The sequence below is a fragment of the Alosa alosa genome, chromosome 11, assembly GCF_017589495.1.
Source record: "Alosa alosa isolate M-15738 ecotype Scorff River chromosome 11, AALO_Geno_1.1, whole genome shotgun sequence".
NCBI lineage: Eukaryota > Metazoa > Chordata > Actinopteri > Clupeiformes > Clupeidae > Alosa > Alosa alosa.
Genome location: NC_063199.1, coordinates 14,435,156 through 14,507,244, shown reverse-complemented (window position 1 = coordinate 14,507,244; position 72,089 = coordinate 14,435,156). Strand labels below are relative to the sequence as shown.

Here is a 72,089-nt window from a genome sequence, read left to right as displayed (position 1 = left end):
ACTGGGGTATATGATGTCACTTCACAAAGGTTACTATTGGATGGAGGGAGGGGGAGAGAGGGAAAAAAGAGAGGGGGAGGCAGAGAGAGAGAAGAGAGGGAGGGAGGTGGAGAGAGCGATAAAGAAAGAGAGAGGAAGTTTGTGTGTGTGTGTGTGTGTGTGTGTGTGTTTGTTTGTTTTTGTTGTGTGTGTTTGTGAGTGTGTATGAGTGTGAGCTGTGTAAATGATGATGCTCTTCCATCTTGTGGGTACCATGAAACTCTTCTGAAAGAGGAAGTCGGAATCGCCGTGGCAACTCGTAATCTCAGTGACGGCTCAAAGCATGGAAAGTTGTGGTCAGGACATGTGTGCAGCACATGTCCACAGACAACCTGTGGCTGGTTGGTGGAGGGAAGTGAGCGACTAACTGAGGTTGGGGTTGGACCACAGCTTTCCAAATGAAATAAAACTCAACTTCAGCTACACAGAGGGAACGAGAGTGCTGTGTTCGCTTCCCAAACGCTCCAATCAGAGACCAGAGAAGAGTCTGTCAGCACAGGCCTGAATCAAAGTGGTCGTTGGCGTGATAATTCTCTTCTTTAGAGAAAAATGTATGTGCATGTGTGTGTGTGGGTGGGGGGTGGGAGTGGGGTGTGTAAGCCCTGCGGGAGGGTCATGAAGGTGTGTGAGAAGAAACAATATGTCACTCTTGTCAGGCCAACCTGATTTCAGCTTCAGCAAGAGGAAAATGTGAACATTCAAGCCTTGCAGCAGATGTTTGTGTGTTGTGTGTGTGTGTGGTGGTGGGGGGTTAACTACTACCTCACAAAGCATTCCATACAATGCTGCCTGCTAAATCACTACCACCCAGGCTGGAGCATTTTTCCAGCAGGGGGGATGCGGAAACACATCATTTTGCGGCTGAGCTAATAGTGGGTTTGTGTAGCTGGCACTTGGATGGATGGATTAGCTGCCGTTAATGGCCGGAGCAGCCTTAGCACCCTAAACAGCAGCAGCAGCAGGATCACTATCAACACCGGACACGGAGACGGAGATGGAGATGAAGCCGAGGCAAGAGGGGGAACAATACGGCCCATTAGACGGGCAGCCAGCTCACACTATGAAGAGAGAGAGAATGAGAGGGAGAGAGAGAGAGAAGGAGAGGGAGAGAGATAGAGGGGAGATAGAAAAGGAAGGAGACGGGGTGGGGGTTGCAGGAGTTCTAATTAACATTCATTAATGGTGGGGGAAAGAGCGATAATGGTCTTTAAGAAGTGCATTAGCTAATGTCTCTTTTTCTCACCAGTCAGCAGATGTGAGTTGGAGCAGCGTGCTGCTGCCACATCAAAGGCTCTTGTGTTGTGCTGACAGGGTCGGCTGGGGGTTTGTGCGTTTGTTCGTTCGCGGGCATGGGCACAGGCACGCAACACGGGCGATCTTCAGAAACGCTTCATCTTCGCTTTGTTTACTGTTTGGAGCTGGGCTACCACAGCTGCAGGGTGTGTGCTCTCTCTGATAACCAAACACAAACGCTGAGCCGCTGCACACAACAGGAAACCACAAACACACTGAGCCAAAATATTCAGATTGATACACATGTACACACTCGTACACCCCCCATAATTTCACATTTGTCTGGTTTTTAATAACGTTTCTAATAAAACTATTTAGTATGCCCTTCACCAACCCAGTCTCTGGGCTGCTTTCTGTATTATTGAAACTGTTGACATTGCACTCAGTCTGGGCCACAGTAAAAAAAAAAGAAGCACATCATCTCTAATTGTTCACAGCAGGCGATCAGCAGAGAGAAAATATTGTCTTAAGCCAGCATGTTGACGCTTTCCTAGAGGAAATTGCTTGAGGGGAGCTAGCCGACTGCTGAGCGGGAGGGAAAGCGAGAGACACAGGCCTGAGCACAGCAGAAGACAGTCAATATTAGTCTGTTTGTTTGGCTGCCAGGCTGCGCTGGCTTGTATAGATTAGCGCAGCCTGCCGCTTTAGCCGCGTCTAAACACAGAGTGATTGGGCAGGTTAATCTTTGTCCTTTCCTCACACTCACTAATGAGTCACAAGTCAAACATTTGTCAGCTGCTCGTCATGCGAATGCATTGAGTTCGTCAATGGCGGCTCTTTGCAGAGAAGTGATTCACATGGAATACATCCCGCTGTTATCGCTGTGCCCTTGCTCAATTCCCTCAAACCAACTGTTTACATAGTGTATAATGCTTAATAACAGGGCCCTTAATTACTGAATCTGATTGTGTGTGTGTGTATTTGTGCTGGCCATATATGCAGGGCAATATTGGTGTGCATTGTGGAGAGGCCTGGTGGGAGCTGACTTTGTGAGGGTTGTTGGAGCCCTAAGATAAAAACACCACCTTCACCTGTGACCTGAGCTGAAGCAGAGCAAACAAACATTACTTAGACAGATAATATGCACCCTGAAGGTGTCTGGGAATGATAGGACAGAGAGAGAGAAAGAAAGAAGGAAGGGCAGAAAAAATAAAGTTGAGAATATTGTCATTGCAGAGATATGAAATAGGAACATTTCTCTATATACCACTGTTACTGTGTGAGGTCAAAGTTCATGTGGAAGGGACGCTTGGATTGAATGACACACACACACACACACACACTCAGCACCTTTCCCCCAGGTCTACGCTGCAGCACTGTGTGTGTGTGTGTGTGTGTGTATATGTGTGTGTTCAGCTAATATTGACTCTCCTGACTAACAGTGGCTCTATTGAGCTTGGCTATTCACAGTCATGTTTGACCAGCATTAGAACACCATCGAGGTAACAGGCGAGGCGCAGTGAGAGGAGGCGGGGCATGGTGCATTGGGGGGTTGGGGGGGGACCGAACAAGTGGCCGCTGCTGAGGTCGCTGACACGCCACAAGATGGATGACACTCTCTTCCTCTTCAGCGTGTTTGCCGTGCCACTTGCGCCGTCCAAATGTTTAAAAAGGCAGGAAGCTTCGCGTCAGGCGCGTTTCCGCAGGCCGAGGAGAACAAAGGATGACAGGAGTGGAGTGGGCAGACGAGTGGGCAGTGCCGCTCTCACACCACACAAGGCTGTTTGTTTTGGTGGGGTGCTGTTTTAGTTGTTGGTTTTGTGTTTTCGTTTCCCATTCAACCTGAAACACCTGAAGTGATTGAGGCCACTGTAAACATCAAATGCAATGGCAATTATCATGGTTTTGTTCTCCTTGGCACAGTTTCCTGCTCAAACACACAAGTTGTCACATGAGTTAAAAACCCTTTTGGCAACGAAAACAATCTTTCTGCCAAACTGTTCACATTCTGTTTCGCTGGTTTTTGTGTTGTGTCATTAAAGGCTTATTCCTTCACTTTCTACTCGTAACAGCTCAGTTAGTCCTTCAGGACTTACCCGCTCAACACAATACACAAATGCAGAAGAATATGGGTCATCCGCAGCTGAACTGTAACATTCTAGACACTCTGTTCTCCTTAAACATTCCACATCCATTATGCAAATGACTGGGGACTATGGGGGCAAACGTGTTCCTCAACAGATCAACAGAGAGCAGTCTGTGTAAGGAGGTGCTCACACTATTTACCTCACTGGTTGGGTGGGGTTTGGGGGTGGGGGGACAAAAGCAAGCTTGTCACCACACAGGAGGTGGAAGTACAACACCAAAAGGTGTGTGTGTGTGTGTGTGTGTGTGTGTGTGTTGCTCCTGGATGCTGAGTTGGAACAGAGGGACATGCTGCCACTTGCTGGACACCAGAGGCATTGCTGCACACAGCCGTTGACTTGCCTCAGGTGAAACGTTCACTCAGTCATGTAAGCTAAATGAAGCATATGTAATGCAGATGAGACAGAGAGAGAGAGAAGAGGGTGGGGTGGGTGGGCTTCAGAGAAGGGGTGGGCTTGCTTCTGCTAATCAAAACAGTAGTACCGGTAACCTTTTCCCGCATTTAAAAATGAAATATGTGATATGTGACAAAGAATCCAATTACTAGCTACTCAGTCTGACTAGGGTAATGGAGGAAGGGGGGTAATGACCCTCTATAATATATTCCTCCCCACCACCTAAAATCTCATTAAAAGGAGTCGATGTGGCTGGCTGCTTGAAAGACACTGCTAGGGGTCATGCCGGTCTGGATGTGAATGTTTCACTGAGACTTGCTTCACTTGAGAGTCAGAATTAGAGATAATGCTTTTAAATTATGCACAATTCTTCCAAAATATGTCCCAGAAATTGGGTTTCTGTTACATTGGTATTTATTAATTTATATGATTATCATAGTCATTCATATGCACCATGATTGGACTGCAAGTACATTTATCAGTGAGTCCTATCAGTCATTTGAATGCCATCCATGGCCTTGGTGGTGTAGCCATCGTTGTCTGGTAGTCTACCAGTGAGTGTTATTTAACTTGATGCACCTCACCCCCTAGTCTGGCTGCTCAGCAGGAACTACTGCTGCTATAGCAATGTCAGGGAAGTCAGAGAGAGAGAGAGAGAGAGAGAGAGAGGCACAGGAGTGTTTTGCTTTTCAGACACCACATGAATGCATAAACGAACCTGTCCAATGACAATAGCCTCATTATTAGTGGGTTTGATCTAGCAAGCTGAGGTACCGTTGGAATCCTTGGATGAAGCCGAGTTCCATGCCCCTGATCAAACCCACTCTTGCAGTTCCTCGGAAACACAATTCTAGTTTTAACTATCATTCCTCTCTATCTCCTTCCCCTTTCTCTCTCTCTCACACACACACACACAAACACACACACAATGGGCTGGTTTGTTTGGGTCTTGTGCTATCGGATACAGAGCGGGCCATTGAGTCCGACCGGTTTCGGTGCCTTGTTCTGTCTCCAGTCAGGCTCAGCCTGAGTGATATTAGATAAATATTGGAGCTGACTTGGCACACAGGAGACGCCTGATGAACACGGGCATCGCACGATCACTCAGAGAGAGAGAAGGGGGGGAGAGGAGAAGGAGGGGGAAGAGAGAAGAGAGAGAGAGAGGAGGGGGAGAAGGAAAGAGAGAGAAGGAGGGGGGAAGAGAGGGAGAGAGAGAAGGAGGGAGGAGAGGGAGAGAGAAGGAGGGGGGAAGAGAAGGAAAGAGAGAGAAGGGGGAGAGAATAGGGAGAGAGAGAGAAGGAGGGGGGAAGAGAGGGAGAGAGAGAGAGAAGGAGGGGGGAGAGGAAGAGAATAGGGAGAGAGAGGAGGGAGAGAATAGGGAGAGAGAGAGATTGAAACACAAAGAGTATGTGTGTGAAAGAATAAAAGAATGAAAGATGGAGAGAGAGAAAGGGAGGGGAGAGGGAAGGCGTGAGAGCGAAAGAGAGAAGGAGGGGGAATGGAAGAGAGAGAGAAGGGGGGATGAGAAGGGCAAACAGAGAGGACAGTGAGGGGCCAAAGCTCCTCTCAATCAGAATCCACTCTGTTGCCTCACAAACACAGGCAGGACTGACCAAACAAGCTCAATCAAAGCAGTGCTAGAGAGAGGGAGCCAACGAAAGGACAAGGGAGGGAGGGCAAGAATGAGGGAGGGAGAGGAGGAGAGGATAGGAGGGGTTCTGGACCGTGTTAGCTCAGCAAATCCAGATCTATGCAAACAGCTTCAAAGAATGGGCCCACCTCGGCGTAACCTTTGAAGTGGTGTGTATCGATCGTGCCCAAAGCTCTGTGTGTTTGTGTGTGTGTGTGAAAGACAGAGAGAGATGTGATTGGAGCCCTGAAGGGGATTAGAAAAGTCCGCAGCCAGAATGAAATGCAAACTCTGTCTGAGAGCCATGGTGTGTGTGTGTGTGTGTGTGTGTGTGTGTGTGTGTGTGTGTGTGTGTGTGTGTGTGTGTGTTTGTGTGTGTTGGGATCAGAGATGGCCAGTGAAAACAGCAGTCTGGTTCTCCACTGAGAGCCTCTGACCAGCACTGGTCCATCTCAAACCTCAAAAGAATGAATAAACTGGACATAAACTATTCCTTTATCAGGACACTCTCTTGCAGACCTCCAATCACCAGAAGCCATGTGTGTATTTGCCATCACCTCCAGGGCGTCTGTATGTGTTCTGCCTCCTTCCCCTCCTCCCCTCCTCCTCTCTAAGCGCCAGGATGATGACAGTCAGTCACTTTTAGTGCTCAAAGGCAGGCTTGTGCAAAATTCCAGAATTGAATTGAAACTGGCTCTTAAATTCCAATTCAATTCTTGAATTTCATTTTTTCAATTCTTGCATTTCAATTGAGGTAGTAAACAGGAAGCAGAATTGCAATTCAAATTGTGCACAACCCTACTCAAAGGCAGATCAGTGTTGGCATCTGTGGTGTCCAGATTACTCTCTCTCATGTCTTATGCACTTATTACACACACACATATATATATGCACTTATTACACACACACATATATACATATATACATACATACACACACACACACACACACACACACACACACAAACAAACACACAACTGAATAATGACAGGTGTCATAGGAGCCTCATGTTGACAGGCTGATGTCACCCAGTTTGGTCAGACAGGCCTGAGCATTGCGGCGTCCAGAGAAACTGCACAGCAGTGATGTGTCCTGCCTCACCCCAAGACCCTGGCAGGGTGTGTGCTGCCACTGTAGCACTGGTCTGCAGGGCACATTGGACGCCATTTAGCCTCCCTCCTGCTGACACACACAATATTTAGAGGGGAGCACGTCCACGCCTTCCAGGCTAGATTTCATCCAGATGTAGTTCCATTGTGTGACCTTCAATTGAACCATCGTTGTTTTGACTTCGGCGGAGGCCTAATTTGAACACATATTCGTGTGCATTTGGGCACGCTGCGCTGTTTCTCCCCAGGGGGATTCCTTAGTCCTCCATTTTCAGTTCTCATGATGGCAAACTGTATCCTTGCAGAAGGTCAGGCCCACAATATGCCACATCCAGGCATGCCATGAAAACCAACAACTCACGTAATGCGCGCAGCAGCGAATTAGCCATGCGTAGATGGCGCGCTGCACGTCACTGTGGTGGCAGAGATCTCGTTGCTGTGGCAGTAGCGATGAGACGTGAGTCACAGGAAACGAGCATTGGCAGGCTGTCACCGCGGTGAGGTCACAGCCAGTCGCAGCGTGGTCAACACATGCTCCCGGCCGCGAGACAGCCAACTACACACAGCTGCAGGCAGTTAGCAAGCTGCCAAGAACAAAGACCTTCAAGAGAGCTATGAAGAGAGAGAGTAAGAGGGGGGTAGATGGATAAAGAGAAACAGAGAGAGAGAGAGAGAGAGAGAGAGAGAGAGAGAGAGAAGATAAATAAGCCTCATTTGACAGGAGTGATGATGCACAGGACCGGCTCTGAGAGTGTTTTCTGTGAAAAGCCTTTGGATTGGGTGGTTGTTGCATTGGGTTGTTATTGGATTGGGTTGTTGTTGGACTGGGTTGTTGTTGGATTGGGTTGTTGTTGCTGGAAGTGAGCAGAATTATGCACGGCCCATTAAGGGCCTGCAGAAGTTTAGACAAGTTTAACAATCTTACAGGCACAGCGATGCAAGATGTGTGTCATAGCACTGCAAGATGTGTGAGGTGTCACAGCCAGGAAAGGATTAAAACACTCTTAATCTTAATCCTATCCAATCCTAATCTTGTATGTGTATTATTTGGTTACGCATATTAACGTGTAAGTACAAGAGGAAAACATCTACATGTACTAGTATATACGGTGTAGCTTGTTGACAGCCGTCAGACAGGCCGCCATTCCAGTGTTGTTTACACATAAACTCCTAAAAAATATATAAAAATATGTTCATCGTCAACTGTGGAAACATGTCATTCTGAGTGAGAAAAGGTGTGAGATGTGAGAGTGAGCAGTTAAAGAAGACCACGCAGAGGTCAAAGGTCATGTGTAGCTTGTCACTGTATCACTCCAGAGCAGATGAGTGCCAACAGCTGAGCAGAGCAGAGCAGAGCATGCCTCAATCACACACACACACACACACACACAGAGCAGAGCAGAGCAAGCCTCAATCCCTGAGCATTAGCACCGTCTGCTGCAGCTAATCTCTCCCCTCAGGCCCACCCCACCCCAAAGTCAGAGAGAGTGAGGCCTACACCTGATACACAGATCCTACAATTCACACCTGATACACAGAGCCTACAATACACACCTGATACACAGAGCCAGACCTTGGGCCACCTACGCACCACGGCATTGGGATTCAGCTCACCCCGGTGCAATACCTGCTCCGCATCTTGGTATGCATGAGCATGAGAGAGAGAGAGAAAGAGAGAGAGAAACAGAGTGCAGTGGCCAAAAAGCAGAAAGGAAAAAAAGAATCGTAAGATAAGACCCTAGGGAGCGGACGAGACGAGACGAGACATGCTGAATGACAATTTGGTCCGGCTGTCAACACTCATCTGCATTCAAAGGGTATGTGTGTGTGTGTGTGTGTGTGTGTGTGTGTGTGTGTGTGTGTAAGCAAGTGACATTGGCAGCTTGCGGGCAGCCTTGGTCCTGACATATGAAGACACACATCGCACAGTGCAGATTGGAGCAGAGGGGAGAGCATGGCGGCTTAAGGTCTTCATTAGCCTAGCACTCCTAGCGCTGCTGCAGTATTTACCCAGGCAGGCTGGCTAATTGAGTTTAAATGTCAGCGACTGCTCCCCCGGGCACACTGGCTGAGGTGTAAGGGCCTTCGAAAGGGCAGACGCCCAGAACGGGGTGAGCCAGAAAGGCTTGGAACGTCAACATGGCCCCCTAGAGACTCAACATACTGCAGGGACACCACGCACTGTGGGCACGACAGGCAGAAAAACTAGGCAACTTTGCTCTTTAACCCTCACTTTCTCTCTCTCCTTCTCTCAACTCTCTATCTATCTGTTTATCTATCTATCTATAGATGTCTCTGTGTGTGTCTCTTCATTGTTTATATTATGAATTATAAATGATATCCATCTATCTATCCATCTCTGTCTCCCTCTCACTCAATCTCTCTCTCTTCATCATCATTGTTTATATTACATACTGTCTCTGTTTCTCCCTGAGTCTCTGTCTATCTGTCCTCTTTGCTAATAATACCATCTCTGCCTCTCTCCATTGCTTACAACCCAGCAGCTTTGAAAGCTTGGCAGTCGGCCCTCTCTGACACAGGGTCTGGCCCTGAACAGTCAACTGAGCTGGATCGCCACGGAAACAGATCTGTGAGGTCTTGAAGGGGGGAAGGAGGTGTTTACGGAGCATCAGCGGCACGCTTGGCCACACACGGCCAAACACATGCAGTCAACAAGTGGCGCATACGCCACGGAGTGGATACAGAAGTCACGGCAGACGCCAAATATAGACAAGCCACGATGGCGGATGAGGACGAGGAGCCAGAGAAGCAGCTAAGCGGCAGCTAGCAGCCCAACGGAGATACGCTCGCACTGACGTGACCTGACAGGCGCTGTGAAGCTCAAACGTTCCCCGCTTCTCGCATCAGATTAGATATGGATCAAAAGTCAACGCGCAATTGACTGGAATGATTTATTTTGTTTACGTTTTTCTCCTCTTCCTCCTCCTGTGCTGCATGGGTGATATGGAACGGTTGATGTGAATTGATGGAAAGAGACTGAAGTAAAGTAGGCCTGAGAGAGAGAGACTTGAGGAGAGTTCAGGCTGTGGTGTGTGTGTGTCTATGTGTGCGCGTGTGTGTGTGCGTGTGTATCAGGCCTATAGCAACGCGCCTCAGAAACACAGAAGGATTAGCATGTAAAGCAGGCCAGCACAGAGCGCTGTTGTTGTTCGCTGGAGTTCATTAGAAGCTCACTTGACTTGAAATTACAGTTCAAGTCCATCCCTCTCGCACTGAGCAGATAGAAGCCAGCAGAGAGAAAAGTCTCCATGAGAATCACTCAGCCAAGCTGCAGATAAACCACCATGATCATTCATTCCCAAAAAAGCTAGACGGACTAATTAACAACGCCAAGTCAAGTGGAAACTTTGTATTCCTTCCAAACGAGTATAATTGCATTGATGTGCAGTCTGCAGGTTAAAGGCTCAACTACTGGCATAATATCCGCCTCAATAAAAGGGAAATAAATAAATAAAACATTTGTCTGCTGCACAGTCTAGCATATGCCAGCCTTATTTAGTGATACTGCAACTGAAACTGGCACTTAGTGCAGCATTCATTTCCTTTGGCCTTTAAGTTGCAGAGGGGTGGTAATCTCTACTGCTTAATTGTGAGTCTAGGACAGAAACTGAAAAATGAAATATGACATAGGCTTAGAATATGCACTGTATGAAAAGTCTTTCTAAATGTGTTCTTAGGAAGAAGACATCAGCAGAGGAATCCTCTTTGTGTTTAATATGATTACCACACTCAAATAAATAGGCCTTTTCACACAGAGATCACGCTAAATTTGCGGGAAGAGAGGACGTCTTTTTGCCGTCTGTTTGTGTCTGAAAGCGAGGTGAAAATTTGCCGGCCTGCTGATCTGTTCACATGATGCGGCATTTTGGGGAGCCAGGAGGCAGGATCAGCTATAGTAAATTAAATTGTGACGTGCAACAGGGGGCGTGTAGAGTGATAGTCGTAGGCCTTAGGTGCGTGGGCCTTTAGATACAGCAGGTGTGTGGTTTCAAAAACCATTGCGGGAGAACCGACTGCACTTTGGTTAGCTTGCATTTGCTTTGCTGTTGCTGTTAGAATGTTAAATTCTTGCGATAGATGTTTTCAGACAATAAAACGTAATTTGGAAGGGAAATTGAAGAGAAGAGTTGCCCCTTGCCTTGGCTGTACAATATACTGTGCGTACAATTTATTCATGAAATCGTTCAATATTACAACAATAAAAATAGCTTGTGTACTGTCTTAATTGAAACATGCTTTGCGCACAAATGATAGCCTAGGGCAAAGAGAATGGACATCTCAACATAAGGATACATTAGAAGATGATGATTAGTGTAAACTTTGTCACACGACGTGATAAGCAGTTCTTTAAAAACGCAACGTTCCATTCAGTCATAAATCATTCAAGCGTAGGCCTAGTGCTCGTCATGAAAAGAAAACAGCAGCTTAATATTTTTCAGGTGTTTAACAGTAGGCCTAGGTGCACTGTTAGCAGTTATGCCGAAGGCAGTGAGATTATTAGGCATTGCATCCTGTCACTCAACATCGCAGTTCGGGTTGATAAGATTCAGTTAATGCGAGTATGGATCGTCTCAAAGTTTGGGACAACCAAACAGCCCTGTAGGCAAAGCAAATCCTAATTCTGTCCCACCCAAATTTGCTGAACTACTTGCAAAGTAGCCTATTCATCACAGAAATCACATGTATCACACGAAAGAGCTTTTTCTCAGCCTTTAAACAATGTTAGTGGTTAGTTGTTGTGGTAAACGGTTCGTGAGAAAAGTAACTTTAATTTAATCGTATTTTTTTGCGCCCGTCTCCCTACCCATTCATCTTTGTGGAATACTTAGCGAACTTTCCCTCAACACATGACAAACCATATATCAGAATAAACAGCAGACCTTCCCGAACATAAAGGTCTAAAGCATTCCCCTGCACAGTTAGCCATTCCAGAGTAATCCGGTTTTAAATTTGCAGCAATGTCTTTATGCATGTCTCCAACTTTGCGTTCCTAATGTATTTCAATTGTTCAATAAGTCTACATGATTTTATAACAGGCCAAATACAAAATAAATGTTACAAATATCGCCTAGATAAGCATTACAATCAGAGGATATAGGGCAGACAGACGCTCATGAGTTCATGCTTTGTTTTATCGCTGGATTTTAAGATAGCCTATTATGGCAACTGATTGCATTCCAAGCTACAGTCAACTCTAGCAGGCATTGAATGACTGGAGACTTTGTGAATTTATAGATTGACATAATGTGCTGTCTCTGCGATTGCTGCTTTTGATCAATTAGATTTATTTGCAATCTCCTGTGGTGGGCTGGACATAGCATTGAAATGCCCGCCCAGATTCCCCTTTCCGCCTTGACCCATTCACACTGGCGGAACAAAAAAACTCTGGGGGAAAATGTCTAGGGGGCTTGGTAGTAAATTTGGCGAGACACTTTGTCCCGCCGTTCCGCCTCGGTCTATGTGAAGGGGACAGTCGTTCCGCGATTCTGGTACATAAAATCGCGGCGATTTTGCCAGTGTGAAAGGGCCTAATGACTCACAATAAATCCAAAGCAGCTCTACTCACTGGGAAGCAGAAGCACACCAATGCCCTTAGAGAGAGGGGAGTAGAAGTGAGGTGATAAAAGGAACCACATCACATTTCAGAATGTTCCAGTCACTGGAGTCAAATGGCAGTGGGAACCGATTCTCCACACACACACACACACACACTCTCTCTCTCTCTCTCCATTTTTCTTTTCTCCTTCACCCAATCTCATCCTCTGGTCGTCCAGAGAAAGAGAGAGAGACCGAAAGTGATAATGTTTCACAGTGCATCAGATTGTGCTCTCCGTGGCTCGTTGAGGCCTCTTGGCGGGCCGGGGCCCAGTGATTATATCATCGCGTGGCTCATCAGCTTGACACGGCCAGGCAGCGCGGCTCTCCGCGGCGGTGCAGGCCACGAGTGAGTTTAATACCAGCGCGATGAGCACCATTGAGCTGGCAGCCCTTGACCCCACTCACGAGGGGCCGCCTCGTCGTGCAGTTAGTCACTCTCCAGCGAGAGCAAATTGAAACGGAGCCAGAGGAGACACAGCAGATGAGCTCTCCACTGTTACAGCTGAGAAAGAGAGGCAGAGAGAGTGATGGAGAGAGGGAGAATGATGGAGAGAAAGATGCAGAGAGAGAGAGAGGTTAGGAAAGGAGAAAAAGGGAGGGCGATAAAGAGGAATGAGAAAAGAAGTTAAAGAACTCCCAGGGGTGCTGGTGTTTTTCCCGAGGTCCCTCTTTGGAGATGTAGAAGAGGACTGATGGCCCAGGTAATGAGACTGATCTGAGGATCCCCTCCAGACCAAGCTGAAGCTGGGCATCAACTCTGAGAGGATCCTCTCCAGACCAAGCTGAACCTGGGCATCAACTCTGAGAGGATCCCAGAGCCCCCAACCACCGTACTGTTCTACACCTCCATAGACACTCATTATGGACCAGACTCCACAGTACTGATCTACACCTCCATATACTCATTATGGACCAGACTCCAAGAGGCCCTTCATACAGCACAAACTTTTCTGTAGCCAGAAGCTTCGAGACAGAGAGAGAGAGAGGGAGAGAAGAGCCCCTCCTGTCTCTGTCTGTGCTACACGTGTGACTGGCGATAAAACAGAACCTCACCACCACATGCTCATCTGGTGATGTAAGACGAGTTTCACCAAAGTTTTTCCAAAGTGGAAAAAAACTGCTCCACCATGGAGCTATTCACACTCAGAACATGACGCACCTGTTTCCCCCCTCTGCTCACGGTGAAAGAATTTGCCATGAAAACAATGACACATGCGAAAGCTACCTCTGTCCCCCCTGCCATGCCGTTTCCGTGCCGCTGCGCGCCGGGGATCTGAGGGAAGTTAGGCCAGAGGATCCAGGTTTTAAAATGAAAATGACTCTGGGGTCCGGTGACCAATCTTTTCAATCAAAAGATAAGCCTGGGGAGGAAGTGCAAATATTGCGTAAATATTGTTGAAGAAGCCGGCCTCATTTGAAGAGGAATTCTCCCCCCTGTGCCCCCATCTGTCTGGGTGATCTGTGCTTGGGTCGGCGAGATTGGGTAAAGCCCCCCCACTGATGAATTGACTCACCCTGATGTACACACACACACACGCAAACACACACGCTGACAGCACCAAGTACACAGAGACAGACTTAAATGCATACACACACACACACACACACACACATACATACACACAGATAAACAGAAGAAAACGCAGGTGGACGCCCAGGCATCCATATTCAGAAGGCTGGACAGCCCAGCCACCACCTGCCCGCTCCCTTAAACACCAAGCAATAGTAATCATAAAACAATGCAGTCATCCAGAAATATGTTTCCTACAGAGAGCTCAACAGCCATGGCCTCACACTGGGATGTCCTCTCTACGGCTCTCCCCAGGGCTGCTAGACAGACAAATTTTGTATGGATTTATATACAAAGTGCCTTGTTTAACATAATGAATATTTAATCAAGCCGAACACGGTAAAGCAATTTCTCTGAGGTAATTGAATGCAGACGTTTCCTGACTGAAATTGCGAGTGAGCAGTGCTGCTGTTGCTGCTGCTGGGAGGCTTGCTTGACGAAGCTGAAGTTGGCCGCACATTCAGGGTGCGGTGTAGTTAAAGGGACACCAGGCAACGTTTTCGTGTTAATTAATCATCTTCTTAAGTCGGTATATGGTTTAATGACTTATTACGGGGCGAATGAAGGCTCTCTCGCCCGCCCCTACTGCCTGTAGGAAGAATATCCCACTTGCAAGTTCGGTGTATCCTACCCGCCGACCGAGCAGGATCAGTTTACAGGACAGAGGCAGGCTAACGAAACGCTAGAGATTGTTGCAAACGTGTGTATAATGGCAGAGCCAGCGAAGAAGCAGCGAAAACCCTTGACGGAAGACGCAAAGAAAAGGAAAAGAGCCTCAGACCGAGCGAGGGGGAGTTTCATAGAGAAAAAGCATCAGGCTTGCCTGGTGTCCCTTTAAGTTTCGATTCCTCCTTAAGTATTGCAATTTTCTACCGCCAGGGGGCAGTGTTGATTGCAAATACGCAACGACACTGGCAATTTGCTTGTCAAGCTGTAGCAGACGAACATGCACTCCTCACAGACTAATAAAAAATTTTTTTTTCTGGTGACTCCATTGTCGACAAATCTTTTAATAAATTATTGTTAAAATCATTTGACATTAAAGTTCAAAAACTTGTATTATTATTTCCACTGTTCAAATAATGGCCATAATAATATATGATATGACCTATGCTGAGGAAATAAACACTCCCCTCAACATTTCTTTACATTAATGTGCGACTTTAGAGTTGATGAACTCCGGTGATATGCAAATTCCTTGCTGCAGACATTGCAGAGGACTTTATTTTAATCAACACTTTATTTTTTTTAAATTGATCTAGACAGCACATTTTCTTCTCTCTGCTTCATTTTACAGTTTAATGGTTACTGACTAGAATGGCTCGGGGCCAAAGGTATCGATTAATCTGCGTTATCTGTTTTAATCAGTTATTTTTTCTCAAATCACTTTAATCTAGAGATGCACCAATATGGAATTTTAGGTCCGATAACGATAACCAATATTTATTGGTTTGTTGTGGCCGATACCGATATGATAACCGATAATATTACTCTTGAAAAAAAATTGTGGAAAGTGATTTGGGGAAAGCATTTAATAGGCATAATTTTATTGCAGTAATTTTACCTACCACCAAATGATGGACAGAACTCATAATAGTCCTCAATAGTATGGCAGTCGAGTCAACAACATAACAGTAGCCTAGCCCTACAGTATGTGTGGCTCCTTTAAGTGAACCTGACGTCAGTAAATTGCGAGTGAGTGGCTAGAGAGTTTGAATCGTTTTCATTTAGGACTAAAAGCTCATAAACGACTCGGTTTGGAATAAGCTACAGTATAGCAACCAAATCAGAGTTTGTGAGGGTAACTTAGGTTTAGTTTCAACTGCGGGTAACTAAATAAAGCTGCAACTCCTCAGACTGTATCTTATGTCTGTCTACTCTGTTGCGCACAACCTGCTGCAGCAGAAATGAAAGGAGTTAGCCCCGAAGGTTTTAATAACTTATTATGATGACCTGTCTGGAACTGAAGCACAAATGGTTAGCATATTTCTAGGTAATAATACAAAATCCAAGCTAAAGTAATGCAAATATAATACTAAAACACAACTTAGAACTAGGCCTACTTATGTAGGCTACTCGTCCCACTAACGAGTTTGTTTATTTGTTTCCCCGACCAGCGCGGTAAAGTGCAAACACACCAGCACAGACAGCACAAGACGGCTCTAGATAGGGCTGAGCTCAGCTCTGTTAAGGTTAAATGGCGGATCATTCACGAGAGGATTTTGAGATGCACAGATTCCCAAATGAACGCATATCCACCGATTTTGTTAGAGTGGTGAAATACATTCACACCGCGGACATTATATTGAGGAATCCAACTCCGTTTACGACTATGTCCACGTAGCCTATAGGCTACTAGTGGTTTTCTCAGATGATTTTTTGAAAATAAGCTGATGACATTCAAGCTATTAATTGGCGACTTCACAATTAATATCATTGAAGCTATTTCACTGTCGCAGACCCAGACAAACAGCAACTATTAGGCCAGAGGTGCAGTGAAATGGCGTCTTCTGGTGGTCATACAATGCACTCGCTATTAGGCCCGAAGTGCACAAGAAGTCCTCCAAGAAGTCTCTGGATATTCAACCACGCCATCCCACAGGTCGCAGCGACACATAGGCGTACTTTATGTGCTGTGTCATGCTGCCATCTGGTGGTTATGGAATATTTAACACCCATTAATGATTGGAATAGATGTGGCATCGAATAAATGCGACCAAAGATTATTTCTCCTGATGATGTGTCAGCGGTGAGCCACGCCTCCAGATAATGTTCTTTGCTCTAATTGGCATGCATGGCCAATCTTTTTCATGTCAAACCATAAGTGGAAAGGCTGCAGTCCTATTATTTTTTGTTTTACCCTTGCAGGCCGTACACGTTTTAAAGAGGCCAGAGGTGCTCCGTACTTTGCGTTCTGTTCGTTGCAAATATGTGAATCAAAACCTCACAATAGCAGGGCTGCCAAATTTTCAAAAAACCTTGGAGTGAGATTTGGTGGGGCCAACCAAAATTTTGCTGCGGAAATTTTTGTTTGGCTCGTTCAGCATTATACCGTACAGTAAAAAAAAAGTACATTGGTTCTCAGGTGTAGGGACCAGGGTCCCAAAGTTAAATTAACATTGGTATCAAAGGGATCTAGCCTAATGCTAGGACCATGGGCGATGGAGGCATTCTGAAAGTGGGTGGGACATTTCAGTGGGGGGTATGGGGGTCCTCCCCCAGAATTTTTTTTTTGGACTAGATGCAATTTCCTGAATTCTGGTACATTTTACCAGGTTCTTTAGATACTTCTATATAACAAAATAAAGCCAGCCTACGAAATTAATAAAAAGTAAATCATGCATAATTTAAAAATAACTCAATATATAGGCTACTTGGCTACGCAATAAGGTTTCCATTACAGCACCGCAGACGTTCAATGAACGCATGAAAGCGGATAAAGTAAATTAAATATCAAACTAAAGCGAAAATGTCATGCTTTTGAAGGCCTACCATTGTGCAGTCTAGCTGTGGTTAGTGACGTGATGCTGTTAATGGGGAGTTTTACATAAACCTATAGGTTATTATTTATTTGGCGTACAAACAGCACTGGTATTTCGCACGGCAATAGTGGGGGGTCCAAACTAACAATTTTAAAAAGTGGGTGGGTGTTTTGTAAGAATTTAAGAAATGTTTGTATATTTTAACTTTTAAATGCATCAATCTGGTGCACTTTTAAAAATAAATTCAGAGGTCAGACTTGCTTATTTTTATGGAAATATTTGTGCTGTAGCCTAAGCTATTTTGCACTTCAGAATTATAACCATGCATACACAGGTGGAATAGTTATGGTGATATTGCAATAAGTTCACAACCACAAAAACATATGGTCCATTTCACAGTTCAGAAATGTTCAGCACTCCATGAAATTATGCAGAAGTGGTCACCTGTGTTTTTCAGCTAGTTCATTTAAGATAATATATTGGTCATTGTAATGGCCATAGCCTACAGGCTATTCCTTTTTCAGGATGTACCCATATCTGCATGATGTGAATGTTTGCATATGGCTTATGTCAGGCTTTATATCAATATTTGTGTCTCCTTATTTTATTTTATTTATATTTTTGCATTAATGTCACTAGAAAGCATGGCAATATAAATATATTCATTTATCTGTGTAAGTGGGATTGGCTGGAACCTGGCAATATAAGAACCATGTTAGTGGGATAATCTACTGAGCAATTTACAAAAATGTATGTAGGCCTACTGACAAATAGTTTACATTAGAATACATTATAATTTCGCCCCAATGAGGCTATGTAGAAATGTGTTGCAATTTCAAAAACAGAGGCATGCTTTATATCCTCGTATTCGGTACGGTTTGCTGTTTATTGTGATATTAGGTTTGCCACATGTTGTGTGAAGGGTTAGTGAGATATTACAACCGAGAGTAATGGGTGTGCACTGTGTGCAAAATGCAAATATGATTAGCCTAAATTGCACGTCGGTTCAATGATAATTTTCTCGCGAACCATTTATCACAGCAACTAATCACTGGCGCTAATATCATTGGAAAGCTTAGATTCCGCTCGTTCACATGATGTGTGATATCATGTATAGGTTTAGTTTAGTTGAACCTCATCTGCCAGGTATTTGACCTACCACGTTGACACTTCAGCGTGAAAAATACTCAAAGCATAGGCCTACCTGAAGCCGGGGGAATGCGCCTGGGATGGCTTTTGAAGTAGCATCGCAAATGAGAGAAAATGTAGAAAATTCCACAGACAGGGGGTGCTCTTGAACCCTCTCACCGTCTCTGAAAGCATAACCGTGGCTCAACAGGTAGATCTATAGGCTAAACTCATTTTTCAGGCATCTGACCGACCGGGTTGACACTTCAGCGTGAGAAATCGTGGGTGTGGCGTGTGAGTGTGTGAAACTAATCAAATGCGTGTGTCTCACGGCCAATGCGTGAGAGTTGGCAGCTATGCAATAGACCTCTGAAGTTCTCCTACAAAAAAGCTACTATCTTTGTCCAAATAAGGAGATCCGGTATCTTGAGATTTTTCCAATGGGAAAATAACATGGGGATTTGGAATTATCACACTTGTTAAACTCTCGCAAGGATGAAGAAATCGGAAATGCAAACGTTTTGCTCTAGCCTACACACTTTTGTCCTCTGCCTTCGAGTGGATACTGTGATCTCCGGTACGTGAAGGCTGCACACTTTGATTTTTGCTACCCCAGCTAACTTGCCCCTTTAATCTCAAAAAAATATGTAGAGTGGAACATATTTTTTTTTTTTTTTAAAAGGCCAAAGTTGTGCCCAACACTCTGTAAATTGAGTAGAATAGGGGTCTCAGTTAATAGCTATCACTATGAAAATTCTCCAGTTGATTAGTGACATCATACCAAAGAAAAAATGTATTAGGCCTACACATTTTTGAGATGTTATGTTTATATATGCAAACTAGGCATTTATTCATAAAATGTACCATAATTTGCATATATTGCAAAACACACAATCTGAAAATGGGATGAAGCCACATTAAAAATATATTGTTTCATTGTGTTGAGACAATAGGCTACAGAAAGACAAAATTCAATAAGGGACTGTGGCTATGTTTCTCTATCATCCCATACATTAGAAAATACTATTTAGAGTCAGGTGTTTTTTGGTATAAAATGTAGAAAATATCAGGCTATTGAAAATATATCAACATAACTCCTCCTTAATCAAACACAAAATATAGATAGGAAGAAATCTGTAATGAATAGTTTATGTAGGTGTTACATTTATGCTACCAAATTAGCTAATACAAGGATACAAGGAAGTTTATTGTCACATGCATATAGTTACTGGAAGTAAGAAATGCAGTGAAATTATGTCTGGTGTCAGCCTATTTGTGCATTAATTTGCATTTTTATGTCCGAGCCCGACACAGATGATGCCTCAGTTATTCCCATGACGTTCACGTTTGTGGATAGCCTGTCTTTCTTTAGCCCATTAAACAGAACAAACAGCAAATTGAATTCTTGTCTACAGAATCAGATGAGCGTGCACACACGCAGGTCACACACAGCGCATATTAAAGGAATTATCCGGAGTAAAATGCACTTTAAATCAATTTACGGATGATTGGGAGTACATACGTTGAGTTGACATCAAAATCATGTCATTCGGATGTGTTTTAAGAAAGTTCGATTTTACCGTTTTTAGTCAAAACTGGTTAGCCTGTTAGTGACCAGGGCATGTCATTTTGCCTCTACAAAACGCTATTTTTATACCTCTTCTACAGTTCCAAACAACATTACACTTACGTGGTAGTGAGTAGAGGGTACCTAAAGCCAAACCGAAGTATCCCGAGGTCTTTATGTGGTCGTATAGAGAGTCCAGAATGAATTTCATCAAGCCAGTACCTTTCCGGAAATGTTGCTGCTGCAGCTGGCATCTTTAGGGGAAAGTCCGTAGGAGTCGATTGCACGCTCTGGAAATTCACAATTTCATCGCCGTTTTTTTTTTTTTTAAACATAGTCCAGTATTTCTTTCGAAATTGAAATGAAGTTGTATGCAACAGCAAACCCTAGCTTACTAACAGGTTTGAATTTTGAAATGTCACGTGACGTGATGTCGTGCAACGACGTGATGCAATCGACTCCTACAGACTAGTTACTAGTTAACTAGTGACAATTTGGCCTTCACTAGTTAACTAGTTGACAAACATGGCTCACTAGTTAACTAGTTGACAAAAATGCCTTGCATGTTGGCCTGATATCAAGATATCAGAATAAATGCTCAAGCGGCCGGCCAAATTACATAGAAGTTAACAAGTGGGAATTTGACATTCAGTAGTCAGCTAGTAAACATTTTTGTACCTTACTAGTTGACTAGTAAAATATAGAAGTCTTTAAACTAGTTAACTAGTGCATATTTCAATGTCCACTAGTTAACTAGTGAACATGCTGAGCATTAAGATATGAAACATATGAACTAGTTAACTAGAGAGAATTTGGGCCTTACTAGTTAACTAGTGGGCATTTTGGCTGTCACTAGTTAACTAGTTCACACAGAAATGGCTCACTAGTTAACTAATGGACAGAAATGGCTTGCATGGACATGACAATTATGCCTGATATCAAGATCAAGCTTCCAATGCATATCGCCCCCATGTGTCCGAACCCAACTACAATTTCAAAATATTTGTCCGAACCCCCAACCCGTCGGGTCCCGTCGGGTAGCCACACTCTAGTCCAGGACCCACATTGTCATGTTTATCCAGGACCATCATATGGTGGTCCAGGACCCACATTGTCATGTTTGTCCAGGACTGCCGTTACAATGTTGGTCCAGGACCGTCTTTACAAAGTTGGTCCAGGACCCACATTGTCATGTTTGTCCAGGACCATCATTACTAGGATACAAAAAAGTAGCTTGCTAATAGCAATACAAATCTGTCAGTTGTCACAATTTACTAAATCGTGCGCACGTTTTACTAAATTGAGAGCACAATTTAGTAAAATGAGCGCACTATTTAGTAAAACGAGGCACAATTTACTAAGTCGTGTGCACGTTTTACTAAATCGTGTGCACGTTTTATTAAATCGTGCGCACGATTTACAAATTGAGAGCACAATTTAGTAAAACGTGTGCACGATTTAGTAAAATGAGCGCACGTTCTCTCGATACACAAACATATCTTGCAATGACACCTCCTGGGCTCCATAATTCCAGGTCCATTATAGGGAAGTTTGTCCAGGTACATCACAGTGAAGCTAGTCCAGGTCCATCACAGGGAAGTTGGTCCAGGTCGGTCTTTACAATGTTGGTCCAGGATTAACATTGTAAAGACGGCGATGGACCAACATTCTAAAAATGGGCCTGGACCAATATTGTAAAGACGGTCCTGTACCAACATTGTAATGGTCTTGGACCAACATGGCAACGTCACTCCAGGACCATGTACAAACAAAAACTACTGCTTTAGCCTATTACCAAACTACATTAGTAGTCCAAAATTGTGCTCCTGAACTAACATTACACCGGCTTGGCACTTCACATAGTTGCATGCTGCGCCTATTAGCAAGCTAATTTGGTAGCGTAAGTGTATGTTCCTTAGCCTAGCCTAACATTAGCAAGAATAACAGCGGCACCAATATTCCTAAATGAGCTTGAAGCTACTTCAACTACTGTATCTCTTCGAAATAAGTTATTTAAAAGATGCATAGCCACTGAATTACCTATTAGGAAGCTAATGTGTTACAGTAAATGTATGGTCCCTAGCCTAGCAGCTAACATTAGACAAACATGGACCCAAGTCAGCTAAAATGAAAAAAAAAAAAAAATCTAGATAGAGATAGATAGATAGATAGATAGATAGATAGATAGATAGATACTTTATTGATCCCCAAGGGGAAATTCAAGGTCTCAGTAGCATACAGACTAGAGTGCGGATCGGGCCGCAAATTTCTGTCCGAACCCGGCCCGCGTCCGACAGAGTTGCGTCCGAACCCGACCCGGGTGAAGCAAATTTCAACCGTTTCCTGTTGGTCGACGAGGCTTTCTGTGCAGGCTCAGGGGACGTAGATGTAACGTAGGCACGTAGTCTGACTTGTGTAACTCTTGTGATAGCTGCACCGAGAGATTGGGTATGTAGCCCCGTATCTCGTTACCACCACGTCTACATTACTTTTCTTAAATATCCTAGTTGTTCGTAGATAAATGTGATTTCATATAAACAGCACTCGCCACATTCATAGCCTACTGTCAATCCATCAAAACTTTGCTGAAATGTTGTGCTCCGATGCTTTCGTTCTTATCCAGAGAATACGGCTATTTTGCTCCTGTGCGACGGTTTCACTAGCTCTGGTCGCATGCTCATTATGTAAATTACCTCACGTTAGCATTGATTTCAGAAAAAAGTTTATTACTCAGCCGGTAAGTCAGTTACGAGGTTATGACGCCAATCACATAATGTTGTATTACTCCGAAAATAGAAAAACTTCATATAAAGGCTTAAAACGCTTCAGCTGTAACGTTATTTGATGTCAAAGTGGCGCCAGATTGAATGGGGTTCAATGGGATGGCTAGGTGGAACTGGTCTACTATTTAGCCTCAGATCCGCCATAGTGTTTACGCTCTCCGAACGTCCGCCTGCCCCCTGGTTGTTTCTGGAGGGAAATTACAAAATGGCAATGGCAGAAGCAGAAGGCTCACATTGGCCTTCAATGGCTGTGATTGGCTAAAGAGTTGTTGGTCCAGGACCGTCTTTAGAACGTTGGTCCAGGAACAACTCTTACTTGAACAAATCACGGTCACCTGTCCTGAATACACTGTAAAAAACGCAATCTCTGTGGATAGCCCAGGCTCCAAAAACGGCAACAAAAACAACCTGGGCAAACCTAGCCCATAAAAACATAACAAACTATTCCAGAAAATCACAGACGAGATGCACATTTAGGAGAGTTTCAATTGCACGGGAGCAGCACGGGAGGGTGGGGGAGGAAGTATATAAGCTTTATTTGTATAGCACCTTTCATACACAGAATGCAGCTCAAAGTGCTTTACATTTGAAGCATGTAACACAATAATAGTCAGTCAGTCATTATCAATCACTTTTCTTCATTGCTGGGGCCGTTTATGATCCACAACATATCAAAAATATAGAAAATAACATGTCATAAGACTTGCAGGCTTAACCCTTTACCCCCCACAAGCACGCCATATGGCAATTGTGGCAAGAAAAAACTCCCATATTCCAGGAAGAAACCTTGAGCAGAACCTGACATAATAGGGGGAGCCCATCTGCTTCTGGCTGGCTGCGCCCTCCAATGGCAGCAGATGTAGAATAATCTGAAAAAGTAGTCTACAGGATAAGATGAGTTAACTAAAAGCTTTCCTGTACAGGTATGTTTTCAGATCTTTTTTAAAAATGTTTACTGAACTTGCCTGCTTGATGTACAGAGGCAGGGTGTTCCATAGTTTTGGGGCATAATGGATAAAAGCAGCTTCTCCACTGTTTGTGGAGCACTTTGGGTACGATTAAAAGATTAGAATTGGATGATCTAAGTTTCCTTTGTGGTTGATAAGATATTAAAAGCTCAGAGATATATGAAGGTGCTATGCCATTCAGAGCTTTGTAAGTAATTAACATTACCTTAAAATCAATTCTATAGGAAATAGAGAGCCAGTGCAGTTCAGCCAACACAGGGGTGATGTGTTCTCTCTTCTTGGTCTTAGTTAAAAGTCTAGCCGCAGAGACTTCTATATGAGTGCCAATTTCTTTAGATGTTTTTTGGGAAGACCAGTGAAAAGTGCATTGCAGTAGTCTAACCTGCTAGTGATAAAGGCGTGAATTAGTTTTTCTGCATCTTGTTGAGTTAAAAATGGCCGCACTTTGGCAATGTTTCTCAGGTGGAAATAGGCTGTCTGAGTAACTTTACTGATATGGGGCTTAAAACTTAACTCTGCATCTAAGATGACACCGAGGCTTGTTACTTTTGGTTTGACCTGGTGTTCCAAATTCCCCAGATTACTAAGAACAATGTCTCGCTTTAGTTTTGGTCCAACTAAAAGTACCTCTGTTTTGTCATCATTTAGTTTCAAAACATTTTTGCTCATCCACTGATTAACGGAGGTTAGGCATGCAGTGAGGGAGCAAAGGCCATCTGGGTTAGTTGGCTCCACAGAAATATACAATTGGGTATCATCTGCGTAGCTGTGGAAGTTTACATTATGCTGACTTATGACGTTTCCCAACGGAAGCAGACACATGATCTCCTACACTTATATAATAATCTCTGCCAGTAATGTAGGTTTGAAACCAGTTTAGAGCATTATCAAAGAGACCCACCCACTTCGCAAGGCGGTGAATTAGGATGCTATGATTAATGGTGTCAAATGCCGCACTCAAATCCAGAAGAATAAGGATTAAGACTTTGTTTGAGTCAGTAGCCAGTCTAAGATCATTGACTATTTTTACTAGAGCTGTTTCTGTGCTGTGATTTGATCTAAAACCTGATTGGAATTTTTCAAGGATACTGTTTTCGTTGAGGAAGGTATTTAACTGATTACAAACGACTTTTTCAAGTACTTTGCTCAGGAACGGTAGATTTGATATAGGCCTGTAGTTGCTCAGATTGGTATGGTCAAGATTCGACTTTTTAAGTAAAGGTTTCACAACAGCGGTTTTAAAATCAGTTGGAAATATACCTGTTTCTAATGAGGTATTTATTACCTTGAGAATGAAGGGAGCTAAGCTATCATATACATTTTTGAGGAATCTAGTAGGGATTGGATCCAAAACACATGTTGAGGAGCCGGTTTGAGTTATAATTTTACCAAGCTCAGATTGAGTAATAGTGCTAAAGAACCTTAATTTTGGGGGGCTGTTTTTGGGTGTACTATCAAACATATTACTTGTGTTACCAATAGCCTCCCTTATAGAAATGACTTTGTTTTTAAAGAAGTCTGCAAATTCTTCGCATCTTAGAGAGGATGCCTGACTGAGTGTATCAAAAGGTGTTTGATGCAATAGCCTATCAATGGTGGAGAACAACACCCTAGAGTTTCCACTGTTTTCAGCAATATACCTTAGAGAAGTGGTTCCTTCTCTCATTCCGAATAGCTCTATTATAATGTGCTATTTTTTCTTTTAGAATGGCATGGTGTTTTTCTCCATGTTCTCTCAGCTTTTCTACATGATCTTTTTTAGATCATGGATATTTCGTTCATCCAAGGTGTCAGTTTGCTACAGGGCCTTTTTTAGTCTTTAAGGGTGCCACTCTGTCAAGCAGAGCGCCTAATTCACGATTGAGAGCCTCTACCATTTGATCAATGGGATGATGTAAAATATCTAAATTTATGGAGTCTATAAGAGCTATGAACTGCTGTTCTGCTCTAATGTCCAAGAGTCGCGATTTGATTGCAATTTCGGGATGAATTTTTGGAGTATGTAGTATATATTTTTCACTAATAAAATCATTGATTGCAAAGGTTTTGGTAGTAAGTGCACCTATATTTAGTAAGGCCATGTTAGCTGAAAATGCCTCTGGCCTTTGAGGAATATGCTGAGATATGGAAAGAATATTTGTTAGGTATCTAGTTTTAAATTTGTCTTTTCTTTTTACTATACGTTGGGTAGAAATCAACGTTGGAATAGAACTATAAGCATAAGTCATGCTATTGCATGAAGCAGCTTGAGCTATGGTAGTAGTATTGTATGTTACCCTGCAAAAAACATTCTCAGACCCATCCAAATGTATAATGCCATTCGAATCAATACCTGGGGGGCATGAATCTGTAATATTTTCTACAGAAGGTCAATGCCTCAGTGTGGGCGCTATGTTGTCAGAGAGTAGCCTGGCTCCATGTTGGTTTGGGTGGAGACCATCACGCTTCAGCATACTGGGCCTCTCCCAGAACAAGCCCCAGTTGTTGACATGGGATGCTTAGGGAGGCGCAGTAGCGTTTGAGCCAGGTGTGGAGATCGAACAGTCTGGACCATCTCTCAGCACCTTTTCTGTAGGTAGGGAGAGGCCCAGAGATGACAAAGCATTTTTCTGTGCCCATCAGGGTGGTGTTGAGAGTTTTGTAGTTTTCCTGCAGTGCTACTGACTGCTTATCTCTGATGTCGTTTGTGCCCATGTGTACGATGATGTTGTTGACCTTGATGTGGCAGGCCAGGATGCTTGGGAGTTTCTGCTGGATGTCAAGGACCTTGGCACCAGGGAAGCAGTAGACCTTGGAGGGACCGCTACATCATGGGGGAATGCAGAGGTCTCTAACCATGGAACTGCCGATGACCAGGGTGGAGGTTGATGAGGTCCGGGGAGGAGGGGGTCGGGGGGGCGCCGACTTTGAGGAGGGGCCAGGATGGTTGTCTCAGGGCAGGAGGGGCTCCTCATCCTCGGTCAGAATGGCGTAGCGATTTTCCAGTGGAATAGGTTGGGCTGGGCCTGAGTGCTGTCCGGACCGTCTGCCGTGCTTGTGATGCTTGCTTCTACGCCATGGCTCAAGCTGGTGTGGAATGGAGCTGGCCAGCAGAGCAGGCTTGGTTCTCAGCAGAGGCCGGGGATAGGCAACAGGGAGAGAAGTTGCATTAGTGCATGGCATGGTTGGAGGGCAGAGTGAAATCAGGGCATCTGGCATTAGTGTGTGTAAGAGAGGTACTTACGGAGAGAATGGTGTCGAGGAACTGTTCATCCTTCTCAATCTGATGGAGGGTTGCTATTCTGGCTTTTAACGAGTTACACTATCTTTTTTGTTTAGCTGAGAAGGACGCATGAGTAATAAGCAGCCTGGTGCACAGCTGAGGGGAGGCATCGTGGTGTGGTGGCCTGTGGATCAGCAGTCCACCCCATGAAAAGTCGGTGTCAACTTTCTTTTCAACGTTTGTCACATCACAGAAATTGATCAACATGCAAATTTCTCTTTGGCAAAGGAAAGATTCACACCTTTTTCACAGATTAAACGCTGGAGAGATTAACAAACCTGTGATAATTCATTGTAATAATTTGCAGGCTATACCTTTCTACTCACTGACACAAGATGTTAGTGGAAGTTAACCTCGGTTGGCCTCCATCTAGTGGTGGAATGATGGCAAAGGAAATCACACAGAGCTAGTCCTTGCAGGTGGCACTTATGGTTATGGATTGTCTTTTGGCCTTACCACATGTAAAGATATGCTCACTGAGAGCTCAGACAGAAAAGTAATACTGGACTTTCCTCCAGAAGTTGTGATGTTGTTGAACCGATCTCATTGTGTTTTTCAACTACAGTGTAGGCTATCTGTAGAGGTGGTCCAACATGCTGAAATGAGATGAGATTAAACAAAACTGTGACTTGAAACGGTCCGTGTAACGCTTTGCAGTGCTTTGTTCTATTTGCTCCATCCATCTGATCCAAATAAAAAATGTGTTCAATAATCCAATTTTCACATTTTTTAACTGGTCAGCAAATAGGTAATTGCTGCTATTTTCTAAATGTGTCATTAGTCACGCAAGATAAAGAAAACAGAAACTGGATTGGAAACTAAAGTAAAATTCCGTTAATATTGGATTTTTGCCTTTTTTACTGTTTTAGTTGGGCTGAACCACGCGTGGTGTGGGTGACCTGACATATTGGCGCGGTGTTAGTGATCACATTATCAGCGGATGTAGGTGGAGGGCTATCAAACACAGTTCAGCTTGCATCAAGGTGCCAAGCGATTGATAATGTCAGCTTGAGATCAGAACTTCAGATGCAGAGGGAGACATTGCTGCGTCCTGACACTTATGAGTAGGCCTACGTGTTCTAGCCTACTCATGTTCTGGGAGGCTTTGAAGACCTACATGAGAATTACCAATGGACTTGAGCCACCTACAGGCCAATGTAGGCTATAATTTGCTGTTGAAATTAATAAATGGATAAACTGATAAATTAGGCTCACTGTTGTGTCTTCGTTTAGCCTTCGGGTAGCCTGTATCCGGTATGGCCAAAACTGACGTTGATGGCAAAGCATTCTGCTTTGGGGAATTATTTGCTATGGTATGGCATGGCCATGGTATTCAAATATACTGTATATGTTCAACATAGGCTGAAAGTTATGTTTAACGTGCCTTCTCCCAAAAAGTTTTAGTTATTAATCTCTAAAGTAATGAGTCAAAATCACAAATAACTTCAGGCGGCGCTCTCTTCCATCTAGCCTGGCCCAGCTAGATGGTGTTCTCCCCCCGGTGCTCGTCTTTCAGTCCTACCACAAGCGCAAAAAAGGAAAATTAGACAATTGAAGCATCATTTAATTTTTAACTTCTGAACAGAAAACCGTAACTGTGCTCAATTGAAAATCAAAATAAGCAACAATAACCCATTTATTGTGCCGTCCTAAAGAATGGATAACGGATTTTTAAGCCTATTTTTTTCATGTGAATTCTGCAAATAGAACATAGCACTGCAAAGTGTTACACGGACCTTGAAACTACCCCAACAATGAACACTTTCCAACTCATCAACACAGGCCAAACAATCTGATGAAAGTTCAATATGCCATCGTGATGTTTGCTTATGTGCAAAAGGCCTCTCAGCAGTGCAACATGGTATTTAGTTAAAAAAGGGTGGAATAATCTTTATCAAAAGATTTATCACTTCTACTTTTCAAATCAATGCTATTGTTTTAGAAAATTTTACAGAACAACAATTTAGGGGCCGGAAATAATATGCACAAATATATTTTTGCCTCTGTCATTAATCTAAACCAACACTCTAATGTGATAGCACTTTGTTTTATATTTTATCAGAGATACTAGAGTTGAAGTCTGTATCCTTTCTCAGAAGCAAATTCTTTATTTTCAACTTCATACAAGGTCCAGTCATACCAGTCAAAGGTTTGGATACGACTAAACATACAAACAAAATAACAAAACAAAGTGCTTGAAAAGTTGTGATAAAGAAAACAAAAGGAGGAATGTTTCACAACTAATTAGGGTAACTGGCAACACGATTGGGTATGAAAAAGAGCATCCCAAAGAGGCAGGGTCTCTTAGAAGTAAAGATGTAGGGGTATCACTCTGTGTAAACCTGTATGCACAAATGATGAAACAATGTAATTTTAATGCTTCTTAATTAAAATATTCAGAGAATCCAGAGAAATCTTTGCAAACAAGGGATAGAGCTGAAAAACAATATTGGATGGCCGTGGTCTTTTGGACCTCAGATGGCACTTAATCAAACTCAGACCTCTTTCTGTAAATTAAATCATTGTATGGGCTCAGGAAAGCCTCTGATAACGATTGTCTATGTGCACAGTTTGATACTCAGAAATGCTGTAAACTTTACCATGCAACAGCCAAAATTGTATTTAGACATGATACAGAAAATACCACTGTCTTATCTGGCCCTGAGTTTGTATAAAACGGACTGAGGTAACGTGGAAAAGGTCCTGTGGTTAGACCAATCAAAATGTGCAATTATTTTTGGAAATCATGGGCTGCAATGGGCTAAAGAGGAGAGGGCCTATCCAAGTATCCAACCTATCCAATTTGTTTTAGTGCTCAGTTTGAAAACCAACATCTATGGTGTGGAGGTACATTAGTGCCTACAGCATGGGCATCTTGCACATCTGGCAAGGCACAATCAATTCTGAATGATTTATACAGGTTTAGAGCAACATATACTGCCAGCTAAGCAATGTCTTTTCCAGGGAAGACATTGAATATTTCAGGAAAAAAATGCCAAAATGAATTCTGCACATCTTTAAACAGTATTTCTCCATAGAGGAAGAGTCCAGGTGCTAAAATGGCCTGTCTGCAGTCTAGACCTGTCAAATTAGGTCATGGAATGGCATCATGGAATGAAAAATTGGGGCAGACGTGGCCTACTGGTTAGCACTTCGGACCTGTAACCGGAGGGTTGCCGGTTTGAACCCCGACCAGTAGGCACGGCTGAAGTGCCCTTGAGCAAGGCACCTAACCCCACACTGTGCTGTGTGTATTTCACTAATTCACGTATTGGGATAAATGCAGAGACCAAATTTCCCTCACGGGATCAAAAGAGTGTATATATACTAAAACTGCAATCCCATATGGAGAATAGGACATTTCATTCTCAAAACATTTACAGAATGTTGTTACATGAAGGGGTGAAGCAGCACAGTGGTAAACATGCCCTGTCCCAACTTTTTTTGAAACATTTTGCTGGCATCAAATTCAAAATTAACATATATATTTTCCAAGAAATAATCTCTATGTCTATGTCCTTTGCTGCTAAATATGGGTTTATGAGAATTGTATATTATGACATTCTGTTTTTATTTGCATTTTACACAACATCCCAACTTTTTCTGATTTGGGATTGTAAAATGCTTGGGTAGTCATCCCCCTTTTTCAGCACTAAAGGCTTTAGTGATTTCTGTATATTTCTGTATTAATATTAATGTCTGTATTTCTTTATTATAGGAAGAGAACCGTTAGAAGGATCAGAGAAGCACAGAGAAACAGTTTGACCTTGCTTGCGTGCTCAGTAGAGACAATAATAATAATAATAAGTTTATTTTATATAGCGCCTTTCTCAAACCCAAGGTCGCTTTACATAGTAGGAAGGCAGGGAAACACAATAACAAACAAACAAACAATACAACAAAGACAAGTTATCTGTAGGAACTATGTGTTGGGTGTGGAGAAGTGATCCTTAAACAGAAAGGTCTTGAGATGTGCTTTGAAGAAAGGAAGAGAAGGACAGGCACGAAGGGGTTGGGGGAGGGAGTTCCAGAGTTTGGGGGCCAAGGCACTGAAGGACCTGCCACCCAGGGTGGAGAGTCTGGAGGGGGGGATAGCCAAGAGGTTTTGGTCAGAGGATCTGAGTGAGCGGGAAGGAGTGTAAGGGGGTCAGGAGGTCGCAGATGTAGGGGGAGCAAGGTTGTGGAGGGCTTTGAAGGTGAGTAGTAGTACTTTGTATTTGATCCGGGACGGAACTGGTAGCCAATGGAGTTGATGGAGAATGGGGGTGATGTGTGCTGATCGTCTGGTATGGGTGAGGAGCCTAGCTGCAGAGTTTTGAATATATTGTAGTCTGTGAAGGGTTTTAGTGGGGAGACCAAGGAAAAGTGAGTTGCAGTAATCTAAACGGGACATAATGAAAGAGTGAACCAAAGTCTGTGCATCACTAGCAGAGAGGAAGGGTCGGAGGCGCGGCAATGTTACGGAGGTGAAAAAAAGCAATCTTAGTGAGTGATTTGATATGAGGATCAAAGCTAAGGGTGGAGTCAAGCTGAATGCCAAGGTTTTTAACAACAGGGGTGGAGTGGACAGATGAGCCATCAATTTTTTACATGAATTACAATTTTCATAGATAAAGATTTCTTTTTATTGAATTCACATTTTTCGAGTCCATTACTTTCCACAAGTGCTTCTGAAATGCCACAGACACTGGATCTGCTGCAACAAGTGGTGTGGCTGAAATGAGTGTGATCTGTGGATGTGATCTGCCCTCCATCCAGGACTTATGCAACAGGAGATGCATCAGAAAGGCGATATCAGAGTCTTAAGGCTCAGACCACCAGACACCAGAACTGTTTTTTCCACCAAGCAATTAGGCTTATGAACATAGAAACAAAGAGAGCCTGAGCCTGTGCTCGTCAGTCTTTGCACTACAACACTTTTCTTTTTCTCCCCGCACACACACACACACACACACACACACACACTTGATTGGATCAGTGCGAGGCAGATGGGTAGTTGGTCCCTCTAGAGCTCAGTGCGCTGTTGGCTCTGTTTCATCTCCTGGATCTTCTCTGGCAGTGTTCGGGTCATGAAGGCGTAGCGGTCAGCCTTCAGGTGGTGTCCCACCTGCTGCCTCAGCCCGATGCCCAGATATTCCTCCCCGGCACCGTATGCTGGCCAATGGGTTAAACTAGGCCCGTTGGGGGATCTAAGTAGAGAAAGCACACACAGTACATGCACACACACACACAAATACGTACACACACAAAAGACACGACAAGCGTTGTTATTTCAGATCAAGATATGTGAACTTCCAAACTGATGAACCCTTTTACAGTCTTGGGGCTTGCAATACTTTGTGGAGTGGAATTACCCAGTGCGTGCAAAGTTTCCCCAGTATGCCATCATCGTTCTACACAGCTCATCTTCCTCCTCGGTAAAAGAGCCTTACAGAAAGCATACACATGATTAGATTTTTTTTTTTCAATTTAACCATATTTATTACAGTTACAGCCATATTATAACACACCTGCAATGAAATAGGTGATGAACAGATGAAAATCCTATGATGAACAGATAAATTATGTATGATTCTAATTCTCTGTTTGTAGAGAACACCATGGGAGCTTTACCATTCAGTTTGAGGAGGCCGTTATAAAAAAAGCAGCCTCCAAATACAAAGGCAATCTCATCTCCGTGGTCTGCTCTGACAAAGCTGGGACGTTTCTTCACAAGCATGCTTGGCGGGTGCTGGAACTCATAGGTAAAAACTGGTGCTCCTGCATCTGTGGGAAGAAATTTAAAACTAGAGCTTTCTCTCTCTCTTTCTGTGTATGTGTTTCTTCTTGTTTATTTATACATGTAATGTACTATATGTGTTCCTGTGTCACTTCATGATACTTTTAAATGCTATAAGAAGAAATTATTATACTTAAAGGAGAATTCCGGCAATGTTCATGAGCCCCCCCATGCCCCCAAAGTGTAGCACTGTAGCTGCCTGGTAGCTCTAGCTGTTGGCTGTAGCAACTCGAATTAAACTCGGCTTTTTTTTGTAGAGACAGTGCTCGGTGACCTCGAGAAACAGAGATTTATGGAATTCTTCATTATACTGCAATTTCACATGGTTCTTCTTCCCATGAAAGCTTTTGAGCAAGGTGCTACAAATAGTAGGTAAATCTCAAACCTCTGTGAGCATTTGATATGGTGATAGCAGGGATGGTGAACAAAATGTCTCCACAGAACTCTGTAAAACCATCTCTGTTTTTGATACGGTCTTCTCCATTCCCTAGGTACTCGTTCATAATCAAGGTAGTGCTAATTTTGCTGTCTGGCTGAAATAGAAAGATTAACATCACCTCAATAAAAAGCAGTCAAAGAGAATCAGAGTTGGGTCTCATATGACATTCCAGAAATATCTCTAAGATTGTAGAGAGATACTGTATTTAAAGGATAATTCTGGTATTTAGCACTTTGAGTCCCTTTTCTGGTGTGTTTTGGATGAACTAGAGTGGTGGACACCGAAATTTTGACGATGGGTCCTGTCTCGACTTTCTGACTCGTTTTGAATCGCCTCTGACTGTTTCAGAGTGGCTGGCTATGGGCATGCACAAACATGTCCTTAAAACAACCCTTAACGTTCGTTTTCAAAACAGTGCAACTCACCGAGTGGTTAGTGATGTTCGTTGATGTTCCAAAACAAGTAGCGTAGCGAAATACAGTTTCTGTCGCGTTTTATTTGGCATTTTGTAAAATCCCATTGATTTCTGTTGGAAGACTCATTGCATGTTGATACTGGCTACCGGAAACGGAAAAGGGGGGCTGTTTACGGTTGTAGTCTTTCCCCCACGAGACCTTCTTTTACTGTCTAAGCTTCAGACTCAATTATTGAGTGGAAGTTTATACAAGGTTGGTATCTGAAAAAATTGTTCCACAATGGCAAATAACACGGATTGAAATCATATATTGCGCCGATATATTTGTTTTTAATAATCCACGAACGCCACTAACCACTCAGTGAGTTGCAGTTTTGAAAACGAACGTTAAGGGTTGTTTTAAGGACATGTTTGTGCATGCCCATAGCCAGCCACTCTGAAACAGTCAGAGGCCATTCAAAACCAATCAGAAAGTCGAGACAGGACCCATCGTCAAAATTTCCGTGTCCACCACTCAAACCAGAAAAGGGACTTAAAGTGCTAAATACCAGAATTATCCGTTAATTCATAATAAATGTAATAAATTAACTTTCCATGATGTTTAGCATCATTTGAGTCTATATTCTTACATTAGGGTAGAAGAGGTCGACAAAGGGTTTGATTGAGTCACAATCCATCCCGTCTACCCAGTCAGGTGATGCCATAAACTGAAAATATATGCATATTTCATATCTTAAAGCAAAACTCGCACCAAAATGCAACCTAGGGTCTTGCAACCTAGGAGTCAAACTTTCGTTTGAAAAAACGTAACTACGGCGTAAGCGCCACTTTTAAGATTGACCGTGTTTCCATTTCTTGACCAGTATTTTCAAAGAAAGGTTTTGAACAACTCCCTTTAGCAGTTGGCCGCCATCTTGCCAGTCAAGAAGTGAGTTGTTCAAAACCTTTCCTTTTAGTAAACTCTGTGTAGACAAACAATGTTCTCAATGCTCGTGTTCATGTGTGGAGACCCTGGTGATACTTGAGCAAAGTTTCATGTTGTGTCAGACCTTCTTAGTGTTTTTTAAAAATAGCGATTTTGATGCGATCATAGTAGTGCCCCTAGCACTCCCAAAAAGGTCATTCAAAAGGCCATTTGACCCGAAAACGAAAAATACGGTCAGTCTTAAAAGTGGCTTAAAGCAACACCAAAGAGTTTCTTTATACCTTAAAATAATGTTTCCAAAATCGTTTCAGTGGTTCATCAACTCGTAACAGGGTGAAAGGCAATTCTGCATTTGCTTCGCGGCCCTCTATCGGCTATAACCGCACTATGTAAGTTTGCCAGCTCGGGTAGCGGATCTGTAGTTCGATGGAATGAGCCATAAGAAACTACAAATTTGACTTGCATCTGATGTCGCAATACATTGTACTTTTATAAGTCATGCAAAATATTCTACCTTGTCTGTGGACATTGTTATTTGCAAAGCCTGTGCTGGATAAACAAATAGCGTGCATGCGACAGAGGGAAAGTTCTTTGGTGTTGCTTTAATTATGCTTTTAAACGAAAGTTGGACTCATTTACAAAAAGACCCTAGGTTGCATTTTGGTGAGAGTTTTGCTTTAACACCTACCAAAAACATTGCACATTACTAATGTATTCTTACTGGTGATTGATTATATAGGGAGGGAAAGTGAAAACCAGCGTTCCTATCGAAGAGCAGCTCCAATGTTAAGTCCCATAGACCTATTTTTAAAAAAATATTGTGAAGCCAAATCAACGATGTTATCCACCAAAAAGTATTTTTCAGTGTCTATACAGTAATAATCTTCTAACTGTGAAAATGTCAGACCCTATTTTGCCTTATTTAAGAAAATCGAAATTGCTCCTTTTGTTTCATAAACGAACTACAAAAGAAGTAACGTGACTTTACCCTTCAACGTTACTCACGGTAGCATGATTTGTTTACTAGCCTGGTTAGCATTGACACTTGCTTACAGCTAGCTCTTCATGTGAGTAGAAGCACAACACCAGTTATCCTGACATAAAGGTTATCACCACGCGGTTTACATCACATTCCGTTATTACAAAAATATGTTAAGCCAGTTAAGCAAATTGCGTATTGATCAGTTAGAGATTAAGCGCCCAAACATGTGACGTCACATGCAGCTGTAGTTCCTTATCATCGTGTTACGACCAGTGCCTAACATATGGAAGGCATTAAATTAAGATCCCAATGTGCACCGAGATATATTTTTTCTAAAAAAAAAATCCCATCCACTCCGCTAAACTCTAGGAACGCAACCACTAGATGGCGATGAGATTACTTTCCCTGCCTATAGCACTGTGAGCTTTACAACATTCTTAAATGTAAGGATGTATGAATTTGTAAAACTGAGTTTACTTACACCAGGTAGAATCCAGCCACATTCATGGTTGTTAACACCATTAATTAATGGCACCTTTTTGAACTCATGAGACTTAAGAAGGTCTGGTACTGCCTTTGGTAGGAAATAGCCATCATTCACCACTTCAAAGCGCACCTCTGGATGCTGTAAAAAATGAAAAATGTTGAAAGAGGAAGTATGAAATGACTTTTTTCATTACCCTTATTGTGAAATATGTCACAGCTCTTTATCTCTGCCTTACGTCTAAGATACATTCACTTTAAATGAAAACTGTTGTCTCTTACCTCCTGTTGAAACTTCACGATGTCCTCGGCTGACATCCGCATCACACGATCCACAATCTGGTCTGGTTTGGCGCCCTCACAGTTTGTTGCATTGGCCACAATCTGGGGATGTAGACAACTTTTGAATACAGGCTGCATCGCAGAGTAAAAAACATGGTGAAGATGGGCTGATGATAACCTTTGCTCTGGTCACAGGATCAGTGTTGATGATGGTAACCATGGCTGCTGTGCCACTCTCTGCTATGGCACGGTGGAAAAGACCGGTGCTTAGCGGGGAAAGAACCTTTTGCAAAGACCAACAGCATTCATCAGTGCATACATACACAGAATGCAACAGATTTTCTTTTTTACATTTACATTAATAGTTTTTGTCATAGTCATTTCGACACTGCAGTGCTTTGACAAGCGATCTGAAACGCTTGGTCAGAGACGTAAAGTTTAAAAACATTTAAGGTGTGTCCAGTCCACATTCGAAAATTTAACAGAGTGATTTTGGGCTCTATCTTGACGATCAGAAACGGATGGTCAGAGGCGAAAAGCTTAAATTCATTTAGGGGTGGTTTTGTTATCAAACGTTGGACGCTTGGCGCAAAATGGTTGTTATTATGTTTCTTAATCAGTCATGGGTGTTTTTTGCGCATAACATCCTTCAAACTAATGAGAATGATATCTGTCATTCCCTTTAACAGCAAGCAGCATAACTTCAAACAACGCATCAGTATTTTGATAGTCAGCGGCGCATTTGACGGTCTCTGCTTGCACGTGAGACCGTATTGAACAGGTATTCCACTAAATCATGCTTTACTAAAACGTGTTTGTGACGAGCAGAGTATAGCCTACACGCATCTGCACTCATCTATTATTTGAACTCATAAGAACTGTACGACAAAACAGTTCTACACAGTTAATCACTTTCACTATTGACTGACAAAGGGTTACCATCGAAAACATATCCTGAAAAAAGCAACACTTACCCCAATGATGTTCAAATGACTGAATAAAAACCCTAAGGATATTTATCCTGCAGAGGAGTTGCTGCTTACATCTCGTGACAGTGCATCTTCAGCTGTGCTTTATATGCCCCATTCGCTATAGACAAGGTTTTTCTTGGTCAGTGGCATAATGATTTTTAGATGGTGTAAGATAGCCCAAACCTTCTGCCCCACCCCTGGGCGCAAGGCTTAATAAAAGTAAAGCGCATGGCGCAAAATTTGCCACTGACTGAGTGTAAGATAAGAATAAGCTTTGTGCCGGGTTTCTGATAGTCAAAATAGAGCCTATAGTGATCAGACGCCAGGCACATTGCTCAAAATGGTTGTTATTATGTTTCTTAATCAGTCATGGGTGTGTTTTGGGTATAACATCCTTTAAACCAATGAGAATGATATATGTCATTCCCTTTAAGAGCCAGTAACGCAACATCAAACAGCGCGTCTGTATTTTGACAGTGCATCCAAAGTATAATACTTTTTTGATCCTGTAAGGGAGGAATCTGCTTGCAGGATTTCACTAATACTTGCTTTATTAAAACCTGTGTGTCACTAGCAGAGTATAGCCTACATGTATCTGCACTCACCTATTATTTTAACTTACTTCACCGGGTCTCATAGGCAATGACAAAACAGTTCTAAGTTATTCACTTTCACTATTGACTGACAAGGGGTTACAATCGAAAACATAGCCTGAAAAAAAGCAAAACTTGCCTCAACAATGTTAGAAAGACTGATTTCTGCTTACATCTCGTGATACTGTGTCTTCACTGCTGTGCCTTATATGCGCTTTTCTCTATAGACCAGGTTTTCCTTGGTCAATGGTGTAATGATTTTTAGTGGGTGTAAGATAGATATTTTTGGATTATATGCTTGGATATCTTTGTTCTTTCATGGATATCTTGGATATCTTTGTTCTTTCTGGGCGCAATGTTTAATTGAAGTGGGGCGCAAGGCGAAAAATAATCATTGACTTGGGTATATGATATGAATAAGACTTGGTTGCGCTTTGCGCCACTTTGTGCCAGGTGCAAGATATGGCCCAGTGTGTTAAATGAATTAAAATACTAAAGACAATTTAAAGGAAGAATAAAAGATTGTGTATGGCTGTCACTAATGCATGTAAATGTCTATTACCAGCAATGACACGCTAACACCCCCTGCGGACTCTCCAAATATTGTGACGGAGGACGGGTCTCCCCCAAAGCTGTGGATGTTCTTTTGGACCCACTGCAGTGCCGCTACCTGGTCCAAAAGGCCCAGGTTTCCCGGGGCGTTCTCATCCCCTGTGCTGTGTGTAGGAAACCAAACAGTTGTGGGTGTGTGAGCCTAAATCTAAGGTGTGCGATGATACTCAAACACTGGAACTTTAGAAAACAATTAAATGCGCATTACATTCCTGTCAATAATTTATTTTCAGGTGTTTGAATGAGGGGGAAACATACAGAGCCCGGGAAGGGCCATGGTGGGAATTATTTTTAGAGCTCCTTTTAGTTTTGCAATACTTTTGATTTTGTGAGGGAATACAAAATTATTGAGAGAGAAAGCAAAAGTTATTGTGAGGGAATGCAAAACTGGTGCAAGGGAACGCAAGATGAGCTAGAAAAAAGGAATTCCACCTAGATAAAAAATCAATTCCCACCATGACCTCCTTGTGGGCTCTGTATAAACATGATCCAATGAGTGAAGTTTATTTACATTGTTAAAAAATGTGCCGGTCAACATGGCCACAGAGTAGCATACGCATACAGCAACTCTGACTCAACGGTACTGACTCAAACTGTAATCTAACAGCAGAAAAAGCTCACTCACCTGAAAAATCCCAGCATGCCCAGTCTGTACTGAATGGTAACTACAACCACATTCTGATACGCTGCCAGGACAGATCCATCATAAGTGGAGGCACATCCCATACTAAACCCTCCTCCATGTATCCACACCATCACCTGTGACATACACATTAGCACAGTAAGACACTCATAACTCGCTGTGTACAACCAAATCATTGGCAACAATTTATAGCATAGCCTGAGCTGTTTTATAATTGAACTTACAGGTAACTTTGCATCTTTGGCAGGCTGAGCAGGAGTGTAGACATTGACATACAAGCAGTCCTCAGACACCTCAGGTATATCCATGACCATGCCAGCCATCTCAATCAGGTAATCAGATAGACTTTTGTCTTGTACACACCTTAAGAGGACACCGATTTTAAAGGGATATTCCACCATTTGGGGAAATGCACTGGTTTTCCACTTCCCTTGAGTTAAACAATTTAGTTTTACCTTTCCCCAGTTCATCCAGCCGTTCTCTGAGTCTGACAGTAACACTTTTAGCTCCAGCTCATTGAATCCGATTAGACTGTACTTATAGGAGAGATGCTAACGGTCTAATCTGATTCAATGAGCTGGAGCTAAAAGTGCTAGGCTACTGTCAGACTCCGAGAACGGCTGGATGAACTGGGGAAAGGTAAAACTCAACAGTTTAACTCAAGGGGAGGTGGAAAACAAGTGTATTTCCCCAAATGGTGGAATATCCCTTTAAATGCTTAGTCTTATTGCTTAATTGTCAACCTGTTGACAGTGTTGCCTTGTTTCTAAGGAGAACTCTAAGAAGGTTGTCTTACTTCCTTGGCTTGATATAGGCCTATCTTAGTTTTATTCCATATCATTGTACTGACACGTTTTCCCTTTCTCAGTTTTTGATTAATTCACAAAAAAATAAACAGAAGTGCATCAAATGTGTACAGCAATTGTTTAGCAGCTTAGATAGGCTAGTGACAAATGGTCAGAAAGGGCTTTAGTTTTTGAGATACCCCTACCAGAGGTAAAACTAAACCCAACAATGTTTTTCCTCATCTCTAAGGTCTCCCATATATGAAACGGATTCTTAGCGAAAAATATTTTACTGCTAAGATTGTTAAATTAACAGATATTGTTATACACCCCAAAACCAAAAAAGAACTAAAATATAGCCTGTCCGTATTGGAGTTAAGGCATATAAATTAGTGCAGATCAATCACACAAGCTCTGAGAGCTTTGAAACTTGTCATGTTTATAGTCAGGAAGTTGCTTTACCTACTAGAAAAGACTGGATGTGAATATCTTGATGTATGGAATGAATAGAGACATGTAAACATACACCTAAAATAAGCGGACATGCAAAAAATGAATATCTATGCAGAATGTTTTCATTTACTTTGTAGCTGCTTTACCAGGCACTATCATAGCAACACATATGATGGCTTATGGGAAAGATGGGGTTGTACTGAATCCAACAATACCAAAAATGTAAATATAGTATGACGAATCAGGGTGTTCTGTCACTCAATGTATGAGGTGTCCAAAATGAAAGAAAACGGAACAGTCCAAATCACATTATCAGTGGTGAGGAGAATGTTGACATTCATTGTTACTGCAAGGTAAGTTACATAAGGTAAGTGCTGCTTTATATTTACATTTAATAATGATACATTTCATATGTCCCAGTATTAAACAATTCATATGAAACACAGATCCAATTGAATCAGGTTAACATTGGAATGGAACACCTTTATTAAAATATTTATATTTACTTGAATTTTGTTTTGGTCAAGTCATTACTGAATAATGGAAAATAATATTGTTAGCTTTTGTCTGTCCAGACCAGCAGTGGACAGTAGAGCATACACTGCTTACTTCACCCCTAAGTAGCTAAACAGTTAGTTGTAGAAACTACTTTTCCTAGCTAAGAAAGTACTTAGCCCTCTGACCAATGTTTCATGTGTAATTCAACTTGATTTGCATATCGATGAAAATTCTGAAATGTATATCATTTTTCCTTTTCACTAGTCTTTTGAATTATGGAGAATGTCTTACAGGCATTGGATCCAAAGCTTTGTATCATTTGTGGGAAACATTTTGAAAAGGGCAAGAAAAAAGATCCCCATGTCCAAAACCCCACAGTAGAAGGCCTCCAACGCATACTTACCCTTGCTCAGCAGAGAGAGAGATTGTGATGTCCATAAAACTCTGGCTCCATATACAGATGATATTTCCTCCAAAATCAAAGTTGCATATCATGTATCATGTAGAGTGAACTACTGCAGTACGACAAAAATCAGTGAGCAGCAGCAAGTTGCAAATGTTGAGAGTAAGAGCACATCTGCACCAATAAGGCTGAGTTTCAAATACTGAGAGATTGTTTCATTTGTGGGAAGGCTAGATCAGAACCTCTGACAGCCATTTCGACTGGTACAGGGGCAATGTAAATTATAGGCCTTGTGTATACAAGGAATTTGGTCTCTGCATTTATCCCATCTGTGAATTAGTGAACACACAGAGCACACAGTGAACACAATTAGGTGAAGCACACACTAACCCGGAGCAGTGAGCTGCCTTATTACAGTGGCGTTCGGGGAGCAGTGAAGGGTTAGGTGCCTTGCTCAAGGGCACCATGGATGTGGGCATGGGAGAGCAGTGCTCAACCACTTCCCCGCCTTTTTCCTTCTGGGTCGGGATCAACCGTAACTCTTCGGTTACAAGCCCGAACCCCTAACCAGTAGGCAACGGCTGTCCTCAGTACCAGAGACAAGGTCCTTCGAGCAGCTTCTGAAAGGCTTGATGAAGATGTACATTCAGATTCTTTCATGCCCAGATCTCTTTGTATATGATGCCAAATACCATAAAATGTGCCTTGCACACTACATCTCTAAACGAAATATAACAGCAGCCATAGAAAAGAATCAAAAAAGCAGACCAATGTCTATAACAAAGCTTTTATTAAGCTCACTGAAGACATTGATAATAACAGTATTGTCCAAAGATATAAAAGTGAGATCTCAATTTTTTGACTAATAGCTATGACAACATACTAATGACCATTGCTGAGCAAGAAGGTGTGTCTATAGTTCAACACAAGAAATATAGATCCTGGAAACTAAAGGAAAGGCTGATACAGCATTACAAAAACAGGCTTGCATTTGTTCCATGTCCAAGACATTCAGATCTGATCTGCTCAGATAGTATGACCATATTGTGCACTGAGGGAAGCTGCTAAACAGAAATAATAGCTGCTAAAGCTGCTAAACAGAAATAATAGTAGACTGAGACTACGCTTCCACAGACAAGTCAGAGTCTTTCCGAAATCCAAATATTACTGTACACAGGGCTGCAGACATATTGAGGAAAAGCATGGATCAGGTAGAGCATGACAGTGAGTAATATGTCAGCAGTGACTGTCTATTATGTTTCCAATGCAGCAAGTATGTACCCAACATCCTGTATGACTTTGTGAACTGGTGTGTTGACTAACATGCCCACAGAAATTACCAAACATGTGGTGATGACCCAGCTTTAAAGGAGAATCTGTGTGTTAACTTGTCATGATCTCATTGAACAGAGCTGTCACATCCATACGCCAATCACACTGGGACTTCCCATTTTGATACATCATGAGTTTGGTAGTAAGACAGTCATCAATGAGCTCAGTGCAATGGGACACTGTGTTTCCTATACAGAAGTTAGGCACTTCTCACATCTGTTGCAGCAGACCAGATATCAAGGACAGAGAGTGGTGTCTACATCCCAACTGGCCCCACTGGAGTTGCTGAACATGGAATTTGTGATGCAGCCATCAGCAACTTTGACCAAAATGAACCTGTAAAGTTTATCTCCATCCATTCATATCAATCGTGTTTAAGGTGGTGAGGGACCTCTGAACCTGAGGGAACCTGTGCTAGGCATTTATCTGCTGTGGAGACTTGGCCTCTTCGGAACACAACAGACGTCAAAGCATGAGTTGTACACTTCCCATCCAGGGTGTCTTCATTTTGGTAAAAGTTGTCGATGGCTGCATCAACAATTCCATGTTCAGCAACTCCAGTGGGGCCAGTTGGGATGTAGACACCACTGTCCTTGATCTATATTTCTTGTGTTGATGTAAAGTGGCTTATATATGTGTTGATAAAAGGACTATCTGTGGGCTGAATGGGGTGTCATTGATGTATATGGATGGACTAATTGGTTATGGACGTTTATGATGTGGACTCTTGTTTGATTATACCCTAATTGGACTGCATATGGGGTTGTCTGTTCAGGTGATCCCTCTGTTTCAATGGCTAATGGTGGACTGGCCGTCTCCGAAATTGATGCTTGCGGATAGGCTGTATCTCCCTTTAAATACAGGCCCGCAAAGAGAGAACGGAAAGGGAACCGACGCAAGAACGCACCGAGGGCCGGGCGATCGGTAGACGCGGAAGTGGCTATGAGGACCGAAGATCACTGATACTACGCCCGCTAAGTATTTTTGAAAGGAATGTTGATTGTTCCCTTACCTGTGCTTTGAGTTGAACTGTCTTAGTGCTGTCTCGCGGTGTCCTGATTCCTGGTGTTGCTACCATTGCAGCGGTGCTGAGGCGCAAACGGAGTATTCCCCCCCGACGAGGGGATCAGCTGATCGGAGTAGACATCGGGTGGCTCGAGTCAACGTTCTCAAACTTCGTTGCTAAGGGAAGTCCTCCTTGTAGTATTAAGCCAGAGTGACCATTAGCCCATCACCCCATAGAGTGTTTATCGTTGTGCCTTGTGAGAGCTGCCTTCTGAGACACTTTGTTTGTTTGTTTCCGGAAGCTAAGAATCCCCGCGGAACGGCTCGCGTTGATGACCTCACAACCACGAAGGGAATCCCGGAATCTTCCTGCAACTTGAGCCCTGGGGGCGTGGCCTCGGCCGACTGGACTCGGACTACGTTATAGGGACTGTGTGAGTGGTTCAACCGATGGAACTTGTGTTTTCCAGAGATATTTGTGTACTGGTCGGAGGGAGGTCTGCCCGACCAGTACTGTCTTTTCCCTCCACTTAAAGACTGTTGGAAGGGGAGTGGCGCCACCAGGGGTGGACAGCATATTACATCCCCTGCCATTGTCTGCTGCTCTCGCCTTACTGTGTGGCGGGTGACTTTTTCTGAGTGCATTTTGTGCCTGGTGTGTTTGCCCATTGTGAGACATTTTGTAGTGATTTTGGTGTGTTATCTTGCGATGTGTGTGCTGCTATGGTAACAGGTTTCTTGGTGTGTGGGTATACATATGAAGCTGGTTAAACTCGTGGGCTGTCAGTCAGTATGCTAGCGTGCTGTGCGCGTGCTCCCTGCCCCCCTAGTGGTGGTCTAGATCTCACTTCCCCCTATGCCGAACAGTGTTTTATGCTGCTTGTACTAATAAATATTGTTATACTACTACTACTGCCTCTGTGTTGTCTGTGGCTCGGGAGGATTTGGTTATTGTGAAACCTAGCACAAGTGCAATTGTGACATTTTTGGCGTAGTCGGCAGGATCCTCCCTTAGCACAGACAATGACAGACGAAGCACCACAACCCAGTAATGCAGCTGGTGCAAGTAATGTGATCATGATGCCATGGTTCCTAGGGGGACCCTGGGTGCCAAAATTTGGGGATAGAGAAACAAGTATTGGCTTTCATGATTGGCATATGCAAATTGAAACTTTGATCCGAGCTCAGAACCTCACTCAGACCCAGCAGGTTGACTTTGTTTTAAGCACTCTCCAAGGCGACGCAAGGCGTGAAGTTCTACTACTCCCCACAGATGACCGTAACACCCCAGACAAGATTTTCAAGGCCCTGACGGACCTCTATGGAGAACAAGCCACGGTGGTGCAACTCAGGGCGAAGTTTTTTACCTGCAGACAGCAGGCCGGAGAAGAGGTGGGTGGATTTGTGATGCGGTTGCGGGAGTGTCTTGCCAGGTGGCGTAAGAAAGAGCCGAGGGCTGAAGGAGAGCAGGATGATGACGACGAGATGCTCCGCTCCCAACTGGTGGCAGGTCTACGACCGGGACCCATACAGCAGGAACTTCAGAAGCTGCTACGACGACAACCTAGTCTCACATTCATAGAGGTGAGCAAAGAAGCTAAAGCTGTTGAACACGAACAGGGCCACGACGTGGAGGAAGCCACGTCTAGGAGGACCTATGCGCCCACCAAAGCCTGCAATACTGGCCACCCTGCAGACGACTGGCAGGAAATCAAACAGACCCTGAAGGCTGAGGTGCTAGCTGAAGTCAAGGAAGAGATGCTCACCTTAAAGGACAGTATCCTGGGGGAGATACGGCAACAATTCCGGGAGAATCAACCCTCGGCCCAACAGCCTGGACAGCGAGGAACGTCCAGATGGGGGAATGACCAACGACGTCGGCGGGAGAGAAACCCAAAGTGGGATGACCAGGGGCGGCCCATCTGTCTGCGCTGCGGTCGGCCCGGACACATGCAGAGGGACTGCCCCGAGCGCCAGCCCCCACCCCAGGATTTTTGACCGCCTCGACCACCGTTGGGCAGGTGGCCGAGGATGAGGCTCCGACTGAACCCTCACTTAAGCCCGCACTAATTGGACACTGCCCAGAAGTCGAGGTAATAGTACAGGGCAGGGTTATTCCCTGTATCTTAGATACAGGATCACAAGTCACCTTATTTAGCCGCACGTTTTTCCGCCGTCATTTAGGCCAAGAGAAGGTTCAGGGGGCAGAGGGAATCCCTTGGCTGTCGTTGAAGGCCGCCAATGGACTTAAGTTGCCTTATGTGGGCTATGCGATACTGGACTTCCAGGTTGGGGGGGGTGCACGTTCCTGCTAAGGGAGTCGTGGTAGTAGAAGATGACTGCCTACAATCTGACTATGCCATCCTTGGAATGAATGTTATCAGCCATTGCTGGCAGGAACTGTTCCAAGATGGGCACCCGGCCTGGCGGCCTTCAAATCTGCAATTCCCAAAAGAGCCGGGGAGGCATGGGAAAAAGCCTTCCAGGTGTGTCGTCGGGTACAGACGTCCAAGTCGTCAGCTGTCTTCGAGGGCACTGCACGCTTGCAGCGACATGGTTCCGTCTCATTGGCCCCCATGACCGAGACCTTGATATGGGCACGCGTCCCCCAAGCTGGGGGCACACCTGACTGCTGTGTCATGGTGGAGGACCTGGGTGGAGACCTGCAGGAGTGGCGAGTAGGTCGGGCTGTCATCCACATGCGAGCTGGTAAGCTGCCTCTCCGGGTTTGCAACCCCCACCCCTACCCCGTAGAACTGCCTTCCCGAAAACCCCTGGCCACTGTTGTGCAGATTGATCCAGCTGATGTGCAAGGCCAAAGATATCTGGTACTCCAATGCAGTGGGGAGCAGGAGGTGGAGGTGGATATTCGTTCCGTCACAGCTGGAAGAGCAGAAGAACACTTGGCATTGTCCCTGAAGGGCGAGGACTTGACCAAAGAGCAACAAAGGAAGCTGGAGTGCCTGCTCCGTAAATGGACCCACGTCTTCGCAGCCCATGAGGACGACTATGGGCGGACAAGTGCTGTTCTTCATTCTATCCCAACCGGCGATGCTCCTCCAGTGCGGGAGCGCTACAGACCAGTCCCCCCTAGCCTATATTCAGAGCTGCGCACGCTACTGACAGGGATGCTGAATAGTGGGGTTGTTACGGAGAGCTCCAGTCCGTGGGCAGCACCAGTAGTTCTGGTGAGGAAACGGGACGGCAAGTGGCGTTTTTGTGTTGACTATCGAAAACTCAATGCAGTCACTCATAAAGACGCCTTCCCCCTCCCACGCATTGAAGAGTCCCTCACCGGGATGAAGAAGGCGAGGTGGTATTCCACATTAGACCTGGCCAGTGGTTACTGGCAGGTGGAGGTCCACCCCAAGGACAAAGAGAAGACTGCTTTTACAACGCCCATGGGTCTCTACCAGTGGGAGCGTATGCCATTCGGACTGTGTAACGCACCAGGTACGTTCCAGCGCTTGATGCAACGGTGTCTAGGGGAGCATGTAAATGATTTCTTACTGATCTATTTGGATGACATCATAATTTACTCAGAAGATTTTGACACCCACCTGCACCACCTCGACCAGGTTTTCGGAAGGCTGGGCCATCATGGCTTAAAACTCCACCCTCAAAAGTGCAAGCTGTTCCACCGAGAGGTTAGGTACTTGGGCCATGTAGTAAGCCAAGAGGGAGTGGCGGTTGACCCAGAGAAGACGACTGCAGTACAGCAGTGGCCTGTCCCTAAGACGGTGAAGGAGGTACGCTCCTTTCTAGGATTTGTGGGGTACTACCGTCGCTTCGTCTCAGGGTTTTCCAAAGTGGCGGGGCCCCTAAACAAGTTGTTACAAGGTACAGGGGGCAATAAGACTGCAAGCATAACGTGGACTCCTGCTTGCCAAGAAGCATTTGAAACCTTGAAAAGGGCCCTCACTCAAGCCCCAGTCCTAGCCTATGCTGACTTCACAGCCCCTTTCCGCCTGTACACAGACGCCAGCTTCCAAGGCTTGGGTCCTGGCACAAGTACAGGAAGGGAAAGAGCGCGTTATAGCCTATGCCAGCCGTAGCCTCCACCCCACAGAAAGGAATGACAAGAACTATAGTTCCTTCAAATTAGAGCTTTTGGCACTAAAATGGGCTATAACAGAAAAATTTAAAGACTACCTGTGGGGGGCGACCTTTACAGTCTATACAGACAACCGGCCTCTTACCCACCTTCAAACCGCAACCCTGGGGGCAACCGAACAGCGGTGGCAAGCACAGCTAGCCTGTTTTGACTTCCAGTTGTGCTACAGGCCAGGGTCCGTCAATCAAAATGCTGACGCATTGTCCCGGTTGCCAACGGAAGCCAACAGCCAATCGGTGGAAGTGGAGCTCCCCCAGAGCTTGCCCCATGGAATCAACACTGGAGTGACTGAGATTGAAGGCGGGGGGGGAGATTGGACTCGCATCCAGGAGCGGGACCCAGACCTGGGGAAGGTCCGGCAGTGGAAGCAAGAGGGGAAACGGGAACAGCAGATAGATCTGCGACTTCTCACGTCTGGGGGGAAACGTCTTATGAGGGAATGGGACCGTCTACGACTCCAGGATGGGATCCTCACCCGGCAAAGTAAAGACCCAGCCACCGGCCAACTACTGTCCCAAGTGGTAGTACCAGTCCAGGAGCGGCGTAAGGTATGGACCGCCTACCATCAGACTTTGGGCCATGCACGGGGGCAGAGGATGGTAGAGGCACTCCGGGGCCGCATCTTCTGGAATGGGCTGACTGGGGACTCCAAGCGCTGGGAAAGGGAGTGCCACCAGTGCGTGGTGGGGGCGTCTTGGGGCAAGAAGAGAGGGCCCCCACTCCACTCAGTGGTGAGTCAATATCCCTTTCAGATTTTGGCCATGGACTATTTGTCTCTGGGGCGGGTGAACGATTCCCATCCCTGTGTTCTTGTCATCACTGATTTGTTTTCTCGGTATGCTTTAGCTGTACCGACCAGGGATCAGTCTGCCCTGACGACAGCGAAGGCCCTGTGGAAGAACGTGATCCAGGTGTTCGGGTTGTCCCGAAGCGGATACTGACAGATCAAGGCGGGCCTTTGAACTGGCGATGCGCGAGCTGTGCCAGTTGTACGGGTGTACCAAGAGCCGCACGACCCCCTACCACCCGCAAGGTAATGGGGCCTGTGAGCGGTTCAACAGGACCCTCCTGGGACTGTTAAACACCTTGGACCAGGAGGGTCAGGGGCGTTGGGCTGAGCGGCTGCCTTACCTCCTCCATGCCTACAATAACACCCCTCACAGTTCCACAGGACTGACCCCATTCTATGTCGTCTTTGGGAAACATGCCAGGTTGCCCCTTGATGTCGCCCTTGGAATCTCCCCACCAGAGGCCCCATGCTCCCGAAATGACTGGGTCCAACACCACCAGCAGCAGCTGCTATGCGCCTACAAGAGAGTGCAGGAACATAGTCAGCGTCGACAGGAGTGGGACCAGAGGCGGTACAACCAGCGGGCTAAGGCTTGTCCTCTGTTGCCTGGGGAGAGGGTCCTCTGCAGAAACTTCAGACGGCGTGCTCAGGGGAAGTTGGGGCCTTTCTGGGTCCCAGAACCCTGGGTGGTGGTCTCCCAGCTTAACCCTGGGCAACCAGTGTATAAGCTGCGTCCAGAAGGTAAGGAGGGACCTATCAGAACCATCCACAGGAACAATATCCGTCCATGCCCGGCCAGTTGGACAACTCAAGACCCAGGGAGAGTCTCCCGAGGGGCCGACCGGGTGAGTGAGGTGGGGTTCTGGCCTATGCGTGTTGGTAGTGACCCAAGGCACCCAGGTGTCCCACAGGTTGAAATGGGGGAGGGTATGCCAGAGCCCAGACCCCCAAATGTAACTGATTGGGGGCTGGAATCAGGTACAGGGGATGTTGAAAGTGTGGACTCTGCTGTAGGACTAAGACGCTCCACTAGGAGTAACCTTGGGGTCCCCCCTGTGCGATTTGGGGAATAGCTGGTGGTCGGGACGACCACTGGTCAAGGGGGGAGGGAAATGTAAAGTGGCTTATATATGTGTTGATAAAAGGACTATCTGTGGGCTGAATGGGGTGTCATTGATGTATATGGATGGACTAATTGGTTATGGACGTTTATGATGTGGACTCTTGTTTGATTATACCCTAATTGGACTGCATATGGGGTTGTCTGTTCAGGTGATCCCTCTGTTTCAATGGCTAATGGTGGACTGGCCGTCTCCGAAATTGATGCTTGCGGATAGGCTGTATCTCCCTTTAAATACAGGCCTGCAAAGAGAGAACAAAAAAAGAACCGACGCAAGAATGCACCGAGGGCCGGGCGATCGGTAGACGCGGAAGTGGCTATGAGGACCGAAGATCACTGATACTACGCCCGCTAAGTATTTTTGAAAGGAACGTTGATTGTTCCCTTACCTGTGCTTTGAGTTGAACTGTCTTAGTGCTGTCTCGCGGTGTCCTGATTCCTGGTGTTGCTACCATTGCAGCGGTGCTGAGGCTAAACGAGTATTCCCCGACGGGAGGGGATCAGCTGATCGGAGTAGACATCGGGTGGCTCGAGTCAACGTTCTCAAACTTCGTTGCTAAGGGAAGTCCTCCTTGTAGTATTAAGCCAGAGTGACCATTAGCCCATCACCCCATAGAGTGTTTATCGTTGTGCCTTGTGAGAGCTGCCTTCTGAGACACTTTGTTTGTTTGTTTGTTTCGAAGCTAAGAATCCCTCGCTGAACGGCTCGCGTTGATGACATCACAACCACGGGGAATCCCGAATCTTCCTGCAACTTGAGCCCTGGGCCTGGCCGGCCGACTGGACTCGACTACGCTTATAGGGACTGTGTGAGTGGTTCAACCGATGGAACTTGTGTTTTCCAGAGATATTTGTGTACTGGTCGGAGGGAGGTCTGCCCGACCAGTACTGTCTTTTCCCTCCACTTAAAGACTGTTGGAAGGGGAGTGGCGCCACCAGGGGTGGACAGCATATTACATCCCCTGCCATTGTCTGCTGCTCTCGCCTACTGTGTGGCGGGGTGACTTTTTCTGAGTGCATTTTGTGCCTGGTGTGTTTGCCCATTGTGAGACATTTTGTAGTGATTTTGGTGTGTTATCTTTGCGATGATGTGTGCTGCTATGGTAACAGGTTTCTTGGTGTGTGGGTATACATATGAAGCTGGTTAAACTCGTGGGCTGTCAGTCAGTATGCTAGCGTGCTGTGCGTGCTCCTGCCCCCTAGTGGTGGTCTAGATCTCACTTCCCCCTATGCCGAACAGTGTTTTATGCTGCTTGTACTAATAAATATTGTTATACTACTACTACTGCCTCTGTGTTGTCTGTGGCTCGGGAGGATTTGGTTATTGTGAAACCTAGCACAAGTGCAATTGTGACATTGACACACCTTCTTGCTCAGCAATGGTCTTTAGTATGTTCTCATAGCTATCAGTCAAGGAGTTGAGTCCTCACTTTCATACCTTTGGACAATACTGTTTTATCAATGTCTTCAGTGAGCTTAATAAAGGCTTTGTTATAGACATTGGTCTGCTTTTTTCATTATTTTCTATGGCTTCTGCTATATTTCATTTAGAGATGTAGTGTGCAAGGCATTTTATGGTATTTGGTATCATGCAAAAAGATCTGGGCATGAAAGAATTCGAAGATGTATATCTACAAGCCTTTCAGAAGCTGCCCGAAGGACCTTGTCTCTGGTACTTGCGACTGTTCCAGTTGAAATTGCTGTCAGAGGTTCTGGTTTAGAGCTGGCCTTCCCACAAATGAAACAATCTCTCCGCATTTGAAATTATGTTCTATCAGCCCTACTCAGCCTTCTTGGTGCAGATGTGCTCTCACTCTCAACATTTGCAACTTGCTGCTGCTCACTGATTTTTGTCTTACTGCAGTAGTTCGTTATACATGATACATGATATGAAACTTTGATTTTGGAGAAAATATCATCTGTATATGGAGCCAGAGTTTTATGGACATCACATTCTCTCTCTCTGCTGAGCAAGGGTAAGTATGCGTTGGAGGCCTTCTACTGTGGGGTTTTGGACATAGGGATCTTTTTTCTTGCCCTTTTCAAAATGTTTCCCACAAGCTTTGGATCCAATGTCTGTAAGACATTCTCAGTAGGCCTTTTCACACTGCCAAAATCGCCACGATTTTATGTACCAGAATCGCGGAACGACTGTCCCCTTCACATAGACCGAGGCGGAACGGCGGGACAAAGTGTCTCGCCAAATTTACTACCAAGCCCCCTAGACATTTTGCCGAGTTTTTTCGTTCCGGCACCAGTGTGAATGGGTCATAAGCAACAACAACAGCAACAAGGTACTACAAATGCAAGCTAACCAAAGTGCAGTCGGTTCTCCCACCATGGTTTTGGAAATCACACACCTGCTGCATCTGAAGGCCCACGCATAATAAGGCCTACGACTATCACTCTACACGCCCCCTATTGCACGTCACATTTTAATTTGCTAGCTGATCCTGCCTCCTGGCTCCCCAAAATGCCGCATCATATGAACAGATCAGCAGGCCGGCAAATTTTCACCTCATTTTCAGACACACGTTGCGGCAAAAAGACGTCTCCTCTTCCCGCAAATTTAGCGTAATCTCTGTGTGAAAAGGCCTTGTAATTCAAGAGACTAGTGAAAAGGAAACATTTCAGAATTTTCATTGAAATGCAAAAAAAGTTGAATTACACCATGCAACATTAGTCAGATGGCTAAGTACTTTCTTAGCTAGGGAAAGTAGTTTCTAAAACTAACTGTTTAGCTACTTAGCAGTGTAGGCTCTACTGTCCACTGCTGGTCTGGACAGACAAAAGCTACCAATATTATTTTCCATTATTCAGTAATGACTTGACCAAAACAAAATTCTAATGAATGTAAATATTTTAATAAAGGTGTTCCATTCCAGTGTTAACCTGATTCAATTGGATCTGTGTTTCATATGAAATGTATCATTATTAAATGTAAATATAGATCAGCACTTGCCTTGCAGTAACAATGAATTTATCAACATTCTTCTCACCACTGATAATGTGATTTGGACTTGAGACTGTATTTTGCTAGTGTTTTCTTTCATTTTGGACACCTCATACATTGAGTGACAGAACACCCTAACTTGTCATACTATATTTACATATTTGGTATTGTTGGATTCAGTACAACCCCACCTTTCCCATAAGCCATCATATGTGTTTCCATTTTTTGCATGTCCGCTTATTTTAGTTGTATGTTTACATGTCTCTATTCATTCCATACATCAAGATATTCACATCCAGTCTTTTCTAGTAGGTAAAGCAACTCCTGACTATAAACACGCCAAGTTTCAAAGCTCTCAGAGCTTGTGTGATTGATCTGCACTAGTTTATATGCCTTAACTCCCATACGGACAGGCTATATTTTAGTCCTTTTTCGGTTTTGGGGTGTATAACAATATCTGTTAATTTAACAATCTTAGCAGTAAAATATTTTTTGCTAAGAATCCATTTCATATATAATTTGAGTGTGCCCAAAACACTTACATGGGAGGCAATTGGGTGGCATCTCTGACGCCCTCCCATTCTTGCAAAGGTTGTGGTGGAGCCAGCCTTAGGTTTCCCACTGGTGGTTTGGCAAAAGGCACACCCAGGTAGGCATGAACCACTGTTGTCTTTCCGCGAACACGCATGTAGTCCCCCCTAAGGACTCCCAGTTTGGTGTGGAGTACAGGTCCTTAGATCATCAACGTGGAGAAATAATTCAGTTAGTTTTCATTTATGTAACTTATAGTTACTGATATTACATGTCAACAACACATTTGTCAAACTGACCATTGTTATTGTTGACAAAATAATGTTCTTCTTCACTGTGTTCGCTATTGTGCTGTCGTTGTGAGATTGAGTAGCCTATGCTATTTTCTCCTGTGCGTAGGCTACATGATTTAGCCCAGTGTTTCTTTTTTTTTAAGTATATATTTTTGGCCTTTTTATGCCTTTAATTAGACAGGACAGTGGAGAATGACACGAAGTGAGTGGGAGAGAATCGGGGTGGGATCCGGAAAGGACCACGGGGCGGGAATCGAACCGGGTCGCCGGCGTACGGTGCAGGTGTCCCAGCCAGTTGCGCCACGGCTGGGGCCAGCCCAGTGTTTCTTGGTCTAACCTTGGGACCCTTATTTTCCATGGTCATTAAGTCGAGACCCATATTTTAGCGTTCAAGGTGTGGTAAGACGCACAAAGTGCCTGCCTACCTGTTTGGAACATGCTGATGTTAGGCACATTTGCAAAGTCCTCAACTCCTGTGTCGCCTTTCAAAGTAGGCCTACCCTACTCTACATGATTGTTTTTGATAATAGGCCTAGGGTGCTTTGTTTCCATGTGGCATTTTAGTTTTGATGGTTTCATGCTGTCATGTGCCAGTAATTCACTGCTCCTCAACACAAGTGAATATTCTTCAAATATCAGGGTCGTTTTGTCATATTTTCCAGAAACGATGTCTAAACATGACCTGTCACATAAACATTGTCTATGTCCATGGTAACGACTGGCATACGAATAAAGTCTATCAAAGTAAAGGTCTGACATTAGATTTGATAGGATGGCATTTTAAAGAGCCAGTTGTTTTTACCACAAGCCCCACGACCGACCCAGAACGGTTCCGCGACTAACTTTTGGGTCCCGACACGTGAAACACTGATTAGTCTACATAAGGAGGAAACTGGAGGAGCAGAAAACATAAGCGTGAGTATCATGTTGAGCTGAGTGCGAGTTGGCAGCTCTGTGTTCAAATGCTCACGTTTCTGAAACAATGACTACCAAACAACACGTTCTGGTGCAATATAATCCGTCGGCAGTCATTGTCAATTGCAATCTGTTGACATTTCAGTAGGTCTTCTTTCTTTCACACTTCTGTACTACTTACCATTATGTACTTTCGATAAAGTCAAATGTAAAACGCATGCAATGAGTACGAGGTTACAAACAGGCTTCATTATGTTCAGAATGAGTTTGAATCCTGAAAGAGTAGCCCAGATCGTATGCAAGTTCTTGAAGTTCTTCTGAATGCGCTGAAATATAGGCTATACCGTTCACCTCTCAACACAAGCCAATCTTTTTCATGTCAAACCATAAATGGAAAGGCTGCTGTCCATGGGCGTCAATAGCATAGTTCGTATTACAGGGGGTACTATACCCCCCAATGAAGACTCAGTACCCCCCAAAGAGACAGAAATATCAGTTTTGGGGGGGTCAGATAATTTTTCTGGTATTGTGAAAAATATCATTACAGTTACAATACAAGTCAACTCCTGTTTTCACTGTAGGAACATTTTAATGTAAAGCGATTTCAGAAACCCCTATTGTGGACCGTACCATTTTTAACCACCGTGGCGCTAGAAGCAACTGAGCAAGTGTCAACATTGAATGACAAAACGCTAGGTAAATTCCTCCAGTAGGCTAAATTCGGTTTGCTGCTGACGTGCATGGGTAAATGTAAGTTGCTAACTGACGTCTAGCTTGTTGAAAATGTGTTATTTTACAACCTTCATTTATAAACGTTTGTTCTTTCATAGCTCATGTCACCTCTTCATACATTGAATTACTGGCTACTTACCTGCTACTTACTTACCCACTGAGGCTAGTACCCTTGGTTAGTTGGCCTGTGTTTTTATATTACCGGTATGCACAAGAGGGAACTGCCTAGGTATTCTGATGTAGCTAAATTAGTTTGGCACATCAGTGAAACCGGTATGGAAACATAAAAAAAAAGACCCAAGTAGCCTAGGCTAAATATGTGCTAGTATTTGCATTTGTTTTAATTGGTTGGTATTGTTTTTACATTCTATTATTTCCTATTTTTAGTTTGATAAATGTAGTTTCATCTGAGAACCCTGATACTATCTTAATGAAACTATTTTTTATCTACAAACAATTACATTAAAAGTGTAGGTGCAGTTAGGTTTTATACACTGTTTTATACACGTGTCATATGCGTTAAGGACCAGCAGACAAGAGAGGCACAGGATAAAAAGCCGTGAGCAGGCCGCAGGGGAGACAAGATGAGGGCAGAGGGCAGAGTTGATCAAAACAGTTCTCTTTTGGATATACAGTATAAAAACGATGAGATATTCTGTAGCCTACTGATTATCAGTTTGTCGCATGTTTAGACACATGTTGCACTTGGCGATCACGGTGGGGATTGATATGGTAATGGAACATTATGGTCAGAAGAAGTGAAGGAGCAGTACCCCCCAATTATGGTGGGGTAATTCGCACTCCGGTCAATACACCTTATTCACTGGGGCACGTGCCTTAGTAAAAGTCTCCAGTGCCCCAGTAAAATTCTAGCGCTGCTCTGGCTGGAAACGCCATTCACGCGCATCTCCGTGCCTGCTTTAGTCATCACTCGAGCCTGTCACTTACCAGACAATAAAAATAAACAAGGAAAAAAAGAAAGGGGGCATAATAGCCAATCAAGAAATAGCACCTCTGTAACTGGGTAAGTCCCTGCTTCATTCATTGCAAGCGCACCTGATTGATTAATCACCCACTATGTGGATACTGTTTTTTAGAATTGATTTAGATTAAGTTTCATTTGGTATAATTTGTATTTTAGTATATTTAGTATATTCTTTATCTTCTATCTTCTACAATTGCTTAGTTGTGTTTTTTATATTATATACTTTTAATTACTTTGTCTGCTGTTAGTGAATGTGTGTGTGTATGTTGTCTGTATGCTACTGTGACCTTGAATTTCCCCTAGGGATCAATAAAGAATCTATCTATCTATCTATCTATCTATCTATCTCTAGCAGTGACATGGTAAAATAAGTGTACAATGCTGCCAACTAGCTGTTAATAAGTACTTTGCCGTTTTTTAACGGAGACATTTTTAGCTGTCTCCTCATTGACTTCCGCTTGGACTGGTGACCACAAAGAGTTTAAACTGTATGGGCATTTATTTTAAGGCAATGTGCAGATTAGTACACAACATAAACGTCTAATATAAATGGATAAATAACATGCATCAAGAAGTACAATAGTATAAATGTAATATGAATTAATCATATGAACAATATAATAAAGAACATCAACCCAGAAATCAACTGCAGTTGAAAACTGGATTATAAATAAAAGGCTAAAGCACAAACGGCTTAATTCAATCATTTCACAGAAGGCAGACTGTAGTATTAATCAGAGTGGAAACAGTGCACCCCAGAGCTGCTCATGACCTTGTCTTTGAGTCTGCTTGTAAATAATTGTAAATATAAATATTGTTTCCGACCCTCACCAGAAGGGCGTTTTAGACATACATATTCGAAAGAAATGAATTCCAAAGACAAATGTCAGGTAACATTTAAAGGACACCATATTCTCAAAAAATGTTTTTATGTGTCTCTCTTCCATCACATATTATCACATTAGATAAAGTGCTAAATCACTGTGGGGAAGTCTTTCAGATGATGCAGAGTAAACCCAATTGGCTACACATACAGTAGGCATAGGACACTCAGCATGATCTGGAAAAAGCTAAGGATCCCAGGTTTGTCTCTGCACATGTTCATCTATTCACATGAGTGTGTGTGTGTGTGTGTGTGTGGGGGGTACAGCATGTATACTGTGTGTATGTGTGAGACTATAAATCACTACCCAGAACTATTCCGGTGCTCCTACTGTGGCTAACTTGTTTTTTGTAACCATCTCACCAGTAGGTGGTGCCCATTTACACCCTTTCTGTGATGTCCGGTGGTCTCCTTGCCTTCAGACCCTCTAGGATGGATTACTTGCCAGACTCTTCAATGTGGTTTAGAATGTGATGTTGGGGATTTAATATTGCATTAAAGTTGCATCATAGGTTCACGCCCACAGTTTAAGTGGCCAGAATTATTACTACATCACATAAAGCAGCTTTAATCAAAAATAAGCACATTTTCTTCCAAGTCATCTCAATAATCAAAATGCCTTGAAATGTTCTACATAACATGTCAAGTATATTTCCTCAGAAAAAACATGGTAATATTCATGCATTGCTATTGTTGTCAGATTATAGGAAGTTAACAACAGCTACTGAAATGCTTTGCCATACATGAGATTCATACTGAGCAGGCTGACTTCAGCGACGGAGTGCTTGTGGGGTCAATAATTTAAATAGTAACACAGTCTATGTTTTGAAGGCAAAATATGGGTTTCAAAACTGGTGGATGTGAAAAACCTAACACAAATAGGTAAATGAGTTAAGTTTCATGGGGAAAAAACTCACTTTTGCTTCAACTTTAGTACTTTTCCAAAAGGTTAAATTGTATCCCAGCCGTCCCATGTGTTTTAACTTAATTTATCTGAGGTCAGAGCAGGTGAATATTTCACAAGTTTCAAGTCAAGATGATCCACATTGCAATACAGCATACTGCAAACACAGCTGCTGCGGACTGTTCCAGTGGAAGAGGGCACTAGTCTTCAGTGTAACAACTCATACCAAGTGAAAGAAAGAATATGTGATATAAAGACATCAGACAAACAGAGTAGTGGAAGAGGGAAGAGTAAAAACTTAAGTTAAGCATAACATACAGAAGTAAGAGAGTCTTAGTTAATTTATTATACTGCCAAAGAACTTGTAATAAGTGAATTTAGATTAAACATATTTTGATTAATTGAACTCAAAGACTCCCAACAATATTCTGTGCAGAACAGGACGGTTTCAACAGCATTATTTATCCACGGACCTAACTACTTCCTTGAGTTGAATATAATTATAACATGAATTAGAGGCACACATAGTCTTTATTCTCCAGAGTCCATGGATGTGATGTCACCATCATTGTCTCCAGTTTACAAAAATAAATTAATAAAAAGCTGATAAGAAAGCCTTGGTATAGTACATCCTGTGTGGCCATGCTGCTATAGAGATATCCTTTGTGAAGTGCGTGGGTGTTGCTGTGCCTACTGGGAGGTTTCAGGTTGTGTGGATGTATGTGTATGTGTGTGTGTGTTTGAATGTATATGTGTGTATGTCAGAATATGATAGCAGTAAAGGCAAGTGTAAGTGTGTTGGCCATGTGTTCTGTTGGGATAGAAGCCCGGAGGAGTGTCTGAGGAGAGTGTAGCCATTAGGATGTCCAGGACTGCATGTTTTGAAGCATGGCTTCAAAACGCTCCATGCTTGGGGCCACAGCCTGAGCCAGTGGGTCGGTCAAGCGGCTATACAAACTAAAGGACTTCAGCTCCAGCCAGATAAAGCCGAAGCGGTTGTCATCGAACAGGACGAACAGGCCGGGTGTGCGCTCCGGACTGGTGAAGCCGTGTCCTGCTATGAGGCCTGTCCCGTAAAAACTACACAAAAGACACAAACACACAAATGAATTAGGATTGTCCCTGGGAACAAACTCTCACCAGAAAACTTGAATGTATATGTGAAAGTGCATGGAGGACGAGCCTCACCACATTCGGCAGGACCTGGGGTATTCCTCATTGCGGGCGATCACGCCAAGCGGCAAAACGAAGGGCTGAGCCTCCGCAGCAGCTCTGCTGGCACCTGAGGTCGAGGTCGAGGAGGAGGAGGAGGCGGCCTCCGCACCGGGTGCATCTGCAGTCACGGTCACTGCCATTGCCTCGTCTCCTTGGGCCTCCGCAGCAGGGCTCTCCTCAGGCCCGTCCACCGGGGCCTCCTCGCCCTGCGCCTCCTGCTGCACCTCCTCATGGAGGCCCAGCACCAGCCGCGAGATCTCATCCCCACTGCACTGCCGCTCCAGGTCGGGCAGACGCACTGGCCGGTTTAGGTGCACCACCAAGGTCAGTTGGCCCGCAGGCACATTGGGGTCCCCCTATGACACAGGCATCATTCATCATTGACCACTAGCCACCGGCAAAGTATAAGTCAGGGACCAGGGTAATATAAGACAACTGGACCAAGAGCCTGGGAAAAAAACTGCCTGGCATCTCTAATTATAACCTGCTGTAATCCCTCAAACACACTCAGCTATAATCTGACCCAGATGGCAACACACCACATCAATCCTCTGGCATGTTGCATCGGTTGTGAAGACACAGCTCTGTGTGCAGTTTTCACGTTTTTTGTATTTGTTATTTTTAAAAAAAATGTATTTGTCATGTCTTGATGTCAGGGGAACGCTGGCGACTATGCCGCTCCATCCGGCATCTTTTTGGGGGCAGCCATGGCCTACTGGTTAGCGCTTCGGACTTGTAACCGGAGGGTTGCCGGTTCGAACCCCAACCAGTAGGAACGGCTGAAGTGCCCTTGAGCAAGGCACCCAACCCCTCACTGCTCCCCGAGCGCCGCTGTTGTTGCAGGCAGCTCACTGCGCCGGGATTAGTGTGTGCTTCACCTCACTGTGTGTTCATTGTGTGCTGAGTGTGTTTCACTAATTCATGGATTGGGATAAATGCAGAGACCAAATTTCCCTCACGGGATCAAAAGTATATATACTTATACTTATCTTTTGTCTTGTTGTTAAGTGTCTTGTTTGTGGAGCGCTTTGGGTTGCACTCTGTGCATGTTAAATGTGCTTTAAAAATAAAACTGACTTGACTTGACTTGACTATATGTGTTACACTGCTGAGGCAGACTGGATTAGCATAGGAGAGAGGAACATGGCTCACTGTGAGTTTGGTGGCTTTGGCGCAGGTCCCGTGGAAACTCAGCATGATGATCTCCAGCCCATGGCTGCCGTAAGTGCCCTTGAAGAGGCCAGGAGGCAGCAGGTCTGACGAAAGGTGTGGAGGCAGGTATATGCGCCGGTATGTTAGGCAATTACTAAAAAAAAGACAAGACAAATTATGTTAACGAAAAACCATCCCCTCATCATAACATGAGTAAAGTATAGACGGATCTTTACACTGGTCATTAGACTGCACATATTTCCAGCTGAATACTTTTTGGAGATATTGTTTTTTTTTTTTTTTTTCAAATCTGCTGGTGGCAATATTGGATTATTTTCTTTTCTGGAAAACATCTGGCTAACCCACTGGTGTTGACTGGCAAACACTGCTACATCTAGTTCACTCACTCGTACTGGCTGGTGTAGATGAACTTCATGAGAATCAGCTCTTGCATGTGCTCATGAAAGATATCCTCCAGCGTCCGCCCCCACTCCTCCTCCAGCCAGGTCCTAAACTCCTGTGGGTTTGATTAGGTATATGTATCCAAACATTCACATGCATGCACAGACACGTATACATATAGTATACACAGCTGAGTTTAACCGTTGAGATTGACAGTACTTTCCCTGTACAAATGGCATAGTACAAAGTACACCTTGGATATGAATCACCTTAGCTAAAATAACCTCTGGTTTTGGGTATATTGCAGTACATTTTGGAAAGTTCAAGAACAATATTATCCCAGATAACTTCAAACAGTTATTTATCAAGGGAATTTAAACACATGCTGATAAAATGGCAGAGCCCATTTTTTCTGGGTGTTTCCCTATGTAGTGATTTATGTTAACATGTCTCACCAGCCAGCATGCAGGCTGAATAGAAAGCCACTTAACAACCGCAAATGAACTTGGTCCCTTTCAGCCTTCTAAACAAACTCAGATCAATGACTCAGCATTTTTTGTACATATGTGAACACGCCAACTGAACTGAGATAACCTCAGGAAGTAGTCTCGGCACGGTTCACTTTGAAGTCCGCGACACGGTTATCATTATCTGTGCATTGTGAACACAAATCCCCTGGGTTCTCTTTCACATTTTGCTTGCTAGACTATTTTGGTCTACTTGACTTGCCATTTCCAAAAGAGAATTGTGAACATATATATATATATATATATATATATATATATATATATATATATATATATATATATATATATATATATATATATATATATATATATATATATATTATATATATATAATATAATATTTTTTTTTTTATATATATATATATATATATATATATATATATATATATATATATATATATATATATATATATAAAAACTATTATCATTAGGATAAATGATAGGCCTACTGACATTTGTAATTTGACCAGTATAGCCAAACAAGTGTGTTATAACGTTAGGCTGAATATCTTTTCATCCATCCAAGCTATTGGTAACTAACTTGTAGGTTGATGCAGTGTTTGTTCATACTTGTCTGTTAAAGTATGCTCCAGATCTGAGGCTTTACCATGGCCATCTGTTGGTATATTTATTCTTAGACTGTATATAATGGTCCCACAGTTTGGCCACAATGGCAAAAAAGGCTACCTCCATGACAGTGAATGAAAACGCTCACAGGCTCACATATTAGGCCGAATTTTCATAAATGTGCTTAAAATATAAGAGTTGGTTGAATGAATCAGATCCCTCCAAATGTGTAGACCACCTATGTTCTATTCATTTTTCAACGTCAGTGAAAGATCTGGTTACCAGCTAATTTTATGTTCTGCGCTGAATAGCTTTGGAGAGAATAAAAGACATTTTCTGTGAATTTTTAACAATTCTTCTCTTTCATTCATAACTGTAATTCATTCTTGTGCTCAAATGTCTGTAATCTCATAAAAATAGGATATATTCTCACCTCTTGGCGTCCTCCAGGCATGCGATGGTGATCAGTCTGATTGCATTTAGTGGAAAACTCATCTTTTTTCACAATCTGAAAACAAAAACACATACACAAAGGCTGAAGGGTCAGAGTGTCTTCAAACTTGTTGAACATAGTAAACATTTGATGTCTAAAAGACCACAGTTCTGTAACAAATGCAGCGATGACTGATATTACTAAGTTACAACACAGGCATGAGCATACAAGTGCAAGTATATTATGAGTGATGAGTGGACAACCATGATCTCTTGGCTGATAAAGTTTTTCTTTAAACGAGAATTTTTGTCAAAAACAATTTCATAAAATGGCCAGGGGATGGAGATGGAATATATTTCTGACATGCTCATTTTTCTTTTTTGTGTGCCTCCCAACTTATGTAACATAAATGACACACGTCTTCAACGCGTGTAAATGTGCATGGTGGAGCCACTATCCTACCCCCGCTCCATTGCCACCCACCTGTATGTCCCCTTTGTGTGGCCCCTTGTGGCCATACATGCACTCCACACTAGCCCGGCTGCTCTCCCACATGTGGATGCGGAACAGGGGCCTTCGTCTCATGGGGTCCTCAACGCGAGGGTCGTGAGGGGGCAGGTACATCCATCCGATGATAAAAAGCCCATCCACCTGAGAAAGGCAGAGAAGGGAGTAATGATGAGCCCCCCGAAAAAATGCCCCAATAAACGTCAAGCCTTATTCATGCACTGATTCATAACTGGTTGCATTAACATACCACTACGTTGAGCAGTCCACCGTACGGGCCAATGTCTGGCTGCCAAAGCCCTAGGATGTGTCTGTATGGGTACAGCACTGCAGAACAAGATAGAACAAAAGAAAAAGGGGAAGGAAGACATTGTGAATAAGGCATTTCTAAATCTATTTGGCTTATTTGGTCATAAGGAGGCCATTTGATTAAATGAGTGACACACTTGGGCAGTTTCATTGAGTTCAACTGCTATTAATGATTCCTGTAAAATCCTGGTAACATAAATGACTCCTGTAATGTATGGTTAATTATTAAAACAAAAACAAACAAAAAAACATGGTATGTTCATGCAGACCCAATGAAAAAGTGTTTCTGAATAGAGCTGTTTGCTGCAATGGTAGGTATACCAAGCAGGGGATGTAAGTCAGTTAATGGTTTTTTAACAATCCTCAGAGTGACCTCTTGTAGTAATTAGGTTCTGTAAGCTTTCTAAAGCCAGGACCAAATCTCCTGTCATTGTCATTGCAGAAACCAAGAGTTATCAATCAATATATATGTTACTGAAGACCGCCTTTAATCGACTAAATAGGACTAATGGCTAAGGTGTTTAGCTATTCATGGTTGCATGGCAAATAATTCATTTTAATTGAAATACTTGTATGACAAACAGTTGAGTTAACAACAAATCAGAGCAGAGGAATTAGTTGATACAGGACAGCAAGCAGTCAAAAAACTTTCCCACAGCACAGTCACTCAATACTAGATAAAACATGATAAAGAAGTCCATAACACAATATTTTCATAAACAAGTCATTATAATGCATAATTTAAGAGACTGAAAAGAGAGAGAGGCCAACAGAGGCCAACTTGTCTTCAGTGTGCGAAGAAAAGCTTGAGAAAGTCACACCCATGCATCGCACTGTGGCGTGTGCTGTACATACAGCGTGCGTAAACATCCCGATAGTCCATGTGCTCGTAATCGGGGAGCAGCTTCATAAACCGGCCGGACTTCACACGTGGCGACACACCTGCACAGGCACACAGGGTGAGCGCACCACAGGAGGAGAGGACACAGGTGCACTGGTCACTAGGGGCAGGGGATGGGGCAGGGCAGGGGAGAGTTTGGTGTGGTGTGATGTGAGTGAGCCCAAATGCTAAATGGTGACAGAGGGAGAACTGAGAGAAGATCACAGGAAAGGACAGTGAACAGACCTGCTCAGTCGTAATACTGAATACTACAGGACAGCCATTTTCTGAGCGTGACAAAAGGAATTGATTGCTGTAACAACAGTTTTATGACTAATAAGATGAACAACCTGATCATGTAGTAACAAAAAAAATGACTACACTGCCCAATCTTCCCACTAAAATGAACTTACTGACTGGTGCTCCCATTGTCCGTAACAAACTGATTTGTATTGCCTGTTTCAAACCTGCTGCTGAACAGACTACAACTGATCAACCTATGACCTCCCATTAGCAAATGAAAAAGCAAATGCCTAAACCTACCCCCACATGGCCTACCCACTGCACTGCTATTCACATAATTTCTCTAGTGTGTAGCTCAAACAAGCATGAACAACACAAGAGTGAGTTAGCCTTTATCAGCTTGTCTGGATGGTTAAAACCACTAACCAACTATATTAATTTAAACAACATAAATATACCATCTCAATTGTAAAAGAGAGCACAAGTGCATGATGTTCGCTATCTGTTAACAGTTCAGTGCAAATGTGTTGGCTGCCTGCCATAAGTGTACTTACGCTTGACATAAAGCTCACGGCTGGACACACCCACCAGCTCCATCTTGCGTAGGTCCTCCTTCATTCCAAACTCTGCATGCAGAAGAAACAATAAGTCAACTACAAATATCTAATATTGGCATAATACTACATTCACCATAATCTGAAGTATTGAAATGAATCTTGTCATATGCATATTTTCAAACCAAACGCCAAACTATTCATAGCATTATGTTCCTAAGGTTCCTATCTTACATTTGTTACATTATACCAAGTCAGGCCAGAACTAGATTAGTCTAATTACTGGACAACTCTTTAATTTAACAGTATCACCTTTGTCCACAATACATACACACTGGACAGCTGTACACACTCCACCATCTGTGCCTTTTACAGAGGATGGGGTGTCAAAATCATTTTTCCTCGATGTCATCTAAATCTAGGCTCAACCCTGTACAGAAGCAGCTGGTACTAGGCTAGGCCTATACACAAAGCACATTGTATGTGGGTTTACAACATGCAAGCTAATTTTACGAATAACTTGCCATCTAAAACACAAATTTGTTCCAAATGCATTTGAGATGTCACAGCCCAGCCAGTGTTGTAGCCTACAAGTCCGATCTGTCTCTGATCACATGCCAAGACTTGCTAAATAGCCTAACGTTAATTTCGGTGGAATGATTCCACGCTGTTCCCCGAGGATAGCTGTATGTTGACGCAAATGGTTATGAGGGTAAAACAAGTTTACAGCACCATTTTAAGGTATACAATTTATCATATAAGATAAAAAGATGGTGTTTGGTACAAAGGTCAAATGCGCCCTTGCACCCGCACATCCCTCCCCACGGCATATTTCACCAAAAGGCTAGGTCCTAGCTTTCGTTTTAGAAATGCGTCTAATAGTAGATTTATGTTTCCAATTAGATTACAAAATGTGAACTAGCCTATTCGCTCAGTCTAATTTACCCTTCGTGCATCTCCTTCTCCAAATGGTCTCCGTGTTGAGTATTTGCCTAAATTTCTTGCATACAAGAGCAAGATTTGGTAGCGCAGTGCCGGGTAAAGAGGAGAAGATTTCAACGAGAAGCTCTGGAGGAAGATCCAATAATGATTGTGGCTTGAGTCGACCAGCAGAATTTGCTTCCCCATATCCAAGTCTGTTGACATTTGCGCTGCACAGCGCAGTTGTGGCGTCAGGATCCATAGGCCTTGCAGCACCCTGGCTCTCCTGGCAGCCATTCCCTGCTTCGGCTTTCAGTTTACCGACGATTCTTTCCTCTTCTTCCTCGTCCATATCCAAATCAGAGTCACTTTGATCCTGGTGACTTGGCCTCTGTCGTCTCCGACACCTCCGTGACTGCCCCACTCCGCAGAGCCTGGCACACACCGCCATCCGTAGTCACCAAAGGAGCAACATTACATCACCACAACAGCTGTCAAGGCTGCAGTCTTCTGCTTCGGTTTCGATAGCTCTGGTCTGCGTGCCTGGGCGTGTTTTCATGACGCAAAGACGTTTTGTAAACGTCACGAAGAAATACGTGAGAACCAGAGCGGTAGTGAGAACTAAACAGTTTCGTCCTGTGTTGTTGAAATATGCATTACGTCTTTTTTCTTTAACGATGATAATAATAATGATAATAATAATAATAACTTGATTGCACATGTTTGCTGTGATTAGCAATATGCCAGATATAGCATATTAGGTCTTGAAATATTCACAAGAATCCATAGAAATTGAATGTAATTTGATCCAATTAGATAGATAGATAGATAGATAGATACTTTATTGATCCCCAAGGGGAAATTCAAGATATGCATTTGAGATGTCACAGCCCAGCCAGTGTTGTAGCCTACAAGTCCGATAAATAGATACTTTATTGATCCCTAGGGGAAATTCAAGATTCAATATTTCAATAATTCAATATTATGCAGATGTAGTCCACCGATTGAATTGAAATAGAATTGTAAAGATTTATACTTTTTTTGTAATTATTACATATTTAGTGTAGTCATTCTATATCAGAACCCCTGAAAGTATAATCCAAATACAAGCATGAAACTTCATTTGAGACCAAGATTATGCTTCTACACAAAGGGGTTCATACTGTGTGCAGTATGCAGCATTTGATTGTCAGTATGCATTTTGGATAACCAAAGGTCCTATAAGGAGTTTCCATAGGGCATTTTACATAACGCATGAGCATACCTGGGCAAATAATGGTCTAAAGTAGTTTTTATTCTATATTGATCTACTTTTGCACACAGCTTCACAAGACCTGATGCTAGGGCTCAGTTGTGTTTCTAAGTCATATCAAGTGACCTAGAGGGCTGAAATGTGGTCAGTTCAGAGACGCTTGTTATCCGGCAGAATGAGAAAACAATATTCTAGACTCTGTAACACTGTGTCAGTACATCAAAGTTTTTCTGATTGTTTTCCAAGAAACTATTGTCTTAGCTTTCCAAACACATTTAATTATAGTATGTAGGAGCAATGATCTCCTAAGTAGATGATGTGCAGTGTCCGGCAAAAACTCAAAATGGGACGTACTGTATGCATAAGAATCAGGATTCATTTCTTCCTTATTGACACTTTCAGAGGGTTTCCAGTTGAAATGATCAACGCAGATACTTTTAAATCTGAAATGAAAATTAATTACCCTTATGTTCTACAAAATGTTGACTTTAAAACTTTTTTTTAAAATTATTTTTGTTGTGTTGTTGTTGTGTTTGTCCCCAAGTTACCACAAGTTCAATGTTGTTTTATATTTATTTCTAAACTCCCTTACAAAAATGCAATGTTTGCGGCAGATTTGCATCCTCAGACTCAGTGTCAGACTCAGAAAACATCGGTCATCTTCAGACAAAACAGCCTCAGCGTCAGAAAACTTGTGGTTTTTTGTCATCTTCTACAAAACTGAAACAAATGAGTTCACTAGAAATGCAAACAACATCACTAGAGGCAAATTTCCATCAAAGTTCTGGCAACAATGAGAAGTTGAGATAATTATTGAATATAGCCTATGACTTAATAAAATGGCTAAGGCAGTGTCTATCTCATCATTATGGGGCCTGTCAAAAAAATCATCGTTCCCTTCTAATCTTTTCAATCTAAGCATTCACAAAGCAAATTAATTTAGCTAGTCTTTTTACAGTGGAACATCGCAAGAAAGTGCGTCCAAATTCACCCATTCTTCTCAGGAACTACAACATTCATCTACAAAGACATCCCACATGGATGGTTTAGATTAATATAATTCAATTTAATCATACATTCTACTGAAGGTTTTTCAATGATCTCCTACCCATTCATCTCGGTGGAATATTCTTACGAACCCTCAAAAAACCACATCAGAATAAACAACATAAAGGTGTAAAGCAGTCCCCTGTACAGTTGGGGCCGCTGCCCAGAGTAATCCAGTTTTGAATTTGCAGTAAATTTCTAATATGCATTGATGTCTCCCAAATTTGGGCAAGTTTTACAATGTGTTTAAATTGTTCAAGATTTCACTTGTGTTATGCATCTAGGCTATTTGAGTTTCTTAAAGATGAGCAATAAATACATGATTTCATAGCTTTAAATGTTATATATAGCCTAGATATCTGTTTTATTAGATGATCAGATGATTTACTTATATGTAATATGTCATGTTTTATGTTTTGTTATGTTTCATACAATGATGCAGGTCTACTGCAGTGAATAGGCTAAATACAACTTTGTTCAATGCCCAACTTTTGCCCCCAGAATGGTGAAAATCCCTGGTCACTGGCATGTTATATTTGGTGCTTGGTTAGATGTAGAAATTATAAGTAAAGGCATTCAATGGAATACACATTGTAGAAATCCATGGATGTAACTTAGCTAACCCTCACCTCTGCTAGTAACATTGCTGTAGGCACATTCGAGTTCCCAAAATAATTTGTTTTTTCATTATGGGTTAAAACATTTTTCCACCACCTAGAACTTTCCATTATTTCTTACTTTGGTTTCCCAGTTGTACACTACCTACCAGGAAACCTGCATCATTATCATCACATTATTCCCAAACCCCATAAAGACAAATGTGCTATGTCATGATGTATGCCATATAATACCATTATGATAATATACGAAATAAAGCCCAAACAACAAGGCACATTTCTCTAAATAAGTTAAGATAACATCTCATATCAAAATGAATTCAACAACGCTGCAGTTATTGTCCCTGGGGATTACATTTTCAAGACCTGTCTATATGTCTGTCTATTATTGGTGCAAATGAAAATGACAACTGCTAACGTTTTATTATTATATGGTATTACCTCATGCAGTTTTTTCTGAGACCCGACTCCACTTTTTCTGACAAAGCGTTTTTCTTGGAGGCTAATTTTTTAGCCTTAAAAAAATGACAGATTCTTTTGACAGAGGTTTTTTTCTGTGAATAAGTCTGAAGATGACCATGTTTTTTCTGAGTCCTGACTTCTGAGATGTCCCAAAAATGAACTTTTTGAACAAACTATCGTGGCAACAGTTCCTCCTACATTACAGAATGGATCCTAATTTCAGGAGGAGGAGGGATGGCCATGTCAGCCTATGTGACACAAAGGAAGCCAGAGATTATTATTATTGGTGGAGATCCTATTACCTAGTAGATCCTAGTATTCTGGTGTGATTTTGGCCCATTCTTTTAAACAGATAGTCCTTTAATATTGAAGATTCCAGGGGTCCCTCTTGTGAATCCTGATCTTTGGTTAACTTCCAAAACTGTTCAATTGGATTGAAGTCAGGGCCTTGATTTCCTTTCTCTGAAACCAATTGAGAGTTTCCTTTGCTGAATGGTTTGGATCATTGTCCTGCTGGAAGGTCTAGCCATGTCTCATCCTCATCATCCTGGTGGATGTAAAGATTCTCCTGGAACAAAATGACTCCCTTCATCATTCCTTCAACTGTATAAAGTATGCTAGTACCATGAGATGACAAACTGCCCACACCATGATGCCACCACCTCCAAACCTCATTTTTGGTATGGTACCTTTAGGTTGATGCACAGTGCCATTTCTCCTCCAAATATGGTGTGTAGTATGACATCCGAAAAGTTAAATTTTGCTCTCACCAGACCAGAATACATTCTCTCAGTATTTCATAGGATTGTCCAAATGTTGTGTAGCAAACTTTCAACAAGGTTTGACATGTTTTTCTTCAGCAATAGAGTCATGCAGGATGAGCGTGCATAGAGGCCATGGCAGTGGAGTGCATTACCTATGATTTTCTCTGTAACAATTGTACCTGCTGCCTCCAAGTCTTTCTGGAGATTTCTCTGAGTGGTCCTTGAATCTTGGGCTACTCTTCTGACTATCCTTCTGACTTCCTGGTCAGAAATCTTGCAAGGAGATCCTGTGCATGGCCAGTTGTTGATGCAGTAATGTTCCTTCCACTTACAGATAATGGCTCCAATACTGCTTGCTGGATGATTCAGAAGTTTTGAAGTGCATCTGTAACCAGTTCCATTGATATGTTTTGCAGGTTGCAAAGGTCTTGGGAGGGCTCTTTGCTTTTACCCATTATAAAATGTTTCTTGTGTGACACCTTGGTAACAAAAAACCTTTTTATAGCCCACCAGTATGTACTAACCCAGTTTATATCAATTTGCACAGATAGGAGGGATAATTTCTCTTAAATACTTATAGATTCCAGTTTGTTCCTTGCCATTCCTGGCCTTTGTGTACTGATTTTTCTTAGCGTGTTCAATACTTTTTCCCTGTGCCATTCCACTTTTTTTACTCATAACTCTACTTTTAGACATGTGTTAATAATGTTTGGATTTTTATATATGTGTTTGGATTTTTATATATGTGTGGATTACCTAAGTTAATACTAATGTCGGTGAAAATTTCATGCGAATAGCCTCTCTGGAAGTATACTTACTGAATAAAATGTTGACGTGTTCAATACTTATTTTCCCCGCTGTATGTATGGGCAGCCATGTCACACTGGTTTCAGTAGTAACTTTTCCCTATGAACACAATGGAAGTGAGATCAGTGGGCGTCTCTGAAAGTAGCTGTTTTCCAGTTGTGAAGGTTTTGGCCCAGAAGTTTGTTCAGCATGATGCAAGCTTCTGGGTACTCAGATTACTGGATCCCCTGCTCTACAGCTGTACAGAATGGAGATTGAACCTATTGGATGGGTGACAAGGAATTGTTCCTGGCGGCTCATTAGCTGGAGTCGTTGCATGTCTGTATTTTTGTTCCCTTTATTATTAAAACATACGCAGTGATGGGGGAGACAAAGACACACAGCAAACACGATCACACCGTTTGTCTGTCTGTCTGTGTGTGTGTCTCTCTCTCATGTTCAATAGAGAGCAGAATGTGCTTGCAGCTGGATTGATGCCCGCCTTGCCAGAAGTTGACCAGCGCTGAATTTCTCAAGCCCTCTATCAATGGTCATGCATTGGTCAACCAAAGCTGAACGTGTGGTGGTATCCACCTCAGCCAACACAGATAAGTACCATGCATGGCACGCAAGGCATTACTGCACTGGAGCAGTACTTTGGCCAGCCACTGTTCCTGTGTGGATGCCATGGAAGCTGTGACGTGTGCGTCTCATCTGTCCGCATTCTGATTGTGTCCAGTCAGAGCTCAGTTGAGAGGGTGAAGCATGTGGTCAGTGTCCCCAGCTCTTTCATACTTATTCATCAGAATATCTGATCATGCCAGATTATTGGGTCATGCCAGTTTGTTGTAACTGAAGAGTTCAGATGCAAAATCCTCTAAATCTGTCTGACCACTTTTCTTTTAAAGGGACACCAGGCAATGTTTTCGTGTTAATGAATCATCTTCGTAAGTTTGTATATGGTTAAATGACTCATTACGGGGCGAATGAAGGCTCTCGTCTGCCCCAACTGCCTGTAGGAAGAATATCCCACTTGCAAGTTCGGTGTATCCCACCCACCACCGAACCGCAGGATCAGTTTACAGCACAGAGGCAGGCTAACGAAACGCTAGAGATTGTTGCAAACGTGTGTATAATGGCAGAGCCGGTGAAGAAGCAGCGAAAACCCTTGACGGAAGACGCAAAGAAAAGGAAAAGAGCTTCAGACCAAACGAGGGGGAGTTTTGTAGAGAAAAAGCATCAGGCTTGCCTGGTGTCCCTTTAAATGAGCATTTAGAATCAGGCTCCTAGGTTTTTGCCTATCAGTCGATATTTCAGACCAGGAAGAGAGTGGTATTTAGTGGGTTTTGAAGTTAAATTGTTTGATTAACGTATACTATGTGTGGAGAGCATCCACTCACCATCTTTATCTCATTTTTGACGTAGGTGGCATTTAGAGGCTTTTGCATCTGAACCCCAGTTACTGTTTTTGTATGTGAGGCAAAATGAATCCGCAATGGACATCAGGACATGTAGGCTAGTACTTAAGATAGACTAATGAATGACTGATGTCTGCTCTCTGTGGTGTAGTGGTATTAGTGCTTCCTACAAAGAACGTTTTTGCCTCCGCGAGACTAATGTTCGAAATCCACCAAAACCTTTGTTGTTTTACTTTGACACTTTCTTGTTTGCACAGCATTTTGTGTGGATAATGCTTAAGTG

The 72,089-nt window shown here is 43.3% G+C and overlaps 2 protein-coding genes across 3 annotated transcripts; both read right to left on the bottom strand.

Annotated features, from left to right (window-relative positions):
- Nucleotides 1–31,531: 31,531 nt before the first annotated feature.
- LOC125302920 (fatty acyl-CoA hydrolase precursor, medium chain-like) lies at nt 31,532–54,602 on the bottom strand. The gene is made up of 13 exons (XM_048256280.1): nt 54,428–54,602; nt 53,050–53,239; nt 39,279–39,417; nt 39,037–39,170; nt 38,362–38,515; nt 36,414–36,518; nt 36,236–36,337; nt 35,952–36,095; nt 34,193–34,270; nt 33,095–33,242; nt 32,544–32,696; nt 32,285–32,357; nt 31,532–32,119 (listed from the first exon to the last, which is right to left on the bottom strand). The coding sequence occupies exons 1-13, from the start codon at nt 54,495–54,497 to the stop codon at nt 31,936–31,938; spliced, it is 1,674 nt and encodes a 557-aa protein (XP_048112237.1). The 5' UTR covers nt 54,498–54,602; the 3' UTR covers nt 31,532–31,935.
- Nucleotides 54,603–57,398: 2,796 nt separating this feature from the next.
- On the bottom strand, nt 57,399–65,992 carry fbxo31 (F-box protein 31). 2 transcript variants are annotated; one of them, XM_048256275.1, is made up of 10 exons: nt 65,485–65,992; nt 64,540–64,611; nt 63,718–63,804; nt 62,804–62,880; nt 62,530–62,697; nt 62,047–62,121; nt 60,525–60,634; nt 60,118–60,271; nt 58,939–59,321; nt 57,399–58,830 (listed from the first exon to the last, which is right to left on the bottom strand). In XM_048256275.1, the coding sequence occupies exons 1-10, from the start codon at nt 65,909–65,911 to the stop codon at nt 58,608–58,610; spliced, it is 1,776 nt and encodes a 591-aa protein (XP_048112232.1). In that variant the 5' UTR covers nt 65,912–65,992; the 3' UTR covers nt 57,399–58,607. The 2 variants fall into 2 exon arrangements, with proteins under 2 accessions (XP_048112232.1, XP_048112233.1); XM_048256276.1 differs by lacking the exon at nt 63,718–63,804.
- Nucleotides 65,993–72,089: the final 6,097 nt, after the last annotated feature.

What these genes read in the sequence shown, in the direction of transcription:
- LOC125302920 (XM_048256280.1), bottom strand. Translation starts at nt 54,497, where the DNA reads ATGAAGCCTGTTTGTAACCTCGTACTCATTGCATGCGTTTTACATTTG. An exon ending in GCCACCCAATTGCCTCCCAT is followed by an intron (nt 39,418 to 53,049) that starts GTAAGTGTTTTG and finishes TGTCCTCTTAAG; the next exon opens with GTGTGTACAAGACAAAAGTC. An exon ending in CGGCCTCCTCAAACTGAATG is followed by an intron (nt 32,358 to 32,543) that starts GTAAAGCTCCCA and finishes GCTTTCTGTAAG; the next exon opens with GCTCTTTTACCGAGGAGGAA.
- fbxo31 (XM_048256275.1), bottom strand. Translation starts at nt 65,911, where the DNA reads ATGGCGGTGTGTGCCAGGCTCTGCGGAGTGGGGCAGTCACGGAGGTGT. An exon ending in GAGAAGGAGATGCACGAAGG is followed by an intron (nt 64,612 to 65,484) that starts GTAAATTAGACT and finishes TTCTGCATGCAG; the next exon opens with AGTTTGGAATGAAGGAGGAC. An exon ending in TCGGGATGTTTACGCACGCT is followed by an intron (nt 62,881 to 63,717) that starts GTATGTACAGCA and finishes CTTGTTCTGCAG; the next exon opens with TGCTGTACCCATACAGACAC.